Source organism: Vigna unguiculata, chromosome 9, assembly GCF_037176805.1.
Source record: "Vigna unguiculata cultivar grain cowpea cultivar isolate G323 ecotype 2 chromosome 9, ASM3717680v1, whole genome shotgun sequence".
Classification (NCBI taxonomy): Eukaryota; Viridiplantae; Streptophyta; class Magnoliopsida; order Fabales; family Fabaceae; genus Vigna; species Vigna unguiculata.
The window spans coordinates 14,499,774-14,571,862 of record NC_140800.1 but is presented as its reverse complement, the minus strand read 5'-3'; the positions used below and the strand labels follow the sequence as shown (position 1 = coordinate 14,571,862).

Below are 72,089 nucleotides of genomic sequence, written 5' to 3'. Positions count from 1 at the left end.
GGGTCCATGCATATTTATAGATTATTAATTATGTCTAGCCACGTCATGGGTTGGGCCCTTGTTTGGACCGTAGGTGGGCTTGGGCCTAGCCTAGTCCCCTTAGCTTGATTATTGTGGGCCCTGGGGGCTTTGCTAGTAATGCTTTAAGTCTGTCAAGTTATCGTTTCATTTTCTTAAGTTAGCGGCTTAGGCTTTTACAGTTATAGTCATGTTAGGCCGCCTAGGTGTAGTACAGGGTTATTTTGGTTGTGTCACTTGGCGGCTAGTTCCTGCCGTCGGGCGGTTTCTAGTAGGAACCCAAAAATTGAGTCCAAAACCCATGCGTCGCCTGGCTGGCCTTCAAAGCCACCAGGTGGTTTCTAGAAAAATTTCAGAAACGTAAAAATTTAGAACGAAATGAATAGGGAAAGGCACCCTCACATTCACATATCCTACAACTAAGGAATTAAAATCAAAATAGGGGTTGCAACTCCCCTAACATGGTTTCCTTGATCCATTGCACTTTAAGGATTCCTCCTTGCACCAAAATTGCTATACTTCAAGATCCCTCCAAGCCTTTGCAGAAAATCTCTCCACGATCTCCTTTCTCACGCTTTGGTGCTCTAAAAAACTCTCCCCATCAGCCAACACGAAAATGCACTTTTCCACACCCACAACTCTTCTCCCTCTCACCATTATTAACCTAATAATTGCCCTTTAATCACCAAAAACGAAAATGTTAATTAAGACCATTAACATGTGAGTTCATGGCACTGTAACTGATCATTTCATGCCTCTTTGTCTTTTTTGAGGACTGTTAGGGTCCCTAGCATAGTAAAAAAAATAATAAAACATGAACAAGACGAGGATAAATTGCACTAGTCAAGGTTTGAACTCACATCCACCTAATCACCAAGAAAAGCACAACCAACCAAGCAATTCATGCTTCATGATAATTCATACTCATCTATGATTATATTATCACGCTTCATGGTTAAGCGTACATGAAAAATAATTAAAACATTAAATTAACATACTAATGACATACACAAGACTCAAACCCAAGTCCTCCCAACATAACCTAATACTCTCAACCACTTGAGCTAGTGTTATTCCTTGTCATAACTCCTTGCATTAAATACTATAAAGGTAAATACCCCTCAACCAAAATACTTAACCATTTTCTTTTTTATGAAAACCTTTTTACCATGCCACTCCTAGTCTCATAACCTATATGAGACGAGCACACTCTCAATCTTGGTCTTAGGGATTCCAATGTGTCCACCAACCTGCCGCTCATGGTTCAACCTCTACAAACCTCCCGCTCGTAGTCCAACACGTGTGAAACTATCCCGTTACGAACCTACCACTCGTAACAATCAAGTGGAGCTAACCAATACGAGCCTCCCACTCGTATTCTCACACAAGATTCCCAATGTCATGGACCTCTCGCCCGTGATCACCACGTGTTCACAATCCTTTACGAACCACCACTCGTAAATAGGATCCAAGCACATCCCAAACCAAGACCATCACACCAAACCATGCAAAAAACACCACAAAAGTCCATTACCCCTACACTATCATCTGGCACATCATAAGCGTTGTCAGGCAAAATTATGTTGTAGACGCCTAACAGATTCCTCAACGCTGTTGGGTGCTAGCTCATTAGATTTTCATATAGTCTCCTTAGTGTAACGAGCACATCCCAAACCAAGACCATCACACAAAACCATGCAAAACACACCACAAAAGTCCATTACCCCTATACTATCATTTGGCGCATCATAAGCGTTGCCAAGAAAAATTATGTCGTAGACGCCTAGCAGATTCCTCAACGCTGTTGGGTGCCAGCTCACTAGATTTTCATATAGTCTCCTTAGTGCAATAACCACCTGGCGATTTAGTTTGGACCGATAGGCTCTAGGTCACTGACTTCGCTCTCGCTTGGCGATTCCAAGGTGCCACCGGGCGCCACCCCGATTCCAGGCCTCCCTAGTCTAGTCTATCACTTGGCAATGTGCCCGTGCCGCCAAGCGCCACACCAGTAACGTGAAAGTTATTGGTTTTTATACTCTAACACAGGGTCTAACACATCAAACATCCCAAACACAAAACCAGAATATAAAATGCATGCTCATATATGCCTCAAAATGCGTCATCATAATGTCTATGCACCAAATAGGTATATGTATACTAACATTCACAACTTGAAATCATACCAACACTTAATTTTAATGAAGTATTAGTCATGCTCTTTGGGACTCCAATCAGAAACCAAACTATGCATTCAGCTCATGCAAAATCATAAGAATGACATACACAGTACCTATAATAGCTCCTTTAATCCTACCATCCATGCTAGTCTAATATTTATTCATAGATTGTGTTCTTGCAAAAACAATAATAGATTATCGTGAGACATAAATCTTGTCTTACCCAATCTTTGAACCTCTTACACAAATATTTTGTGGTCTTGTTGGGTATGTCTTTGTAGCATGTTGTTGGATGGGACATTTGGGAGGTTACCTGTAGAAAAGACTCCAACGACCAAGTCATTGAGAGCTCTCAAAGTCAAATCTCAATTTTTAGTATTAATGAATTGCGTACCTTTAATTGATGGGGTCCACCTATATTTATAGAATATTAATCACATGTTACCTGGCTCATGAGTTAGGCCTTTATTGGACTCGTTGGGTATACTTTGGGTTTGTGTGGGCCTTACCACGACCCAAGTATCAAACCTATGACTTGATTGTGTGACTTTGACTATTATTTCCTAAGTTTGGAGTACGTGGCCTTTATTGGTATGTAACTTTAATCGCCATGTATGCATTGTCTTTTTGTATAGTTGGTCAATGATATATACAAAATAGGACTATAAGTTGGCGATTAGAGTTGGGTACTCAATCTTGCCGGTCCTATCCGCCTGGTATAATACACATTGAATTCACCCCACAATATTCTACTCATTTTACAATGATTAATCATATACCAAAACAAGATAGCCTCTGGTTGAGACCCAACACCCACCCAAACAATGCAACAACCAAGTGTTGTTGTGCATTGGTCATTGCCTGGCGGTGCCCTTATGCTGCTAGGCGATTCATCATGGTTCTAGGAAAATCCTAGATTTTCCCCCTTGTAGCAAACCTCAAAGTGGCCCCCAAAAAGCATGATCCATTCATTCAGTTATACGGATAACACAATAGAATATACTCAAACCCTTCAAAATATCCAATTTCACGCAATGAATATAAAATCACAATAATTTAACTTGACATCATGCTTCCATCCATCCCCAAGTCCCAATGTTCACCCTCATGTTCTTGCAATCATCAAATCATCAAGATATCATTACAATAGTGCTTTCCAACATTTTATATCATAGTGCACTCAACCAGAATAAAGAAAAATATTCAGACGAAACAACATTGATGCATCATAACCAACAATGCTAGAAATCACCCAACCCCGCGTGCCAACTGACGACCTAGGAATGCCACGTAGCGGTTCCTAGAGAGAACCTAGAAAAGAGTCAATTCGGCCTTGTGTCGCCTAGCAGGCTATGAACACTGTCAGGCAAATTTCGGGCAACAACCTAGAAAACACAATCCCACCAAGAAAATCAAAGATAAACAGGCATACATGATCCAAGACACAACGAAAACATGCCATTCATAAAGTACACACATAGCTGCAACTCCCCTTACCTAGAATCCCCGCTCCAATGTACTTTAAGGGTTCTTTCTTGCACCAAAAATTGCTCTAATTTCAAGACCACTTCTAGCCTTTGCAGAAGTCTCTTAAGGTCTCCTTTGGTCACACATGCAAAATAATTAAACAATTAAATTAACACACTAATGACATACATAGGACTCAAACCCAAGTCCTCTCAACCACTTGAGCTAGTACTGTTCCTTGTCAGGATTGGCCCATTTAATTCCTCTAAATGCATCTCCAATTGTCAATTATTGATAATTAAATACTTATTTATATTTAATTTTCCCGATCTTACAGAGGCAGTCATAGTACTTGATGGAAGCGACCTCATGGTGGTTCATCAAAATCATGATCTGTTCAGTGAAAAACCTTCACGAAGCCTTCAATCTTTGATCTATTGGTGAAGATCAAAGAACATGGTTCACTCTTGATGGAACGTTGTTCACTCTCGTTCCGTCAATGGAACCTCACGTCACTCACGGTTCAAGGCAACCTGACAAGGTGAAAACATCATATAGGGTTAGGGTTGAGCGATGAGAAATAAGGGAAACATCCTCACACTCTCATTACATAGGATGGCCTACCTCTTTATAGGAAGAAGAAGTCGTTGTGAAAGGAGAAGACATGAAAATAAAATGGGACACTAAACCTAATGGCACAAAGGGCCACCCTACAGAAAGTGGGAATGGGGCTTCTCCATACATCCCAATGTTTTCTCCTATACCCCCAAAACATCACAGTCCACTGGTTGCCATTATGTTACCATTTTATAGTCCACATTTGTTTGAATTCTCTATAGTAAAGTTCATTCTTCATTTTTTTCTTAGTTATTTATTTGATTTTTTTGGTTATGCATGTTTAAATTTGTAAATCACACAATAAAACATTACTTCATTTCATTGCTTGGATTGGATTTTGTTTTTTTGAACTAAATTTGTTTCTTCGAACTGAATTTATTTTGACGAAATAGCGGAAATGGACTTCCATAGTTAATTTTTTTCTCAAGAAATGACCATTACGGATGTCAACATCCTGTAGAGGGAATAAAATTGTGGATGCCGACATTCGTTTCACTAAATTTGTGCCTTTATTGCGTTACAGATGTGGATTGAAACTGGATCATTATGGATGACGACATCTGGTAGAGCAAATTGGGTTACGGATGTGGAAATCTGTAGATCCATTTTTCTTGATTTAAACGTTATACGGATGTGGAAAGCCGATATGAAGATCAGAGTTGTGGATGTTGACATCTGATAGAGGGTTTTGAATTGCGGATGTCAACATCTGGTTCATCTTCTTTTTTTAATGCATTACGAATGTGGATTTCAATTGGGTATATTATGGATGTCGACGTCTGGTAGAGAAAATTGAGTTACGAATGTCAACATCCATAGATAAATTATTTTAGGTTTTTAACGTGTTACGGATTTGGAAACTCTTTGCAGATAAGCTTGAATTCAATATATATGATATGGTGAGTTAAAATTTTTTTCCTTTTTCAATAGTAATGACCATTCATAATAAATTTGATTAGAATTCTAGATATGTGTTGTTGATAGAAAACCCATGTTTAGCCATTCTTTCTTGTTTCAATGTTCTGCTTTATTTAATGGTATTTAGATGCACACACATTCCACCAACAAATAAACCTAAAATGACATAAATTTGATTTTTAATTTTAGGCTTAAATACCTTTTTCGTCCTTATTTTCGTAGTGTTTGTTGCAAATGATCCTTATTTTTACCAAATGTTTAAAATAGTCCTCATTTTCGGAATTCGTGTTTAATTTAGTCCTTTTTTGTGATGCCGTTTAAATCACTAACGAAGCACTGTACAGGTGGCACTGTTTGTATTACGTGGAATTGTGGTTCATTAGGTGTATAGTACAGTTGGATTAATAGCGTTAAAATTCAAATTTGGGGCAAACTATGCAATTAGGGTTGACGCTGCAATTAGGGATTCTAGTGGGTGGGAGGCGATTTCTACTTGTTGATTTCTGCATTCGGTTTCAAAGGAAGCAATTGGACGTGGTTATTTTTGCGTTCGATTTCAAAGGAAGCAATTGGACAAGGTAAGTACTAGACGCAACATGTTTTCTTCGTGTTGTTCATTTTTTCTTCGTGTTGTTCATGTTTTATTGATGTTTTCCCGTGCTGTTCCAGTTTCATTTGTGATGTTTTTTTTTCTTTTCTCACTGCTTCGTAATTGCTTCTATTGAGTTTTGGTGTTCCTTTGTGAACCTGAGTGTGTCTGTTTTCTGAGAGAATATGTTGCTATACTACAATTGAATCTGTTGGCCAAGGATTGCTGTTGACTAAAGCACTTTATGCCCATTCCATCACAGTGCAATCTGATTCATATCAAAATTTAATGTGTGGAAATGCAAGCTTGGTCATGTGACAACATAGGTTGCATTAGTGTTATTTTCATGCCTGGTCAGTTAATTGCATCTGGTGAAGTTTGGATAACATTTCTGTATCTGATCGTTGATATATCACATATTTGACTTTTGTGATTAGCTTAGGGTCTGGTGCTTTTGCTTGACCATGTTGTTCTCTTTGGATTCAGTAGTTGGCTATGTTGTCCAATGATGTCTCTTGCTGATCAGTTCTGGACCAATACTTTATATAGTTTTGCTCATCAATATGGATTGATGTCTGCGTGCTCTAACTAGATTCATATTCAACTATTTGAATTCCAATATTGTTAATCTTTGTTGATATTGGCAACTGCATTTGTTTTCATTGTGTGTATGATTAATCATAATTCATTGTTTTGTGATTAACTTTGAGTTTGCATCTTATTCTATAACTACACTTTCATAACTCTACCTTACTTGTGCTGGCCATTATTTTTTTTAGCTCAATTCAGTGTGACATTGCACCTCTTACACTATCTATATCATTCTAAAAGCTGCATACTTTTGGCTTCAGTTCTATTTCGACTATGTCGGTGTGTTTTACTGAGTTCATTGCACATTTGACATTTGGCAAATTATTGAGGCATTGCATTGCAGTTCTGGTTTAATATGCTACTGTGAATCTGTTGCATAATTTTTGTTCCCTAATTCTGTTGTTGGCCGAGAGTCCTTTTATCTTTCATTGAGTCTCTTTCAATTTTTTTTTTTAAGTTGAGTCATTTGCTTTGAACATGACTATGCTTCTTGTTAGCTGAATGAATTTGAACTTCAAATTCTATGAGCTGTGAATTGTAGCAAGATTATTTCAAGATGTCAAAGTGTGAACTGTAAGGCCTTGTGATCTGATACAAATAGAAAAAGACATTTGAAAAAAAAATGATGGCCTTTTGAGAAAAAAGAAAATGATAGTGCAGTTCACAACTCCATCACATACTCTTGATGCCTTCTTCACTTGCTAATTGTGCTTGTATGAGAGCTTCATTGAGTTTTGATTCTTTTATCTTCATTTCAGCTGCATCTATCTTGTCATGTATGATTCAACTTGTTTGTTTTTTACTCTTGTTTAATTTTGGTTTTTGTTAATCATATTCTAGACCTACTCATTAGGTTCCTTTTGTGTGCCAACTTATTCCTTAGCTTGTTTCTTGCTTGTCTTCTTTGATTATTCCATTGAGTTTGTCGTTCAATCTTTCACTTGATGTTTTCCACTTCTTCCATTTAAGATTTTATTGCTTTTCTGCTTTGTTATTCTTATGTGGCAGAATGTGAGTGCTCTTGGTTCATTTTGCTTGCAACTCACTATTTTGGCAGTTCTTGTAGGTGAAACCTCCTCTTGAAGGTGGAATGGTGAGTGACTCAGCTGTGAGAGTACACTGCTGAGAGAATTGTGGAATGAGCTGGGACTTCAAAGGAGTGCACACTTTTAAGTGAAGGCTGGACTGCGAGCTTGAGAGAGACATCATACATTTCTTTTTCTATGTTGTTTTTGTAATATGACGACATTTGTGTTGTAATTTTTTCTTTTAATTTCAATTTTCCCTTTTATTTGGCTTAGGTGGGAAAATACTTTACAACAATCCCAACCTAGCTTAGTTTGTAATAGTTTAATCCTGTAGTGTGAGATTCAAAAGGTTTCAAAGGCAACTTGTATCTTCACTTAAGATTTTTCGTCTAGTTTATGTTTTTAGTCTTTATGTTTTCTGTATTTATGTTTTCAATGTCCAGGTTTTGTGTGATTTGTGTGTTTTCCATTTATGTTTTAGGTTACCGTGATATCTAGGTGCAATGTGTTTCACACCTAGTTGACCTTCTTTTGGTCTTTAGGTTTTTAATCTGTTCACACACTTTGGGAAAATTGTTTTTCACACAATCTGTTTTCTCTAGAATTTTATTGAGAATTTATGTGAAAGTTGTTTAGAAATCTCTCACTAGGAAAAGCTTGGTTTCTAAGCTTGTCCAAGAGACTCACCTTCCTTTCCTGGGAGTATTTCTAAACTATTTTCACTCCATTTTCTCTTTACGAATTCTTCAACTATCTTTGTGAAAAATATGTTTGGATAAAGGTGTTTCAAAAACTGTTTATAAAATGAGTTTTTCTTCTTCTAGCCGTGTGCACTTAGATAAGCATAGTAGTGTGCATTAAGGTAGGCATAGTAGTGTGCATTTAGGTAGGCATAATAGAAATGAGTTGCATCATAACATTCATTTTGACATTCCATTCTTTGGGGAAGATATAAAACCAATATCATTTGGAGATTGGATGTGGGATACAAAGAAGTTGGTGCAACCATTGTTTAGTACATATAGTCAATTAGACATTCTTAGGCATGTTACTTCTAGGTTTATAGGACGTGCATGTGAGTGGTGGCAGAGGAGACAGTTAAGAGTGCAAAAGGGGAGAGAAACATGCATTACTACATTTTATGAATTGAAAGCATGCATGTGGAAACATTTCATTCCCCCTTCATTTAGGATAACTAGAGAGCAACAAGCTAGGACAAAAAACTTCATTGACATAGGGGATGCTTTCATCCAAAATCTTGCTAAGTTTTCTAGACTAGAAAAAGATTTTAAGCACAATTTAGACTTGCTCATGAGTGAACAAAGAAAGAGATCAAAACATAAGAAAGAACAAGCTAAACTTAAAAAGCTTCGAGAGTATTAAAAGAAGAGAGAAAAAGAAGAGCTTGAGAAGCTTTTTGCTAAAAGAGAAAAAGAGGAATATGAGCACAATGAAAAGAAGAAAAAAGAGGAAGAAGAAAAGGCAAACGAGGAGAGTCTTAGAAAAGCCAAAGAAGAGAATGAGAGAAAAGAATTTAAAGCACGAGAGAAAATAAAACAAGAGAGAAAATAAAACAAGAGAGTGAGCTCGAAAGACAATCTAAAGTGGTAGAGTTAAAAAGCATTTCAAAGGAAAAAAGGAACTCAGTGTTAGGGATTTGGTGATCAATCCTTCACCAATTCCTTACATGAAGATCCAATTTTCATAGGGAGTTCTCCCATCTTTACACTCTTCTCACTTTTTCATTAAATCTTTTGTTTTGTTTCCTTCTCAAACATTTTGTTCTCTATCTCATTTCATTATTTCATCCTCCTCAACATCTTGTGCAAAAATACACTTTGCCTCTAAAATTCTTTTCAAAAATCATCTTAGTCAAAGTGTAAGACACTGTTTTTGTGAAGTGGGCTGGATATCACCTTTTTCGATCTTTAAAAGGCCATTATCACACATTTCTCAAGAAATTATACTACATGGTCATTATGATTTTAATGTCATTTTGTTTGATTACTATTGCAGATTTGTTTTTGATTCTGGTGGAATCTTAAAATTGGTTGTTGTGGCCTTTTACCAACCCTCTTGATCTGAGGACAGATCCTCTTCAAGAGGGAGGGGATGATGTGACCCGACCAAGGCTCATAGTTTGGGCCAATGGCCTAGCCCATTTAGTTTATCTTTGTTATTAAATAAATACGTATTTTTGAATATTTTATTTTTAGTCTAATAATTAGGCTTTATTGTGTAGCCCATGTCTTCAAATCTGCTTCACAGATGGGCCAATAAAAAAGCATTGTATTTGGGCCTTCACGGCAGCAGCCCGAATGGGCATCAATACATGGAATTTGTATTCATTATAATACTGCATACCAGTCCACTGATTCACGTCGAGAAGTCCAATTTAGAAGCTGCTACCAACGTTAGCGCGTGTTGAATTTAAGGATGTTTCTGCCATGTGTTTTACACATTGATGTCATTGGGCTTAGGCCCAATCTGCCGCAAGCATATGTTTCACATTTCATTATGCAGCCCACGCAAGGGTCCAGTGTATCACAAAGGCTGATAGGGTTTCTTTGTCCTTTATGCGTGCCAACCCTCAGCATCCTCTATTAGGGTTTTCTTTGCTTCAACCTGTGTTCCACCTTTCCTCTGCTAGCTTTCCAAAACACGCATCTCACACCTTAGGCCAGGGTTCTATAACGTCGTCAATACCCGAACCTTAGCCTAGGATTCTTCATTCTTCTCTCTCGCCGTTAGGAACTTGTTTTCCGGTTGCCTCTCTTCTATAAAGGGCAAGCCATTTCATTGTAAACTTAGCTTGGATGAATGTTAAATTGGTTGAGAATACTCCTACCATTCGTCTTAGTTCACCCTTCCCTTTTATCGAGTCTTCCGCTGCGTATGGTTGTTGTTCCGCGAGCTTCAATCGGTAGAACACCATTCAAAGAGGTTTTTCAGCGAGTACTGCGACGAAACGACCTCATCATTCTTCTAGACATAATGCCACCCTCTTTCTTTGATAAAGCACCAGCTCTTGATCTCATCGTACCTCTCCTCTCTTTTAGGATCTTTGAACAGGTTTCTGTTTGGTCTTTCAGGAGAATTACTAGTTGTTTTTCTTCTTTTCCCCTTGTTTCATTCAGTTGGAGGAAGTCTAGAAGTTGTCTTTGTTCTTGCCATTTTCCTACAAAGATAAAAATTAATGCAACAAAATAATCCCAAGTCAGTTAATTACAGTGCAGTAACAATTTCTATAAGGTTCATGGTATTATATGCAAAAGCTCAATTGATCAACCAAGAATAAACCAAGTCAAGCATTTCATCAAACAGTATGAGTGCATTTTCAAAACTCAATTTTCTTGAATCAATTCATGCTTAGACAAGCCACATTGTTCTGTTCCATCATCAATTCAAACTTAAACTTATAATGCAAGAACAAAACGCATCAAACATAACATGTGCACTACTCTAGGGTCTAATTCAACATAAAACCATGAGATTGAAGAGATTGAAGAGAAATTAGCAAAAGAGAGTAAGAGATTGAAGAGTTCAACTCGAGAAAATAAGTGAGCAAGGCGTGCGTGAGTGGTTCGGGAAGGAGTGAACTGTGAGTGAGTGTTTAGAGGAGAAAGTGATTGTGAATTAGTTTGCCCATTACTGTCCAGTTAAGTCAAGGACGTGCGTTCTAACTTAAGCAAAACGGTCTCGCTTAAGTGAGAGTAATTGTGGCAGAAATACTTGAAGTTCTCGCCAAAGCGAGATGGGTGTCGCCCAAGCTAAAAGCTCTAGAGGTCATACATTTGTTATAGGGCATTCTCGCCCAGACGATACAAATCTCGCTTAATGAGATTATCAAAAAAAAAAATTGGTTTTGTTTTCTGCATATCTCACCTAGGCGAGACAGTGTTATTTTGGGTGAAAACTTTGGCAGAATTAGAGAACATAGATTTTACCACTTTTCAAAATTGAGTTCAACTTTTACTCACTCAAGTCATGATCATTTTAGTCCAATTAACCAAGAAACACACATTAAATCATTCTTCAACCCATTCTCTATCATTCGAAAAAGTTTCACATCATCAAACTCAAAATCAAGCTTTCAAACTTAAATTTTACAATTTGGCCAAAACAAGGCAATTTTTAACATTCAATGAACTCAATTCTAGCACCAAAACCTATTCTCATGCTTAACACATCAGTTTTGCTTAACCATTTTGATTTGAGCTTTCGAGGAAATAACCTTAACCTGGAATTGAACAGTAAAATTGATTGGCCTGGATAAAATTCTTTTTTGAGAATTTTTTTCTTGTCATGATAAGCTTTCATCCTTTCCTTGTAAAGCTTAGAGGACTCATAAGCGTTGAGTCTCATTTCTTCAATTCCTGCAATTCTAATCTTCTTTTATCTCCTGCTGCCTTTGAGTGAAAATTTAAAAATCTCAATGCCTAGAATGCCTTATGTTCCAACTCGTCCAGTAAGTGACATGAATTACCATATACCAATTGGAATGGGGATAAATCAGTGGGAGACTTATAAGCAATTCTATACGCCCAGAGTGTGTCATCCAGCTTTATTGACCAATCTTTTCTTGTAGATGCCACTGTTTTTCTAGAATATGCTTCATTTCCCTATTTGACAGCTCTGTTTGTCCATTGGTCTGTGGATGATAAGGTGATGCAATTTTATGCCGCACTCTATAATGTTCCAAACATTTCTGGAGTTGAGCATTGCAAAAGTGTGAACCTCCATCACTAATCAACACTCTAAGGATACCAAACTTGCAAAAAATATTTCATTTCAGAAATTTAATAACGGTTTTGGCATCGGCCATAGGAGCTACCACTGCTTCAACCCACTTTGTCACATAATTAACTACCACCAAAATGTATTCATTTGAGAAAGAAGATGGTAGTGGTGTTACAAAATCAATTCCCCAGCAGTTAAAGGCTTCAACTTCCAAAATAATGTTCAGTGGCATTTCATGTCTTTTGTAAATTCCCTCCTATCCTTTGACAGCTATTGCATTGCTGAACATATTTATGTGCGTCTTTGAATAAGGTGGGCCAATAAAAACCAGATTAGAGGATTTTTGAAATTGTCCTCTCTCCATTAAAATGCCCATCATAAGGGGAACTATGATAATGCCACAAAATACTTTTTGCTTCTTCATGAGATACACACCTTCTTAATAGTTGTTCAGCTCCAATTTTGAACAAATGAGGATTATCCCACACATTGTTATGCATCTCTCAGGAATTTGTTCTTCTGGTGCCAATTAAAATCTTCAGGTATGACTCTTGTAGCTTTGAAATTGGTTATGTCAGCAAACCATGGCCTTTCTTTCACCATCATCAATTTTTCATTAGGAAACTCCTCCTGCAACTCTGATTGAGTGTTGGTCACCTTAGTATTCACCAACCTAGACAAATAATTAACCACAAAGTTTTCACTTCCCTTTTTGTCCTTAATCACCAAATCAAATTCCTATAACAATAAAATCCATCTAGTTAGTCTTGGTTTTGCATCAGACTTGGTTAACAAGTACTTAATTGCAGCATGATCAGTCTATACAATGACAAATGATCCAATCAAATATGCTCTAAATTTCTCCAATGCATTCACTATAGCTAACAATTCCTTTTCAGTTGTTGCATAATTAATTTGAACTTTATCAAGGACTTTGGTAGCATAGTGTATAACATGAAAAACTTTGGATTTTCTCACCTAAATCTGCTCTTATTGCATAGTCACTTGCATCGCACATTAATTCAAATCCCAAATTCCAATCGAGAGCAATTATCACAGGAGCTGAAATCAATTTGTGTTTTAACAATTCAAAAGCATGCAAACATTCATCATCAAATTTAAAAGGTGTATCCTTGTTAAGTAGATTGTTGAGTGGTTTGGCAATTTTGGAGAAATATTTGATGAATCTTCTGTAAAAACCATCATGGCCTAGAAAACTCCTCATGCCCTTCACATTTGTGGGTGGTGGTAGCTTTTCTATGATCTCCACTTTAGCTTTATCAACTTCATTACCCTTAGCAGAGATTTTGTGGCCCGACACCACACCTTCAGTCACCATAAAATAGCACATTTCCTAGTTCAAGACTAAATTGGTATCAACACACCACTTCAGTACGATGTTTAAGTTTTCCAAGCATTGATCAAATGAAGCACCAAATATAGAAAAGTCGTCAATAAAGACTTCTATACATTTTTCCACCAAGTCAGAGAAGATTGCAAGCAGGAACCTTTGAAAGGTTACTGGTGCGTTACACAATCCGAAAGGCATTTTCCTGTAAGCAAACACACCAAAAGGACAAGTAAAAGCAATTTTTTCCTAGTCTTCTAGATCTACTGTTATTTGATTATAACCAAAATATTCATCCAGAAAACAATAGAAAGCTTGTCGTGCTAACCTTTCTAACATTTGGTCCATGAAAGGTAAAGGAAAATGATCTTTCCTAGTGGCTTGATTTAATTTTCTATAATTTATGCACATTGTCCAACTTGTGACTATTCTAGTGGGAATTAATTCATTTTTATCATTACAAACTATAGTCATGCCTCCCTTTTTTGGAAATACCTGGACCAAGCTGACCCAGGCACTGTCAGAGATTGGATAGATCATACCTGCACCAAGTAATTTCATTTCTTTTTTTACCACCCTTTCATGGTCTGATAAAGGATTGACCCCAACCAAGGATGGAGGCACATGCTTAAGAAGACTAAGCATGTTTAGAAAGGAAGTTCACTAGTCCTTCATCCCTTTCATTTGTGTTTGTTATTTTTGATTCCCTAAGTTGACTTAGTTGAATCAACTTTAGTTGACTTGTTGACCTTTGACTAGGTTTGACTTGTTGACTATAGTTGACTTGACTTAAGCCAACATGCTAATCTATGTTTATTTGCTTTGTAGGTTAATTAGGAGTAAGAAAGCAATGCTATGTGGCGCATGGTGATTGGGGAGCATAAATGATGTGGAGGAGAGAGTAAAGCAAAGGCATAAAGCATAAACAAAAGGCATAAAGCAAGTGTACCTATGTACCTTTGGTCTCCTTTGTTTTTAGCACACTATGGCCACTTTTTAGAGACATATGAGACACATTCTTGGTCTCCTTTTGTGCTATAACGAAATTAGTCTTGCACACACCATAGTTAGCTCTTTTGTCTCTCATTTTTGTAACCTTATTTGACCTAGTTTCTAGAAGCTAGGGTTAGGTTTTTGTAGAGACATCCTTAGGTATCTTTTATTTGCTTAGAGGCCCCTAAACTCTTTTATATAAGGGGTGCTCCTAGGCATGTAAAAGGGTTGAAACATTTTAAAGTAAAAACACTCTTGTGTCTCAACCATTTGTGAGAGTTTCCTCCCTTGGGAGTGAATACTTTTAAGCCTTATCTTGCATAGCAAGTGGCGGCACACATCCACTCATCTTCAAGGTTGCCATGGCTTCTAGCCTAGCCTTGTAGTGGCGTGCTTCTCACATTTTTTACCATTTCTTTCATTTCCATTTTATGTTTTCTTCTTCCTTTAATTATTCTTGGTTTTCTATGGTTTATGTGCTTTCCATTTCCTTTTTATTTTGAATCAATCCCTCATCTTCTTCTCTTAAGCTTTGTGAAAGGAACTTTCACATCTAGATAGCTTGCTATCTTAATGTCTAGTGGGGATTTCACTTAGTTTTCTTAATCAACTCACACCATATTCAATAATCTTAAAAAGGAACAAGTTAATCCTTCATCATGGTCAGATTCAATTGCCTTTGAGGTTGTGCTACTGGCTTGTAATCTTGCTCCATGTGAATTTTTTTCATATAATAGGATGGACTGATTCCTTTGAGATCAAATAAAGTCCAACCTATTGCACCCTCATTGGCTTTAAGAATTGAGATCACATTTTCCTCTTCAAAAGCCATTAAAGCATTGTTGATGACCATTGGTTTGTTCCCTTCATTTATAAGAAAAACATATGTTAAATGAGGATGCAATACCTTTAGCTCTAGCTTCTGACTTTCAGTTTTATTCTCTTGCTGCAACTTCTCATTTTGTATTTCATTTAATGTAATTTATTTTGTTGAATTCAAATGTGTCAAGTATTCATCAAGTCTCTCTTCTTCTTCTTCCTCCAAATCATCACAAACACCAATTAAGACTTTTTCCAATGGGCTTGCCTTTGTCAATTGCTTCCTGGCTAATAAAAAAATTTCATCTATCACATCCATTTTTAAGCATTGTTGCTTGTCTTTAGGGTGTTGCATTGCTTCAAATACATTAAAGTTTACTTCATCATACTACACTCGGACCTTTAATTTGCCATCATCAACATCAATAATGACCTTAACCGTCTTCATGAAAGGTCTTCCTAGTATTAGAGGAACTTCAATGTCTTCCTCAATATCCATCACCAAAAAATCAATTGGGAACATGAATTTGTCAACCTTAACTAAGACATCCTTTGCCACACCATATAGATATTTCATAGATCTGTCAGCTAGCTGTAATGTCATCCTCGTAGGCTTTACTTCCATATCTCCTATTCTTCGCAGCATAGACAAAGACATCAAATTTACACTTGCATCCAAATGAAGTGCTTTACCTACTAGCATTGTTCCAATTGTAACTAGAATGGTGAAGCTCCCAAGGTCCTTGGATTTCTGAGGTAATGATTTCTAAATTATGGCACTGCACCCTACTTTAAGCTCCACTGTTTCTTCAGAAAATCTCCTTTAAGCTCTTTCATAAATTTTACAAAAGTTGGCATCTACTCCATAGCCTCCACAAAAGGAATATTAATCTATAGTCGCTTGAAAATGTCCATGAACCATGTAAATTCCTTTTCCTTGTCCTTTTTGGAAGGATTTTGAGGGTATGATAGGTTTTTCTACTGTTACCTATTTCTCACCTTTCTCTCTCTTTTTCTCCTCATTCTTATTTTTTTCTTCTTTTTCTGTCATTGTTTTATGTACATACTCACTTTTTTTTTCTTCCTCTCCCTCACATGCATTTTTTTTTCCTTTTCATTTTCTATTTCCTCCAAGACTTCCTTCTCCACGACTAGGTTGTCTCCAATCCCTCTTCCCACAATTTTACCACTCCTTGTAGAAATTGATTTACAATGCTAATTGGGATTAGTCTAAGTGTTGGCTGAAAAATGATGTAAGACCCAAGAAATTTATTTAATTAAATAAATAATTAATTAATAAATGTGAGTAGTGGGAGCCTTTATGTAATTTAATGCTAGCTTTTATGACGTGGAATAGTACTAGCTGAAGTGGTTGAGAGTATTTAGACAAGTTGAAAGGACTTGGGTTCGAGTCTTATATATGCCATTTGTATGTTATTTTAATTATTTATTATTTTAATAATAAACGCTTGAACATGACAATACAATGCTAGATTTATAGGAATTATCATGAATCATGAATTTGTTGAATTGGTTTTGCACTTTAATTATAATTGTGTGGTCATGCGTTCAAACCTTTTTGAACACGGGACTTTTAGTCATACACCTACCTTGTGTACTGAAAAAGAGAGCTACGAGTGGATTTAGAAGCCTATTGACATGTGGAAAAGGGGAAGGAGACAAGAAGTAGGTTTTCCTATCATCAAGGTTTACAAGAATGGCAATTGGAAGCACGAAATCCAGGTTAAGGGAGCTGCTTTGTTTGTTTATGTTAAAATCTATAATTTTTATGGTATGTTGTATGATTTAGATGCCATTCTACAGTAATTTTCCACTATCTTCGAGTTTTTGGAAATTTTCTAGAAACCGCCTAGCAGCTTTGAAGGCCCGCCAAGCGATGCTTAAATGTTGCACCCATTTCTGGGTTTTTGAGATGAACCACCTAGCTACAAGGAGAGATTCCGCCAGGCGACATGAGTACCTAATTCGTTTCAGGGTTTTTATGAAATCTATGATGGTTGGACCTTGGGTAATGTTTCTAGGCATAACATGAATGTATAAAATTTTGAGATTGATAATTATTGCTACATTTGTATGAGTTTGGTGATTGATTGGGAAGCATCAAGCATGAAGGGGTCATGTTGGGTTTGGGGTCAAATTGTTAATATGATTTTAGCGGTTAATCATGACGAAATTTAGATGGCATGAGTTCATGGGATGAATATGCATGGGAAAAATCTGAATTTACTGTGATTTATGCGCTTGATTGACTGAAATAAAATTTGGGGGGTTTAGGGTTCATCACGGGTACGAGAAAAATCTTGGATCTACCCAAAATATGATGTGCCGCCTGGTGGCAAGTATGCATCGCTAGGCGATAGACGCTACAATAGTGGCAATTGCATTTTGTGATTGTTCGTTCGCGTTTTGGGATTTTGTGAGGGTGAGGCTAAATCCTTCATGTGATAATTATATAAAATAAACCAATTATAATTGATGGAGGTTTAAAAATGATTTAATGGTCATGGAAAGTTGGTAGAAACTTGAGTTGTGTGTAGTACATTAGAAGTAAAGGAGGTTAAGTAATACTGGTTGTCAATGAGTCGTATTAAGTACGATTGAGATATTTGTGATAATGTGATAATGCAGCTTATTGTTAAACTCATGATTTTTAATGTGTGTAAATTTATATATACAATTGATCCTACTTAAGAGAAGCCAGGGGTAAAATTATGAATGCAAATATGTATGCTTATATGACTTTGAACGTGTATGTAATGGCAATTGTGTTGTCTGCTAAAAGTTATATACATAAACATGTAATTTGAATGTGAAGTTGAATTGTGGGGAGTGTGGTAACTTGTTTTGGGGTGCTAAACGAGCAATGGGTCGTTATTGGTATTGCACCTGGCGGCACAATGGTGGCTGCCAAACAATAGGAGCACCAAGGAAGTCCCTAGAGGGTGTGGCGCTCGGCGGTGAGGACTGAACTGCTAGGCTATAGCCATTAAGACAATGGCTCTGTTTTTGTCTGGCACTTGGTAGCTAGAGGGTTCCACCCGGCGGTGTTCGCTGGTATTTCGTCTAGCAGCGCTTAAGCAGCACCAGGCGATAACGTAGGGAGTAATGTGTTCTATTGGTTTATGTTTTGTGTGTTTGTGATGTTGGGCTTGGACCAGGAGATGCTTGGTTGTGTCATGAGCGGGTAGGTTCTTGGTTGGTAGTGAACACGTGATAATGAGTGGGGAGGTTCATATTATGATGCTCTCGTGTGAGGATACGAGCGGGGAGGTTCTTATGTTCCATGCTCAAACTTGAAGGTTGCTATGAGCGGGGATGTTCGTAGTTGTTGGATCACGTGTGTTAAACTACGAGCTGGGAGGTCCGTAGAGTTGGACTACGAGCAGGGAGGTTCGTAGAGATAGGACCACGAGCGGGCAGGTTCGTGGAAGCATGTATATCATGGGTCCATGGTAAAGTACTTTCTTGTGTGCTTTGGATGTGCGTGGCCTACAAGGCTTTGGTGATTCCTTAAAGATCGACTTGCTGGAATGTTCCTTGAGTTATGGCACAGAACGTATCCCTTGAGTTGTGGCTTGGGATAGGGGTTAAACACATTGCATTCCTTAAGTTGTGTCTTGAAATGGCGTATCTTGAGTTGTGGCTCAGGATGGTGGATGCACACAAGGAATCCTTGAGTTGTGTTTCGGATTGGCGAGTGTTGCCAGTGTGCGTGTGCAAGTTGTTGCTCGTATGGATGGGTCCAAAAGATTGCCCTCCTCGGTAGTTAACTGACGAGTTTGGTAGTCTTGTGACATTACGAACTATGTTCGTATTGGGAACTCCACCTAGTGTTACAGAGTGTGGTCCGTAGTAGGTTCTCGCACGTGTTCTACAAGTTGTGGCTAGTAGGTGTGACTGTAAGAGTATCTTGAGGTATTCATCTAAAGACGTAGATCATGGATAACATGGTGGTGGCCATGTGGCTTATTATCAAAGGATAGAGTTCCTTTGATGAGTGTATATTTCTATATATATTTGAATTATTATATGTTATTATTAGCTCATCCTATTTGCTTGTGTTTAGCGATGATAGTGTATGCGTTACATAGGAGCAGATGATGTTGCAGGTGGATCTAGTGAGCCATAGAGACGAAGTAGGGATAGCATGGGAAAAGCTTTAATTGGAGTTTATTCATTATTGTCATTTATGAACTTTGCGCCAGGTTGCATTCAGATCCACTGTCTCAGGGTCTATCGCTAGGCGTCGCACATTCCAGGGATGTCCCTAATGATCCTATCGCCTGGCGGCCTCCCTCGTGCCGCCTGACGCCACACTAGTAATTGTGATTTTACTGGTTTAGCACCCCAACGCAGTGCCTACGCCCTATAACTTATTCAAAATGCACCTTTAATTCACCGTACATGATTCACAATGCCTTAAACATATCAATGCTTCAGTCTCGGTTACACATCCATTTTATTCATCCAATTAGAATTAGATCAAAATTGAAACTTGGCAAACAGCTACAACCATAGGCTACCTACAACTTATGACAGAACCAAATTCTTACCTCAATCTCAGTTACCAAATTCAGCTCATTACCAAATCCTATACTTAGCCAATTTTAATATATCTTTTCATCATGCAATTACTATACCTAAATTCACCAAACTCTATAAACACGGGAACCAACATTTCTAATTTAGTTATCCTCCTTTTTCCCATTTTCCCTGTTTTAGATTATTAAACCATTATCAAGGATTCATTACCAATCTCTACATTAATTTACCGTAAGCACACCATCCCATTCCATGCATATCCTAATTCATCACTAAGCCCTATTCAATTACCTTTATCTCCTTGTCACACATAATTACCTTTCAACCCAACTCATTGGTATCTCTCTCTCAACCATCCAATCAAATTTCTAGAACCATACCTGTTCACCGCAATTGCTTGGCGGCCAATAAAATGTCGTTAGGCGGCACATCAATACCTAGGTATAACCCAGGTTTTTCTACGCCTGCGAACACCAATATTTTCACCTTCAAATCCAGTCATTCATAAACGAACCAATAGTTCACGATTTTATCAATTTCCTTATGCATACTCAACCAGTAACATCATACTAACCCAACCAAATCGTAATTGACTCTTATATCCCAATGTCAGATTCATTCATCAATCCTTTTTAACATGAACTCTTCATGTTTTACATTCCCAATTTAATTCGCAAGCATCTCAATAATAGTAATAATATAGCTAAACATTTACACAAACATAGCAATGTGACTGGAAAATCACCATCTCACCAAAATCTACAAAACACAAAGAGAATGAGAACAATCATCGCACATCATCTGGCGGGTCCACTTCACTGTCAGGCGGTTCATAGCAGAACCTAGAAAATAGGGTCAAAAGTATGTGTCGCCTAGTGGCACGCTCATTACCGCTAGGCAATTTCTGGGTAGAAGCCCAGAAACTTACAAAAAACAACTAAAAAGAGATTGTTTTCATGCAATTGAGTCACAGCAAGGCACAATACATTATACAAGAATTAAACATATGAAAGTAGCTCCCCTTACCTAGATAATTCTTGCTCAATTTGGAAGAATTAGAACTTTTCTTACACAACCACTATTCCAGCCCTTGTCTCCTCTCCAATGGACTCTATCTCCTGAATTCTCACTCAAATCAACCTTCAGAACTGCCTTTCCACACTGCCAATTCAGGTTCTCCTTTGTTCTCTCACGTCCTCCCTCTTTCCTCTCCAAAAACTACCTTAATTAGGTTTAATTGCGACCAAAACCAAAAATGCTATTAAGTTTTGTGTTAATGGCCATTCAAAGACCATTATTGGTTGCCTTCCCTGCCCACTAGGCTGCCCTTTTTGCGGCTAGGGTTTCTCTGCCCTTTCACATTCATGCTAAAAAAGAATTTCGGCAAAAAGAAAGTTTAATTCGTTCTTAACAAGGTTTGAACATACAACCATTCAATTACAAAGCAAGAGAACAACCAATTCATGTTTCGTGCTAATTCCTATAAATCTAGGATTACATTACTACTCCTCATGATCAATCATAGTAAAAACAAATACACAATTCAAAATTAATACACAATTTGGCATACAAATAGAACTTGAACCCAAATCCTCTCAACACACTAAGTACTATCAACCATTTGAGCTAATACTTTTCCACATCATAAAGACTAATAATTAATGTCATAAAGACTTCCATTACCGCATTTATTCAATAATTATTTATTTAATTATTTGAATTCCTCGAGGCTTACAATCTACATTCATCATTGTTCCATCAACTACTACATCTAAAATCATCTTGGTATCAGGCCTGAGACCATTGCAAAATATATTTAGCTGAGAAATATCTTCAAATCCATGATTTGGGCATCTCCTAAATAAGGAATTAAAGCGTTCCCAAGCATAGAATAGGTCATCTGGTCGTTGCCTAAAAGTGGAAATATTAGCTTTTGCTTTCATGTAACAAGAATGTGGAAAAAATTAATTCAATAATTTCTCCTCTACATCATTCTAATTGTTCAAACTTTGATTTGGATGCGACTTAAGTCATTCCTTTGATTTCCCTGCCAATGGAAAAGGAAACAAATTCATATATACATGGTCAAGTTCTCCTTCTTGAAAACCCATGGTTCCTATTGATAAGTCATTATTTTCCTCCATTCCACTAACCTTTGTTTACCCATTTGATAGTTGTTCAGTGCTTAATTATTTATCCTTAGTGTGTTTTCATCTGTTGGGCTTTATTGGGCCACTGTTCCGAATTTAGGTTAATTTCACATTATTTGGCCTAATTTTCGTTTTTAATTATTTTTAGGTATTTGCGTGAAGCAATTTTAGAGCTTGGACATTAATATTCAATTGAAGAGAGTTGACACATCATTTTCACATCATTTCCACGTCATTTCCACGTCATCTAAGTGAATGGGCCAACATTTGAGGCCCAATAGTGGCATTTTTGTAATTTTGCACCAGTAATGACATTTTTGTAAATAGTAGTGGCAGAGTTTATTTGACCACGAGAATTTTAGGTCATCTGAGCATGCAGCCACACTTCATCTCTTCCAACCTCCATTTTCACATTTTCAAGCTTTGGTGTGTGTCCATGGATGGAGGTGCTTTCTTCGGTTTTTATGTTTATGCACTAGTTTTTACCATTTCTATGCACATTTGATAGCACCCAATGTGGGATTTACGTTTTGAATTCATTTGGTAGTTTGGGCATCTCATTTTTTGGATTGTATTGACTTGGAACAACACCCATTGATGGAGTTTTTAGTTTTTATACAACAACGTTTTTCGTTCAATTGAAGCTTTAAAATTTCTCTTTCGCTCTTGATTTGCGTTTGAACAATTTGTAGGTTAGGGTTTGATGTTCTGTTTTGGTGAATTAGGTTTTGAAGTGTTTAATTGCCCCATTTCCATGTCTAGCTAAGCTTTTTACATTGATTGATTCCTTGATGAAATTGAAATGAAATCATGAGATTGTTGGTCGTTTTTTGGTTGTATTTGAAATTGCATCTATTTCAGATTGCGTTTTGATGATAAATACATTTTTGATGCATGCTTAATCTCAAATTTGTGTTTTGTGCACATTAATGGCTCGTATTCATGCTTAATGTTTATGGGTTCTGTCACAACTTGCTTCAATTTATGGGTGTTAACTACTTGAAATTTGTTGTGCTTAGTGACATAATGAATCCATGGTAATTTTCGCTTAGTTAATTACTTAGGGTTCATGAGAGCAAATACGAATAGAACAATTAATTTGGTAATCTGTGATTGGTGGACTATTAATTGAATCAAGGAATCATTGTGTTTTCATATAACTGTTAAACTTCTATGCATTGCGAATTAAATTTTTGTCTTAAAACTGAATCTGCCAACCCCCCTGTGTTATACTGTTGTGTTCATCTGGAAATTGAAGCTTTGGATGAAAATATTGGTCGTTGGGAGACGACTTGGTTCAACGTTCGCATACTGGGACTTGGTTCTGGTAGCTACGGTGCTTGTTTTGACTTGAAATTTTTCCCCCACTTCTAAGACCTTGAACTTGATGGGGAAACTGGCTGGAGCAGCTGTTATGGTGTGAGTTGAGAGATTCAAAAAAAAATTGGACTGTTTTTTAGTCAAACTTCAAAGGACCATAACTTTTGCTCTGGATATTGGAATCAGCATTATTTTATATGCATTTGGGGTAGAATTTAATTTCCTACCTTTTCTAAATTGGCTTTTCCAGTTATCAAACTCAGATTCTCCAAAAAATTCTGTTTTCTAACTTTCATCAATGTTTTTTGTGATTTTTCTTCATTTTTCCACATTTGAAAAAATTTTAAAAATACTTGCACTTTGAGTTTTGAGCTGATTTTTTTGTGGTACTGTTTGATCACTCAAAGGACAATCCTATCAATTTTCAAGTCATTTGAAGTTCGTTTGAGTATACTTATAGTTTTACCCTTTGTTATATCAATACCACTAGAATTAATGTATTTTGGTGCATGACTAGGGAAACTAATGTGACCCCAACAAGCCCAAGTGCACCTTCAAGCCTCATTTCAAATGCAAGCCCACTTAAAGGCCCAATTACAAGATCAATGATGAAGAAGATTCAAAAGGGTCTCCCATTAGATGATCACAAATTCAACGGGCTTCACACATTATTTAAATGGACCAAAGAGATCACAAAGAATTGTAGAAGTGCATGTAAATCTAGTAGTGTAGATTTAAATTGGGCCATTGTTTGGGCTTTGCTTTCCAATAATACATAAGACATGAAAGGAACATAAGATGGGGTTCAAATTGGGCTCGACCCAATTCTCTTCATACATGGCCGAGATTATCAAGACAAGGAGGCTCATTTGCTTCATGGTTTGACTAAGGTTGGTCATCACATCTAAAGGATAAGAATCCTTCTTGTTCTTCAAGCCAAGATCCAAGGGGCATGACCTTTCCTCCTTCTCCAAGCTTGGTCTAAGGGTCAAGATCAAGGCCCACTCCATCCAATGGCTCTCCTTTCTCATGTGTAAATGGCTTCATATAAAAGCCAAAATTTCACTCATTTGTAGACAGTCTTGAAATTTTATGCAATAGATGCTAATTGAGTTGAGAGCACTCCTCCCTCTATTGCCTTTGAGAGTCACTCTTTCTAGAGATTTCCTCTCTCTACCTCTAGCCACCTTCCTTAGGCTAGCATAGATTAGGAAATCCTATCACCTCCTTCACTTTCCATAGCTTACAAGTGCCTTCAAAACTTGCCTCCATTCCTTCATCCAAGTTCTGCTGCCCATGGAGTTCTTCCCGCACCTTTGGAGCTCCACCATAATGGTATCAAAAGCCATCAAACCATGGTCTCTCACGGTTTGGTAAGGTTCTTTCCTAGTCTTGTGTTTCCTTCATTTTTTCGTCTTGTTCTCATCTTCTTCTCTTTCTATTTTGTTTTTCTCTTTCACATTAACCATTCATTGTCTATTACATTGTGTTTCTCCATTGTTTCCATGCAACTATGAGACTACAAGAGTGTTCTACACTCTATTTGTAGATTTCCTTGCTTGCTATGGTTCACATCATTTACTAGTTTTCCTTTACATTTCAGCACCATTTTATTGCTTCCATTGTGTTTCTTGTCATTTTTATTCGGTGATTCTTTTTTTCTTTTCAATTTCCACCATTCTAGTTGTGTTCTATGTCTTGTTCATGCTTTCTTTTACATGTTTCTTCAATTTTCCACCGTTTACAATCATTTTCTGCACTTGCTTGAGTGAAACCGTGCCAAACTCCACTCCAAAACGCAATGAAGCTTCATGTTATGCGTGTGGTTGTTTGAGTCAGCTTTCTTCACTGTTTTAATGCCATTTCACCTATTGGTTTGTTCCTAAGAGTGTCCTAAGATGTTTATCTTCATCTATGCTTTATTCTAGATCATAATCAAGCTCCAAATCGAATTGATTTGTCTATTGAACATCTTCCACTTTCACTCTGCTTTTGCTTCAGTTTTCAACCTTTTTTTCTCCACTACACACCTTTTGTTTGAGAAGTGTCACGAGTGACTCAGTGCACCAAATTTTAAACTGATTGTTGCTTCGAGAAGCTACGTCATAGATGAAAATTCTCCAACAAGAATCATTCAATTATGTTGAGAATTGAATTCTATACAAATTTTTTAGGTAGAGACAACTTTCTACGTTTTTCAGTGCCAATTTGCTGTTATTTTCACTTATGTCCTAACACACACTTTTCTTGTGTAATTTAACTGGAATGATTCATAGCACCGAATCACCTTCTGATTTTTGCCTAATTTTCTTAACATCTGGACGAAAAATTAGCAAAAAGAATCATTCAAATATGTCCAGTGCAAAAAATATGATAAATCTTCAAAGTTAAGGCATCTGTCAACATTTTCTGGTGCTGTTTTGCTTTAGAATTTTAGTGCTCTTGCTCTATACATTTGCTTGTTTATGTGTGTATTCCATATTTCCATCAATTGCTTTCATTTGGAGTGTCTTACTTCCCTCACATTGGCACACATGCAATGAATACCATAAGCATTTTATGAGCACTGCAGTTTCTGTTTTCGGTTTTTATTCCATTCTAGTTCGATTCTAAGATTCCTTTTGATGTGCTTTCTTTTATTTCAAGCCTTAATTTCTTGCTTGTCCTTGTTTTTGGCTATTCAATTCAGTCTTGTCAAATCATATTCAATGTGGTTTAGCCTTCTTATTAGCTTTTCTTGTATTATACATTTCAATTGGCAAGTAATGTTGGCTTCAATGCTCTTGATTGTGAATTAAGTGATTTTGTTTTCAAAATCGCTTGCTAGTCTAAGGTAGCATTTTAGGTGGTTGTTGAGAAGTAAAACTCTAGAGAGTGTGCTTGATTTCTTCCTCTCACCTTCACCATATTTTGGAAAGTTTTGAGCCATCAATTTCTTGCTTGAGTGAGACCTAACCAATGCTTTTGGCATAGTTTGTTTGTTGTTTTTGTTCATTATTTTGGTCAGGTTTTATTGCTGTTTGGTGTTGCATTTTGTGTCCACAAGGGGTCCAAATATTCCTCCAATTGGTGTATACTTCAAAGCCATCAACTAAGGCTTCTTTTGGCACCATAGTGCTCTTGGGAGTGTATCACTTTGCTGTCCAAAATTGTGGTGTTTAAGTTAGCCTCGGGAGTAGCTTCCAACACCAATTTCAACCATTTTTTTCTTGGGCATTGTGCCTTGTAATTGTTGCATCTTTTTAGTTTACTAGTTTTTCTACAATTTGGTCACTTATTTTGGTCAATTTGGAGCATCCTTTGTGCCTCATTATCTACTCAAAGTTCTCTAAAAGTTTGGTGCTCTCGGGTTGCACCTCTTTGCCTAAAATTTTGTGTACCAATTTTAACTCTATTTGAACTTGTAATTTTGGCCTACTTAGGTGTCTTGGGGAACCACAAGGTGTTCAATCTCATCTCCTAAGTAGAACCTTTATCCTCCATTAGTAATTCGCTTTTAGTTGTAAGTGTGTTGAAAGTTCTAAGTGCTTTCTCACCTTACATTAGGCCGTATAACTTATATTTAAGTTTTCACGTTGTTTAGTGGCTTAAAATTTTGAGACCAAACTTTCTACATATTTTTGGCCAATTAGGGGTCCGTCTTTAGTGTTTTGTAGATTTCTTTGTTCTTTGTTGACAACTAGTGTCTAGTGATTCTCATCATTTAGCACTTAGCCATTGTGTGAATTTCTTTCAAACTTGCCCAAGTGTGCCTTGGCTAGGATTGGCCTTGGTTATTAAGTGGTCTTTTTAGACTCACCTCGCCTACCTGGAGGTTCACTTGTGTTCTTAAAACTTTTATTCATATTTTGTCTCAATTGTTAGATCATGTCAATCATGAGCACTAGAAGGGCTACACGTGCAAGGGTCAAACCCAACAAAATTCACCACCACCCACACACCATAACACCAGTGCGGATGATGAGGGAGATGTTTCCCCTCGTATGCTTCACAAACTCACTAAAGGGGTGAGTGACATCAAGGATGAAATGGCTGCCATGCAAGCCAATTTGCACTTCATATATAAGCAATTAAGGAATTCTCCACACCCTCACCGTGCTTCTCCTAGATCTTCTTGACCCCCATCAAGACATCATCATGATCTTAGTGGCGAGAAGGAGGACTTACAATGCCCCTTTCCAAGGCAATGTCCTCACACTAAGAGACAAAGGCGTGTTCCTCCTCACCCCAAAGAAACAAGAATAGATTTGCCTCCTTTCCATGGAAAAGACAATGTTGAGACATATCTAGATTGGGTGGCAAAAGTTGAATAACTGTTTGACAGCCACGTGGTTGAGGAAGAGAGACGTGTCTCTCTTGCTGTCCTCAGCTTCCAAGGTCATGCCTTAAATTGGTGGACAACCCTTGTCCTCCAAAAGCAAAAAAAAGGCCTTTCCGAGATTGAATATTGGTTTGATCTCAAAGAGGCCCTCCATGCTCTCCATGTTCCTTCATACTACAAAAGAGAGTATATGGATAAACTCCAAAGGCTCCAGCAAAGAACCATGTCTGTGGAGGAATATAGGCAAAAGATGGAGTTGTACATCTTGAGGGCTGGGATAGATGAGGAAGAAGATCTAACCATTGCTAGGTTCTTAAGTGGTTGATAGAGGTCGTACCCCACCAAATTAAAACAGATAAAATGCAGTATATGAAATTGAACCAAGTCGTCTCCCAACGACCAATATTTTCATTCAAAGCTTCAATTTCCAGATGAACACAACAATAACACAAAGGGGGGAGGGTTTTGGCAGATTCACACAAAATTGCTAAATTCTAATAGAAACGATGAAACTTAATTAAACACAGAATTCAAAATGTACTGATTCCTTGATTCCACTTAAAATCCACCAATCACAGGTTACTAAATCAATTATCTTATCTAATTTACTCTCATGAAATCTGAATTAATCAACTATGCGAAAATTAACACAACTCCATTATGTCATTAAGCATAGCACACATCCTTCTTTCAATTTCACACACACATAGATTAAGCAACTGTGGTAGAACCCGAACTCACTAAGCATGACAAGGGTTCTGAAATTGTGGAAAACATGGACCCATGATTAAGCATTACAAATTCCATTTCATTCAAAGCTACGAAATTGAATAGGATGAAGAGAAAATAGGAATTGGAGTGCACTGCAAAACATCAACCTCATGGTTTCAATTTAGTTTCTTCAAGGAACCAATACGAAAAAACTTAGCTAGACATGGAAAATGGATCAATCAACCACTTCGAATCTGAAATAGAACATCAAACTCAAAAAACCTAACCTATGAATTCTGAAAACGACAAATTAAGAGCAAAAAGAGAGATTTCAAAGCTTCAATGAAATGTAAAACGGTGTTGTGATATATAAACACGAAAACCCCATTAATAGGTGCTGTTCTAAGTCTATAAAACCCACTAGCGCTAAGCATGAGCGCGAGGCCGAGTTCCTCACCCTACAGTAGGGGAACTTATAAGTGCAGGCCTATGTAGAGAGGTTTGAGTATCTCTCGAGGTTTTACTCACAGACATTAACTGAAGAATGGCGCTGCAAGAAGTTTGAAGGCGGCCTAAAACATGAACTGAGGCGCTTTATCGTGCCATTAAGAGTCAGGGAATTTCCCGTTTTGGTCGAGCAGGCCAAAAGTGTGGAACAGTTGGAGATGAGTCCTAGTCGGGTCAGCCGACCTCAGAAGAGTAGTGCAGAGGGCAGACAGCAGAAGAAGCCCTACAGTCGACCTACATCCTCATCACAGAAGTTGAGATGTTACAACTGCGAAGGACAACATTTGAAGAGGGATTGCACTAAACTAGCTGGGAGTGGAGGCAGCAGTATGAGCACTTGTAAGTGTTATGCGTGTGACCAGCTAGGACACTTTGCCAACAAGTTTCCTAATAAGAAGACCACCCCCGGATCTCAATCACAGCCACCATCTTCGGATAGGCCAAGAGCAGCAGGCCAGGTTTTTGCCATGACCAGCACTGAGGCCACCCGGTCAAGTAATTTCATCTTAGATTACTGTTTATTGTTTAATAACAATGTGTTAGTGCTTTTTGACTCAGGAGCTTTGCACTCTTCATATCCCATGATTGTGTGGAGAAACTGGGTTGTCTACTCATGACCTGGGATGCGAGTTGATAGTCTCGACACCAGCATCTGGACAGGTTTCAACAAATTCAGTCTGTATTGGATGCTTGGTGGAGGTAGAGGGCAGACGCTTCAAGGTGAACCTCATTTGCTTCCCTTGGAGGGATTGGAGGTTATATTGGGAATTGACTAGCTGTCTATCAACCACGTAGTGATTGATTGTGGGCGGCGCAAAATTGTATTCCAAGAAACTAAAGGGATAGAGTTGGTGACATCACAGGAGGTAGTAAAAGAGATGAAGCAAGGATCTACTTGCTTTGGTGATAGTGGCCCAAGAGAAGAAGATAAGCACTGAAGAGCATATCAGTAGAATACCAGTGGTAGATCAGTATGTCGACATATTTCGAAACGAGATACCCGAGTTGCCACCCAGCAGGGACATAGATTTCTCAATTGATCTAATCCCTGGAGCGGGTCTAGTGTCGGCAGCACCGTACAGTATGGCACCAGCAGAACTAGCAGAGTTGAAAAAGCAGATCGAGGATTTTCTAGAGAAGAAATTCATCTAACCCAGTGCATCATCGTGGGGAGTTTCGGTGTTACTAGTAAAGAAGAAGGATGGGAGTTCTCGGCTGTGCGTCGATTATCGACAGTTGAATAAATTGATGATAAATAACCAATACCCGCTGCCGAGGATTGATGGCTTGCTCGATCAGCTGAGAGGGGCAGGTGTGTTCTCTAAGATCGATTTAAGGTCTAACTACCATCAAATCTTAGTCAAGCTAGAGGACATTCAGAAGACAGCCTCCTGATCGAGATATGGGCATTATGAATATGTTGTGATGCAATTTGGAGTGACCAATGCTCCAACTGTCTTCATGGATTATATTAACCAAATCTTCCGCCCCTATCTGGATAAGTTTGTGATGGTGTTCATAAATGATATTCTCATCTATTCTCAGAATAAAGAGGAACACACAGATCACTTGAGAATTGTACTAGAAGTGCTGAGAGAACATCAGCTCTACGGTAAACTGTCCAAATGTGAATTCTGGTTGGAAAAGGTATAGTTTCTAGGACACGTTATCTCTTCACAGGGTATTGCAGTAGAACCGAGGAAGATTGAGACAGTGCTGAAGTGGGAGAGACCTCAGACAGTAACAGAAGTCAGAAGTTTCTTGTGATTGACAAGGTACTACAGGAGATTTGTAGAGGGGTTCTCCAAGATGGTGAGTCCATTAACTCAGCTCACTAGAAAGGATCAACCTTTCTCCTGGACGGATAAATGTAAGGAATGTTTTGAGGAGATGAAGAGGAGGTTAACCACAACTTCAGTACTTGTTATTCTAGATACCAGTAAGAAGTTTGAGGTATACTGCGATGCATCCTACCAGGGTTTGGGTTGTGTACTGATGCAGGAGAAGAGGCCAGTAGCCTTTGCTTCTAGACAGTTAAAGGTGCACGAGAAGAACTACCCTACCCATAACTTAGAGTTGCCTGTTGTAGTGTTTGCTCTTAAGACATGGAGACACTACTTGTATGGCTCCCAGTTCCAGGTTTTCAATGATCATAAAAGTCTGAAATACGTGTTTGATCAGAAGGAGTTGAATATGAGACAGCGGCGATGGATGGAGTACCTCAAGGACTATGATTTTGAGTTGCTTTACCACCCTGGTAAAGCAAATGTTGTTGCGGACGCCTTGAGTCGGAAAAGGATGCATATCTCGGCTATAATGGTGAAGGAGCTGGAATTGATTGAGAAGCTTAGGGATATGAACCTAGGTATACAGTTGCGTGAAGATTCCATCAGATGCAATGTTCTAACACTGACCAGTGATGTATTGGAGACCATCCGTGATCATCAAAAGAACGATGCTGAGCTACAACAGTTTGTGAGCTGGATAGGAACTAAGAAAGGAAAGGATTACAGGATGGGATCAGATGGTATCTTACGATTCCGAGATAGAGTTTGTGTGTTAGGAAACTGGAGGTTGAGAAAACAGATCATGGAAGTGTGCTTGTGACGTATTGATGTCTTATACGTCTTTTAGTGAAGAGAAATAAGTTGATATGTGAGAATGGTGGAATAAGAGGATAGCTTAATTTAAATAATGGGTCATATGATTCGGTGTTTAGTAAGACAATTAATAATAGTTAAAGGATGAAGTAAAATGTTTGTTTAGTGGAGTATAAGAATTGGAGGGGATTGGAATTTAGGGACAGTGGGGATAAGGAATTATTCTGGTATAAGTGCTATATCGATTAGAACGGTGATAGAAGTATATTTTGTTTGATTGGGGTGAGTGCAATTGGTTGGATCAACCATGTTCTTAAGATTTATTTAGCCATTGGCATGTATAGAAAACTTGGGAACTGAATGATGAGAATACAAGGACCTAAGGTTATGAGTTTTAGGTAATTGAATTGATGGTGGGGATGGTTGAGAAATTCAAGTGTTCTGGCAAACAAGTGTGCAATACCATTTTTGAACAAGCCAGATTTGAAGAATACCCCAGTTTTGGGTGCCAAAACCAGCAGGAGTGATCTACTAGTATGGCGCCTGGCGGTAGGGTGGAAACCGCTAGGTGGGAGACCTGCAATAAGGGGGTCTGGATGGGACTGGCGCTCGGCGGTACTAATTGGGCCGCCAGGCGGTAGGGGCACATTTTGCCTAGCGGCGCTTGGGCTGCGCCAGGCGATGATACTACTATTAATGACTTGTGTGTGTTGCGTTTTAAGCAATGATGCTATACTTGGATCGGGAGATGTTGTGTCATGAGCGGGTAAGTTCATGGATGGTGGATAACATGTGATGATATGAGCGAGGAGGTTCATATCCAATTACTCTCGCGTGGGGATACGAGCGAGGTAGGTTCGTATGTTCCGTGCTCACGCTTGAGAAATGCCACGTGCGGGGAGGTACGAGGCTGGTGGATCACATGCGTTGGACTACGGGCGGGCAGGTCCGTAGAGCAGGACTACGAGCGAGGAGGTTCGTAGAGCAGGACTACGAGCGAGGAGGTTCATAGAACAGGACTACGAGCAGGGAGGTTCGTAGAGGCAGGACCACGAGCGGGCAGGTTCGTGTGAGCATCATATTCCTGAGTCCAAGGTTAACCATTTGTGTGGTTTGGAGACTGAGAAGTCTTAGGGTTAAGGTATTGGCCAAGAACTAAATAGGTTAATTAAGATGGGTGTCTTATTTATAATTTGTGATTATATATGTTACTTTTATTTTTATCAGCTCACCCTTTCTGTTTGTGTATGGCGATGATCGTGTGATTCGTTACACGGGAGCAGATGTTGATACAGGTGATGTTGAGGATGCTCAGGCGACAGAGTGAGGGCTAGCTGGGATTAAAGCTAGGGATTTTTATTATACTATCATTTATGTTTTTGGACTTTGGAAATTGTAAAGTTTTAATACTACGACTTTAATAATTTTGACGCAATGTCTGAACATTTTAAATACTCCCACGTTTTGGGAATAATAACATCTTGATGTTTTAATTTCTTTTCTTTAATTATTTATTTATATAAGTAATATTCCTTAGGGATGTTACATCCTCTATCTGTTTCTTGAGTTGCACCAACTCCGCCGGAGCCAAACGGTATGGAGCCATCGATACTGGACCGGTTCCTGGTACTAGATCGATGGAGAATTTCACCTCTCTACTGGGAGGCAACCCTGGCACATCCTCTGGAAATACGTCTTCAAACTCATGCCCCACAGGTACGACCGACGTTGCTTCCTTCTCCTCTACCTCCATACGAGCGAAGATTATGAAGCACTACGCGCCACTTTAAACCTCATTCACTACTCCCTGAGGAGATACCAATTCAGGCTCCTCTGAGTCGGGAAATAATAGTCTCTTCTCTCGATAGTCTATAAGAATGTGATTGGCAGAGAGCCAATCCATCCCTAAGATCACCTCCAACTCTTGTAGAGGTAGGCATATCAGATTTACCTTGTATTTGCGCCCTTCTACCTCCACTGGACATCGAGCACATAAGGATGACGTCTTGACCAAACCTGGCGCTGGGGTAGACACTACCAGTTCACACTACAGCTCACACACTGGCAAACCCAGACGTTTCACACAGGCATCTGACACAAAGGAGTGTGTCGCTCCAGAATCATATAGCACACAACAAGATTTTCCAACTATCATACAATGACCTATAACCAGGTTACCTGAGCTTGTAGCCTCCTCTCCGGTCATGGCATACACTCTGCCGGTTGCTTGAGGCTTTTTGCCTTTGTCCCTCCGTTGATGCTTGTGGGACAGTCCTTCCCGAAGTGACCTTTCACCTCGTTCTTCATCTTCTCCATCACCCTGGCCTTCTCCACCAGAGCAGCAAAATCCTTGATGGATAATAGGGCTACCATCAAGCGAATATCGCCGCGAAGACCATTCACAAACTTACGGCATCTCCACTCTTCGTCGAGTGGCAAGGTGTAGAAACGGCTGAGATGCTTGAACTTCTTAGCATAATCTGCCATAGATTTCCCTCCCTGGGTCAACTGGAGGAATTTCACCGCCTTTTTATATCTCACACTGTCAGGGAAGTATTCCGAGAGGAATTTCCCCCTGAAGGCCTCCCATGTCATCGGCTCCTCTCGCTCCTCCATGATGGATTTCATGCTGATCCACCAATGCTGAGCCTCCCCGATGAGCATGTATATTGTGAAAGCCAACATGTTCTTCGCTGGGCACATCTTCGCATCAACGATGCGCTCCAAATCCTTCAGCCACTGGTATGTTGCATCAGGGCTAGTCTTTCCATTAAACTTCACTAGGTGGTGCTTCAAAAAGTCCTCCAGGCTCCACTCCTTGACTGCAGCTCATGGTTCAAGACCGAAGGCGGGTGCAACTGTCCTGTTCTACTCCAGCTGACGGAGGGCCTCCATATGTTGTCTGTAGGCATCTTCAGCAGCTACCCTACCAGCTTCCATTTGCTGCATCACCAGCTGTTGCTGCTCAAGTGACGCTGCCTTCGCTGCATCGATGCCTCATGCTGTTGCATCATAGCTATGCTCTGTTGCGTCATAGCAGCCACCATCGCTTCTATAGCTCTAGCGATATCAGGCACGTCGCCTTGAGAGGATTGGGAGGTCCTACGATGAGGTGCCATAGTTCACTAGCACACAGAAAATCACTTGGTTAGGCTTGATAAGACAGGAATTTAACTAAGAACACTCAGAAAGACACAGAGAAAGCTAAGCGGACATCCAAGTCCACATACCTAAGGATTGACCGCTCTGATACCATAAATGTAACACCCCATTTAATTAATAACGTAATTAAAGGAAGCGTCACACTAGAATAATATCGTAGCACAGTCTCGAAGTTTAAAACTAACTTCATACAAATATCTAAAATGTGTAACAGAGTCAAAATGAACCAGATACAAATATTCTACAGTAATCAAATTGGGAAATTAAAGGACAGATACTAATGGGTCGTGGCCCTAAAAGAAAATCCACAAAGTTATAAAAATGACAAAAAGGAAAATAATTGTTGATGACAAAGTGTTGAAATGAAAAATGATTGCTATTTGAAAAAGAGCAACAAAGGATAAAAGAGAAAAAAAAAAGTAAGGATTGTTTTTGAAACTATGCCCTATAATTCTTTCTTCCTTACTATTTCAAAAACACACAAATCCTAAAGTTTTTCCTACCTTTGCCTTGGCCTCATTATAACCTGTGAAAACTCCTCATGATTTTTGAATGCATGTTTTCTGAAAGCTATGAATATTAGAGTCTTGCTAAGCATTTAGAGTGTTTACTTGCATGGGTATTTTGAGTGAAAACACAAGCCAAAACACTTGAACGAATTTTGGTGAGAAAATATACATTTAACTTGAGTGTTTCTGTTTCATATTTGATTATCTTGTAAACCCAAAAGATTAACTCATGAGTGAAAAACAGAATTTTATCCATTTGTATGTGCATGACAACATGATTTCTAGAAGATTGATTTGTTTCCATTTGTATTCATTCCTTTAATCCAGTGAAGATATGGAACAAAATACCTCAGAATAAATTTTTGAAATTGTTCAATTTTGCCCAGGAGAGCAAAAGGATAAGTGTGGGTGTGTGATGAGTTCAAATTTTTGCCCTCATTTAATATTTAAATTTGGGGATTTAATTGAATTTTCTGTGCTTAAAGATTGATTTAATTAGGATTTGTGATTATTGGATTTATTGAGTAAGTTTGGTAAAAGTGGCGTAAAAATTGATTTTAGTTGCATAAAATATTATTGGATATTCTAACGTTTGTTAATGCAGCTGGAATTTATTTTTGGTCATTAATAGTGTGGATTTGAAATATTCAAAGTTACAAAATAAGTCCAAAATCAGGAAATTCTAGAAAAGAATAAATCAGGAGCTAAATGCACCCCAGATTTTATTTGCACACTCCTGCTGCAAGTGGACCACAAAAAAACTTGTTCTGCACCCCTAGTTTTACTAAGTTGCACCCCTCCTACCACTTAAACTTCATTCACTCAGATGCTGCCATGTGGCAATCCTCAACTTTTAAAATTGGCCAACCAGAACAAGCCACGTGGCAACAATCCTTGCACTAACAAGTTGTCCAATGGAAGGCTGCCACGTCATCATCTTCATCTCCCAAAACAGAAACCATAGTTTTCCTCAAACCCTAGCCGCCACCATCAACCTCCACGGCAGCCACCGCCGTTTCCGACCACCATCTAGATTCACGCACCAACAGCTCAACCTTGCACCACCTCCACGACAACCATCCTCTTCACGCTGCCACCCGCACGGGCCCGACGACCCGCACGGGCCCGACAACCCGAACGGGCGCGATGGCTTGGACGAGCCCGATGACAAGGACGAACCCGATGACAAGGACGGGCCCAACGTCCCAGATGAGCCCGACGACTCGGAAGGGCCCAACGACCTAAACAAGCATACGACCCGAACGGGCCCGACGACCTAGACGAGCCTGACGACCCAAACAGGCCCAATGATCCGGACGGGTCCGATGATCCAAACAGGCCCAAGGACTCGAACGAACCCGACGACCAGAACGGGCCTAACGGCCCGTATGGACCCGACGACCCGGACGGGTCCTACGACCCAGACAAGCCCGATGACCCAGACGGGCCCGACGACATGTACGGACTCAACGATCCGAACGAGCCTAACGACGTGAACGGACCCGACAACTGGACGGGCGCGACAATCCGAACGAGCCCGACAACTTGAACAGGCCCAATGACACAGACAGGCACGACAACCTGAACGGGCCCTACGACCTAAACGAGCCTAACAATCCGGACGGGACCGACGACCCGAAACGGGCCTGCAAATGGAATCTTTCTCATTTAGATCTCCTTTCTTAATGTTTTTCATCTCTTTCCTAAGGGCAATCTTACTCTTCTCTACCAACTCACTCCGACAGATTTCGTGCACTCCACTCCAAACCTCCCATGCGTGTTCCCATCCCGTCACAAAAGAACACATGAATTCAGATAAAGTTGATAACAGCCACATGCGCACCGTTCGATCTTTATCAACCCATCGCCAATACTCAATCGTTGGGAAATCAGCAGCACGAGCCAAATTCGCTTCCATATTTTGTAGGGGGCACAGTGTTTGTGATGAGCATTGTTAAATTTTCTAAGATGAAGACACGGTCAACTTGTTCTTTCCATGGAACTAAATTGCTCACTCCTTCCAGTTTTATCGGTAACTTGTCTCTGAGTGTCAGTGGCATTGACGATGATGTGAATGCTGATGCTAATCTTGGTAACAACGCCAACGCTGACGACGCAAATATCGACTAAGGTGAGGTGGAAGACGACGCAGGTATCAGAACAGAAGGAGAAGTGCAAGACGAGGTGAAAGACGACGCCGAAGCTCCTTCGTCGACTTGGACTTTCTTTTCCGCCATGAAAATACAACGAAGGTTCTATTTTGAATTGAAAGAAGACTGGTTATGGTGAGTGTGAGGTTAGAAATATAAAGACCGGACAAACCTAATTGTAACTGTTATCACAACAAACTTTACAATTAATTGCAAACTGCCCAACGGTTATATTATTTAACCGAAAAAATATTTTTGTATCAGCATTTATTTTTAAGCTAGGTTTCTTTCTATTTTTTTTTTAGTAAAGTCGTGCTTTCAAATTCCGCCTCTTGTTTAAAAATGCCAAGCTTTTTATTAAAACAATTATAAGGTAATGAATGCAAACACTTACAAAAAATAATATCAATGACATGTACATATTGTTCCTTATTTTGAGCTCGAGCTTTAATAAAATTATATAAAAATTACATTATATTCTAAGGATGATGATATTCAAACACCTCATTCACACATATATCAGATACACCAACAAAAAGTTATCTTTATTTTAAATTATAAAATAAAATATAAAATTATCATTACTAGAAAACGTGTATTTTCTGCCATTTTATTTAACTTTTTTTTTCAAAGATAATACACGCAAATTTATTTGTCAATATTAATTTGGAAGAAATTTTTGTCAATTTTTTTGCCAAATTTGCAACAATTTTATTCATTATTTGTAAATTTAGCTGTGAATAATAATTTGAAAGATTTTTTTTCAATTTTTTACCAATTGTTTTAGCATGAAATTCTCGGCGATTTTCTACAATGTTATCACTATTAAAAATTACCCCATTACTTCTATTTTTTTTTTTTTGTAAAAATACTTTAGCAAAGAAATACATGCATACTTTTCTTCAAAAAAAAATCACATGAAGTTCATTATATTTTTGATACGAAATATGATAGACAGAAAACTTTTGAAACCCGTGCCAGAAAATAAAATAATTCAACTATTAAATATTCTTTAAAAAGATACAAAGTTATAACAAAATAAACATAACATTATTCTAAATTGAATGTCAATGTAAATCTTTTTTTATTCGATACTAAATCAAAATATATCACAATAATATGAAATAAAAATATAATCATAGGTTAAATTATTTTTGTAAAAACATATTGATTTGACCTCTTTTTTTTATTATTTTTGTCTCAAATATATATGTTCCTACGATACAAAATTGATACAAATAAAAAAAATGAATAAATCGATATTTTTCTATAAAAATAGAGAAAAAAAACATAATTTAACCTATATTATTTAAACAATATATTTACCAAACACTATTTTCATACTCAATTTTAAAAAATATGGTCTCCCTTTCTATCTATATCTATAATATTATATAAAGTATTATATAAAGAGATTCACCTTTTTTATTTATAATTTCCTTCTCAATTTTACTTAGAGCTGTCAAAGGGTAATCCGGTCCGATCCGGCTCGACCCACCATAGGTTGATGATTTAGTGAGCCAACCCAATCCGACTCACTTTTTAGCGAGCCAACAAAATTTGAACCCGGTTCAGCCCACTACGGGTTGGCGAGTTAAACGGGTTCACTTAATTAAAAAATATTATTTTTTTATTTTTTTTTCAGTCAAAACTAAATTGTAATTCTAATTAAAATCTAAATAAACTTTAATACAATTCAAATACAAACCAAAATAAAAAAATACAAATTATGTATGTGTTAGATAAAAAAACAACTTAACATGACCCTAATAACACTTGTGTGACCATTTTATCTACGGGTTGGTCAACCCGGCTCACTACGGGTTCAACCCAGATGAGCCGGGTTTTAAATGAACCGGGTCAAAAATTAACCCGTATTGAAATTTATAAAAAGATTTCAACCCAACCCGACCAAACCCGTGATAAGCCGGGTTGGCTCGCGGGTTCCAATCCATTTTGACAGCTCTAATTTTACTATTTAGTAACCACTTTTTTTTAAATTCAAATAATCATGTACAATAAAAAATTATTTTTTAATTTCATCATTTTAATAACTAACCTTCTGAATTTAACTAATTATTTATAATAAAAAACTACTTTTATAATAAAAAGTTATACAAATTATTTATTTTTATAATTATTTTTAATAAAAACCATTTTATTATTTAATTAACTTTTGCTAAAAAAGTTAACACAGTAACTTATGTATAAATCAATTTAAATACATATAATTATGATAACACAATTAATATATCAGATAAGATGTAGGGAAATAAAAAGGACAATTTATTTATAATTTGTAATTCAAAACAAACTGTTTGAGTAACAAACTCCATGACTGAATTCATGAGTCAACATAGTACCAATATACAAGTCAAAGTACACAAAAAAACAAGAAGAAGCAAGACCTAGTTGCTACCTCTGCTACCATGTTGAGCACCGCCTCTGCCTCTTCCCGGTGCAAGAACATTGTCGTTGGTAGGATCAAGATTAACTAGAGCCCCGAGGGGAGTCTGGACCATATATTTCTTGAATTATCAGCAACGATTCAAGATCAGAAACAGTGGCATCTTCACGTGAATGAATGATGCTTCGCAAATACTGATACTCCTCCGGCATCCCATCCAAGATGGCGTCAATTTGTTCTCGTTCAGGCACATCATCTCCCAACTCAACCAACTTATCAATGTAATAACTGATGCTGCAAATGTAATCTATGACATTTAGATCTCCTTTCTTTGTGTTCTTCATCTCTTTCCTAAGGGAAATCTTGATCTTCTCTACCAACTCACTCCGACAGATTTCGTGCACTCCACTCCAAACCTCCCATGCGTGTTCCCATCCCGTCACAAAAGAACACATGAATTCAGATAAAGATGATAACAACCACATGCGCACCATTCGATCTTTATCAGCCCATCGCCAATACTCCATCGTTGTGAAATCAGCAGCACGAGTCAAATCGCTTCCATATTTTGTAGGGGGCACAGTGTTTGTGATGAACATTGTTAAATTTTCTAAGATCAAGACACGCTCAACTTGTTCTTTCCATTGAACTAAATTGCTCACTCCTTCCAGTTTTATCGGTAACTCGTCTTTGAGTGTCCGTGGCATCGACGATGACGTGGATGTTGATGCTAATCCTGGTAACAACGCCAACACTGACGACGCAAACATCGACTTAAAAGGTGAGGTGGAAGACGACGCAGGTATCGGAACAGAAGGAGAAGTGCAAGATGAGGTGGAAGACGACGCCGAAGCTCCTTTGTCAACTTGGACTTTCTTTTCCGCCATAAAAATATCGAGAAGGTTCTATTTTGAATTGAAGATGACTAGTTATATGGTGAGTGAGGTTAGAAATATATAGACCGGATAAACCTAATTGTAACTCTTATAACAGAAAAACTTCACAATTAACTACTAACTGTCCAACGGTTATATTATTTAACTAAAAATATATTTTTGCACTAGTATTTATTTTTGACAATGATATTTTGATTATTAAATTTTGACAATTTTTATTAGAGGTGTCATCTTTTAAGTGATTTTGAAATATTGATAATGAAAAAATGAAAAAAGGAAAACCATTTAAAATATGTTACCTTAGATTGTAAGAGAAAGTTGTCAAAATTTAGTAGTCAAAAAATTATTTTTCTTATTTTTAAACCAAGTTTCTTCTAATTTTCTTTTTTCTTTTAATAAATATAAATTAATGAATGTAATCATTAAAAAAAATCAATGACAAGTTGTACATATTCTTTTTGAACCCGTGTTCTTTCATAATTAATAAAAATTACATTATTTTTTAAGGATGATGATATTCACACACCTCGTTCACCCATATCAGATACCAACAAAAATTTATTTTTATTTTAAATTATAAAATAAAATATAAAATTTTAAAATTACATATATATATTTAAAATAGTATACTTAAAATTTATATATTTAATTATCATTAATAATATAATAAGAGTTTTGCTAATTATTCTAGGAAAGAATAATTAATGAAATAATTACTATACATTAAAATTTACAAGATTTCATAATTAACTGTGATATTAAAATAATTCTGACCTAATAATTATTAACACAAATTTATTTTATTTTAAAAGACAAAAAAATGTCCATAAATATTATTCACAAATAAAATTTTTAAAAATAATAATATAATTATGTTTATGTTATTAAGAATAAAAATATAATTAAACGTAAAATAAAGTTTAAATTAACATAAAAAAAATAGGATTAAACATCTAAAAAAATTTTAAAAAAATAATTAAAATATGAATTAAATAGTAAAATAAGTATATTTCAAAAAAAAAAAATTTTTCAAAAGTTAAAGACCTATATTTCGATCTTTCTTCGATACTTTCAACGAGAAATTCTTTAAATGTCAAATAAAAATAAATATTGTTTTCTTAGCAAATTTACAAATAAATATTGTTTTCTTAGCAAATTTACAAACCATGGTGAACCCTTACTTGGAAACACGAAAATCAAACCAGAGGAAGAGTAGGGACTGAAAAACCACTTACGTGACGTAGGAAATGAGACTGAGCTAGCTTGATGACGAATGGGGTTCAAATCCTAACAGAGTACTGTTGGGATAAATGGAGAGTGTTTGAGAGACGATTTTCTAAAAGTGAGCAGCAAATGAGGATGTCAGGGCAGTTTAGGGTCTTGAACATCTTATGGGTTAGCCTTTAGGCCCATCTAATTAGGATAGGCCATTAAAATTAGAACAGAATGATAAGTGAGCCTTACAACATTAGTTAATAATTTCAAAATTGTATTAAACACAAATATCATAAAAATAAGATAAACATATATTCAGGCTGTTTATTACTTAAAAATTATATATTTATTTAAAGTTTACTTCAAATTTCCATAAACTTGATGTCCATGACACTGAAGTTTATCTTCACCGTGGTACGGTGTATCTCTTTGATTTTCCTTTCCTTTTATATATGCTAGCATTTTGATTTTATTGAAATAAAAATTTATTAAATATTTATAAGAATATATTTTATTATATATAAAAAAATAATAAAATTTATGAAATTTTTATTTAAAATAATTATTAATTAAAATATTGAATAATAAAAGGTTATGATAAGTTTGTTTATAATTATTTAAATTGCTTTTAAATATTATGATTTAATATATGTACCTGTCAAAAGGTATTTAGAATATAAATAAATAATTGTAATAATTGAATGACCTTAATTTTTTGTTAGATTTCTTTAATAGAAAAGAAAACAAATGAACTTAAATTGTCTCAAATAGATGATGATATACACATGTTTTGAAGTTGTAATTGACATTTATAATTCTAAATTCTCCCGCTTAATGAATTTAGTTTCATTTGATCAATTAGAAATATAAGCTGTAGAAACATTTATAGATAGGTGATTACATGTGCATTGAATATAAGTTAAAGTAATTTATTTAATTTAGTCATTTATTTTCATTAAAAAAAATAAAAATATATATGTTCAACCTAGTATTTTGACCTATTTTTGAGATAAATGATTTTTTTTCTATCGTAATTAGTAAAAAAAATAAAATAAGAAGTTAAAAACAGATATAAACTTTTAAATAGTGATGATAAATATGATTTAAAACAAGAGATATCAATTTTATCATGTTACCATGTTTATAAGTGAATGTAACGATCATAATGTTATATTAATTAAAATATTGATATAATTATTTAATATTATTTTTATTTTTGTTCAAAACGTGTGTACTTTGGAATTTGATATTTTCTGCTTTTGGAAACATATTTAGTAAAAATACATGTATTTAATAATAATAATAATTGAACAAAATATAATTAAATAAAGTAAAACAATGAAACAAATTCAAAATAATTAATGAAATTAATTATTAATTAATTAATGGAAAATGTTTTTAACAATTTATATAATTAATGGTTGCAAACATATGGATTAAATAAAAATATTTGTTTAAATTAAAAAATGTCGAGGAATCAATTTAGAAATACACGGATAGAAGAATCCAATTTAGAAATATGTGGATTAAAGAAATCCAAAAGTAGTTAAAAATATTTAAACAGTTAATAGAATTAATTGATTAATTGATGAAAGATCTTTAAAAGTAATTCATTAAAAACATATGAAATTAAAAATTATAAACTATTTCAAATAAAAGATTTTAGCAAAATTTTTCCTTTTACAATAAAATCCAGTACACAAATAGAATAACCCAATATAAAAAAGCAGGACTAAATTTCTTTCCTCATATTTTCATATTTAAAGTAGACTTCTCCCTTTCCTTCTTTGACTTTTTTTCATACTCATTCTGTTAACTTCAGAAGAAAAATATACAATTATTAAGAAGAAAAATAATAAAATTAAGAATAATTTATTACTTTTATGAGCACTTGATCTTAATTTCAGCTGTATCAACAAACGTTAAAATATCTAAAAATAATTTATGCAACTAAAAATCACTTTTTAAAGCATTTTGATCACACAAACTCAAATAGTCTAATAATCATAACTGTCAATTAAATCACTCATCTAAGCACTAAAATTCAATTAAATACCAAAAAATAAACATTAAATGAGGGCAAAAATATAAACTCATCAAATCGACAAATATAAACGTGAGTTTGAAATATATCAGAACATGTACTTTATTGTATGCTGAAGTGGCCCAAGCATCGGTAATCCATTTAATGTTCGCTCATGCCGGTTCTTCCATTCTATCCATTGCGCATGTCGAGTAACCCAGTTCTCATCTTTTCTCCCCCCTCATGTCTAATTTATGTCGAAAAAACAAATTAAAGTTGTGCATGGCGTCCATATTGCTTGGTCCCGATATGCTTCAACTTCAATAACAGAGTCCAAACCCTCATAAGGAACCCAAATAAACTACACCAATAATTGTAAAGGTTAGTCAGTTATTTAGCTTTTCGTGATCTTTATACAAATGTAAAATGTTACCTGGTTCTGTTGTATGTGGTCTATCCTTGTGCAGTATCCGACTAAATAATTGTGGGGGACATTTCTATAGTCTAGTACTTGACCTCCGCTCCATTGACAAACAAGCGGAAAAGTTGGTCGTACTCTTGAAATGGGTGCAATAAAGGTCATTGAAACCATGCCTATGATTTTAACAATGAAGCACATCCACCCATAGTCTTCCCATGTCGGTCTGTTGCTCTGCACATCTCCCTATACAAGATAGCCAAACAAGCTGAACCCCAACTATTTCTCCTAGTTCTTCGAAGATTACTCAAATAGTTCAAGTACATTAAATGTACTTTATTCCCAATTTTATCGGGCATTAAAACCCCTAAAATCAGTCCTAATATATTAACTCTAGCATGTGCATGAATGACCTCAATATTGGAATTTTATCTATAGGCACCAAATTTCCCTTAACCACTTTAGTTTGATTATAGAATCCACAATGGATTCCCCCTTAACCGGTGTAATACCTAATAAGGTATCACACTTCTCCTCCCAATCCAACATAGTTGGACCAATGACTAGATGTCCATCTACTTGAAGCTCCAAATGGAGTGACACATCTTGAAAGGTTATGGTGCATTCTCTAGTCGGCAAATGAAAAATGTGTGTTTCAGGCCTTCACCTTTCTACAAATGCAGTTACTAAACCATGATCCACCTTTAGATGTCTCAATTTAGCCACACCACCAAACCCAGCATCCTCTATTATAGGAAGAATAATAGGATGTGGTTCAGGCATGGAGTAACAGAAGACGACACAATGCTCCCTTTCGCATCTTAAACAACCAACTAAGATATGTCATAAAAAAACTTATGTTTCTTACTAATAAATGAAGTTCACATACCATAAAAGCAATGTGTGAAACCCTATTCTATTGTTGTCTCCATGGCAACATTTTGTTTAACTGTTTAACGATTTGTCTTCGTTGCAACAATTGAAAAAAAAAACATTAAACCTTTATAGACGATGCAAGAGTTATGCAAGGACATGTTAGCCGTTGGATTACTAAAAAAAATTCCATCCCTTAGATTGAGGTTGGCACATTTTGATGTGATGGGTAATTAATGGGAATTTGATAACTTGCATTTTAGGCAGTAATTCATGTGTAAACACCTTTAGAAACTGATGGTGACTAAAGCTTGTATGATGGTGACTAAACCGTGCAGATACCTTTTCAAAAGTTGTTCCCAAACAAAATAAATTCATGTATACATGAAACTCAATTCTCTAGTATTTCATGAAATAAAACCAATGGAATAATTTTCAGATACAAAAAAAAACAAGTACTTAGTAGTAAAATTGACCTTGTAAGGCCCACTTTATTTTTGTCCCAATGTTTAAGGGCCTACCCTAATCTGTTGGGCCTAAGGCTGGCCCATAAGGTGCTTAAAACCTCAAAACCCCAAAACCAGTCCTAACCCCCTCATTCTTCTATTTTTAGAAAACCGTTTTCCTCCTCCCTTTGAGAATTGCAGCAACGAGCTCTGATAGGGTTTGGCCCCCATTCTTTGTCAAGCTAGCTCAACTACATTTCTATTCCATGTAAGTTGGTCCTCGACTCATACTTTTTATTCTCTAGCTTGTTCTTCGTGGTTCCAATTAGAGTTCTCTTAGTAACCTCATTTTTGGTTCTGGTGTTAGTATTTCTAGCTCGTAACTCTGCTCCTGGAGCTGTAGTAACCCTCCATTGACTGCCCGTGTCTTCCGCTAACATTTGTCCAGGTAAGGGAAGCTAGGGTTTCACGTTTTTAATTTATTTTGCTGGCTTTTAGTTATGTTTCCAATGGTATGAAAATATATTGTGCATTATTTTGGATGAATTTTTATGTTGGCATGTGTGAACTATGGAGGAAGTCTAGTAGTTTCGCCCAGGCGAGCGAGTCTCGCCCAAGCAAGAGTATCAGAAACCCTCCCCGGTGCTTGCAGGAGTTGTCGTTCAGGCGACAAACTCTAGTTTTGAGCGAGAAGTCATCTCGCTCAGGCGAGGAGCGCGAGGCTAAGCGAGAAAATGTGAAAGCCCCACTGTTCCACTGCTCGAGCTCTCGCTTAGGCGAAAGGAGCTCGCCTAAGCAAGAGAACCTCTCTCGCCTAAGTGAGGGCTTCTAGCTTGAGTGAGAACTGGGCAAGGACGTGTTGAAGTGCTATTTTCTTCTCTGTTTTTGGTGATGGTCACATGATTTATTAGATTACTCTATTTAAAGCATGAATTGTGTGAATATGCATGTATTGAATGGTTTATGGGCTGTAATTGATGAGCTTGGTATGAATATGCGTATGAAACATGATTGGATAGTTGGTTGATTATTGGCATGAGATTGGTATGCATGATAAATCTATGATTGGTTGGTGAGACATGGTTATGATATGGGTTGGACATAATTCCATGAATCTCTTGGTGAGATCTCATGGTGGTGCCTTGTGTGATGGACGTAATTCCATGGACCTCTTGGTGAGATCTCATGGTGGTGCCTCATGTAATGGACATAATTCCACGAACCTCTTAGTAAGGTTTCATGGTGGTGCCGCAATGTATATAATTAGGTAAGGATTCAAGTAAGGATTGCATCCTGAAACTTTAGAGTCAGTTAGTCTCACGTAGAGCGTACTGACTCAAGTGGTGAGAGTAACATGAGGCCCTAGTCTTTGGCAGGATAATGGCCTTAGATGTTTAAAGGCTAACCTTGTGCGTGGTAGGGTGAAACCCATTGGCAATGGCTCTACAGAGCAGTAGAGGCCACCATAAGTGCAAGCATCTAGTGAATCCGACCGATTATATGTATCCAAATAATTGAGTCTTAGAGTCTTGCTTGTTTGCTATCACATGATTGTTTGCTTATCTTGTTGCATGTTTATGATCTGTTTTAGGTGTCTGTGTGCCATAACATGTTAAACTAATTTATACTCTAGCTTACCCTTTCTGTTTGCTTGTGTGTTTTGTGTGTGATTTTCTCCTTTTGTAATGATCATCAATTTATTGATATGAGCAGATGTGGAAATCCCTAGTGGTCACCAGGGTGATGGAAATTCTGCAGTGTAGCCCCTCTTGTGTTGGATCTCATTCCTTCGAGTACTCTCTATAGACACTGTTGCCTATGTATTTTGGTCAACTATAAAACATTATATTTTGTTAATGGCATCGTGGTGTGCCTTAGTTTTCTCTCTGAGCATTTTTTATAACTATAACGAGTGACACTTGTACTCTATGGCATTGCTCTTTATATTATATTCTATGTGATGTTTCATTTAATTAAGCTTATTTATTAAATGAGACGTTATAAACCTAAAAACAGGTACTTAGTAGTAACAAGGACTGAAAAATGAAGTCAACATGATGACTTTATCAATTTTATTTATCATCTTAATGATCTTATAAAAATAATATTTGAACTCAATTTTGTAGTATTTCATAAAATAACTTTCGGATACAAAAAAAATATTCATGTATAAATAAATTGACCTAAAAATAAGTACTTAGTAGTAAAAGGGTTGAAAAGTGAAGTCAACATGATGACTTTATCAATTTTATTTGTCATCTTAATGATCTAATAAAGATAATATTTGAACTCAATTATGTGGTATTTCATGAAATGAAACCAATCGAATAACTTTCTGATACAAAAAAAATATTCGTTTATAGATAAATTGACAAAAGAATAGGTACTTAGTAGTAAAAATGACACAAATTAAGTAAAGAAACTACTTCTTCAATTTAATTTGTTGTCTTATTCATGTCATAAAAATAAGATGACTGTTAAATTCAATAGTTTTTCCCCCATTAAAAAAATGGGAAAAGTTTCGGACACAAAAAAAAAAATATTCGTGTGATGATAATGTGACAAAAAAACAGGTACTTAATACTTAAAGAAAAGTTAAATTTAACACAAATACATATTACATACTTTGTTACATTGCACACACTGAAGTCATTCATGGAAATTAACTACTAATAAAAAACTTATTCAAACATGCCTAAACACATAACAAACTAAACTTTGGCCATCGACATTATTGGCTGTAGATGAGTTTGTTGCATCCAAATTGTCACCTTCAGGAGGATGTAAGGTAACTGAAAGCTTAATTGAAAAATCATGTGGGAGTGTAAGGAAGAAGGAAACCATGTCGTAGGCATCACCATTCGCAATGATCTGAATTGTTTCATATTGGTCCCAACATCCTAACACATGCTTGTGAAACCATACATCTTTTACCATTCTTCCTTGATTGCAGCAACGATAGCTTATATGAATAACCTCATTTATCTATAATTTCTTTTCCCAAAAACACGGGAAAATTTAAAACATCTAATTCAATGCGCCAGATATAATAAAAGTTCATTGCGTGCAATTATTACAGTTATAAATGGTTTATCAAATCATTACAAAATAGTCCATAAACTTCCGTGAAGAAAACAACTATATTAAAAAAATCCCATCATTGATCCCCATTTCGACACTATGCATCAACATGCTCACCTGTATCACCATCTGCTCCCATGTAACAAGTTACATGATCATCGCCACACAGACATAGATAGGGTGAGCTCAAAATAAAAATAAACATATACAAAATGACATAATTAAAAAATCGCAATTATACAATTCATGTTAGCATTTCACATCCCTCGGTTCTTGCCTTTCCACCCCTTATGTTAGACGCCTCTTGATTCTACACCCCTTGGTGAGTACACTGATCGATGCTTGCTGCACGAGTGTCTACTCGTCCCTCCGACTACAGGCCACCACCTAATAGTCCACACGCGGGACTAAATTGCCACGACCACATTCCGCGACACCAAGTGAAGTTCCCCAAAACGAACTGAAGTGTGTAGTTGTCCCTAGACTACCAAACTCAATTAGATGCACTGAAGAGGGCAATCATCCGAAACCTCATCGTACGAGCCACGATCTCGCACACTCCGTTGGACTTCCTAAACCACCAGGCTACGACCTAGAGTGGCCACTTGTTACCCCAATACAAGTTACACTCATAACTAGGCCCCCAGCCAAAGCACCGCATCAGGACACTCATCCAAAGCTATGTAGAAATCCTCCACTCGAACCAACTCTGCACCAAAAACCGCCTGACACGCCTCTCACGTCGCTAGGCAAAACTTGGTTCCAGACCGCCTGGCGGACATCTCACACCGCCAGGCGCCAAACGCCTTCCATTGCTTCTGTTGCTCTGCTTCCGCCTGGCAGAACCCACACTGCCGCCAAGCGCCATGCACATGCAGTGGCCACTGCCACTGTTTTTGGGTATCTATCGCCTGGTGGCTTGCCCAGCGCCGCTAGGCGCCATACCATCAGCGCAATGCTATTGGTTTCTGGCATATCCAACAGGTCCCAAGGGACCCCAATCACACATTATGCAAAAATCACAATATTTCAGACATCATGCTATGTCTAACACGGAATAGACACATATAATTCATGCACAAAGCAATTATCATACCCTTAAACAACTATGGTGCATTATACTACCTAATCATCATGATATCATAGTTATCAATTTCACACATAAACTTTAAAACCACAGAGACAGTGAAGCATACCATCCAGGCCAACTCAAGGACCTTAATCTCATCCATCCATGCATATTAATATACTTGAAGTACACTGTCACACACACACACACACACACACGTCACTTAGCATATTTTCTCAATTAAAATCCTATCATCCCTTAAATAGTTGGAACAATACCACACAACAAGTATAATATACATCAGTTCAATTTCTACTCAAGTATAGTTCTCTGTTAGGTACTAAAACCATCTAACTCAATGCGGCCAACCCTTTTATATTCATTAGCAAGTTAAACATGACCCCCTTCAGATACATATGTGTCAACTTTTCTATACCCTCTGCCTACTAGTCCAATTTCACATAAATTAAAGTCCCAAAACACAAAATCCCATATCAAGCTTCATATTTGCCCTTGATCTGAAGTGTCGCCTGGCGACAAATCCTTTGTCGCCAGGCGGTGCATCCAAACCTAGATTCTGCCCAGATTGTTCCACACCTGTGCGCACCCTGACCCCTAACCCAGCTATTCTAGCACGCGTTTTAGCATAAATTTAAGGGTCCAATTTCATACAAAGATCGTTTGTGTCCCATTTTGACATTATTTTCATGCAACATACCATAAATCATACTCAATTACTACATCTATTCCCATTACCCCTCTCCCTTATGATTCCCAATCCCAATTTCATACAATATTCATACATCCATTATAAAATATGGCCGGCAGTCAAATATATCTATCAAAATTCACGGTCATGCATGTGGAACATCAATGCATCATCACAGTTAACACAAAAAAATCAAGGACAACCAAAACTGGTCCTCCCCGTCCGCATCGCTTGGCGGATCATCCTCTACCACCAGGCGGTTTATGAAGAAAATCTAGGAACTGGGTATAAAGCTTGTATCGCCTAGTGGGTCGCACGTGACCGCTAGGCGATTTCTGGAAAATTCCAGAAACCCGAACTGAACGCGAATAAAATGGAAAATTTGCATTCCCACAAACACATGCATATCACGGGTACATACTATTAACATTGATAGTTCTTCTAGATACTCCTTGGTAACCACTAGCTTTTGGTAATCTTCTCCAATTCCACTCCTCCTCTCACTCATCACTCAATTGCTAGCCTGAATTATCCTATCCTCACAATACGTATCAACGCTAGACTCTCCCAGCCCCTTTTCTCCCCTTATTTGCTCTCTTAATCGTGCCTTAATTTGAGTTAATGGTAGCAAAACGAAAATTCATTTAAAATTGTTTAAAGCTCTTGATTAACCATTAAATCATAGTTTCCAGCCCTCCTATCTGCCTCCCAATTAACTAGGGTTTTCAGGCTCTTCACATTCATGCCATAATCAATTTTTTGCAAAAAAAAATAGAAAACTATTTTGCTTAAGCCAAGGTTTGAATACACAACCATCCAATTTCCAATCCCAAGCATAACCCTCAAGCCCATTCGTGTTTCTTGATAACATTTATAAATCTAGAACTTTATACTCTCTTATCATGCCCAAACATATAGTAAGAAAATAATAAAATTAAATAACACACAAATGGTATACTTAACCTAAACAAACAACAATTGTCATATCCGTTGGGTATCCGTTATATGTGGGTAGGGTACGGGTAGTAGCTCCCCCGCACCCTACCTGCTAGATAAATATCCGGCCCGTACCCGTATCCATATCCATCGGGTATCCGTTATATGTGGGTACCCGTGTATTTTTTTGATATCCGTAGGTATCCACAGATAGCCGCTGGTATTTACAAAATTATTTAAAAAATAAATATTTAATCATAAATTCAGATAAAATAAAATAAAATACATCACTATTATAAATTTTAAATAAAGTTCAAACAAACTCAAGTCCATACAAGTCCAAATAATCATAAAAATAAATATAAAATGATGTTCAACACAACGAAAATTCTTTAGTTAGTGCTTAACCACACACTTATCCTTTTGCACTCCTGGGAAAAATTGAACAATTCCAAAACTTGTTTTGAGGTATTTTATTTCACATCAACAGTGGATCAAAGGAATGAACCTTACTTGAGACAAATCAATATTCTAGAAATCAAATTACCATGCATAAACAAACGGAAAGATTCTATTTTTCACACATGAGTTAATCTTTTGAATTCACAAGACATTCAATTATGAAAGAAAGCACTCAAGTTAAATGTGTATTTTCTCACCAAAATTCGCTCAAGTATTTGGCTTGTGTTTTCACTCAAAATACCCATGTAAGTAAACACTCATAATACTTAACAAGACTCTAATATTCACAAACTTTCAAAAAATATGCATTCAAAGATCATGAGGACTTATCACAGGTTATGATGAGGCCAAGGCAAAGGTAGGAAAAAATTTAGAATTTTTGGGTTTTTGAAATAGTAATGTTAGAAGAATAATGGAGCATAATTTCAAAAACAACTATTTTTCGTTGATTGCTTTGTTGCTCTCTCTTTTTTAGAAACCAATCATTTTTTTCATTTCAACACTTTTTCATCAACAATTTTTCCTTTTGCCATTTTTATTAATTTGTGGGTGAGGTACTCACCCACACACTTTATTCCTCAACCAATCCTATCATAATCCACTAGCTCCTTTCTTCCTTTCTAAGATAAGGAAAAACATGGTCTTTTTCTTTTCAAGGGTTTACAATGGGCTTAAAATAAGAAAAAGGAGATTTAAAGCTCAAAGGGACTACCAATGGATTAATATCAAGGTGGACTTATTTGGCCAAGTAGCTAAAAATAAGAAATGCCTCAGTCATATCAAATCATGCATATTCACCTAAGTTGCAAAACAAAAGAATCAAGCTAAACATTTGAGTATAAACAAACTTGAGCAAGTCACTCAAGAAAAAATAGGATTGGCACATGGCAGTCCATCCTTTGCATTAAGGCTCAAGACTCACAAGGTCAAAACTCTTTCACAAAAGATTCTCAAATCAACTCAATTAGCAAATCACAAAAACAATCCACCCATATCAACATGATTTTTATTTTTCCAGAATTATGATCATCCCAATTACTGAATCAAATCCCAAAATCCAATGTCAATATGTTTTATTGAAAGCATGGAAATATGTTTTGTGGATTTCTTATGAGACATATTGTTTAAAAGTTTTACTTAGTAAAAAGTTAATACTTTCACAATTTTCTCAAAAAGAAATCACAATTTTTTTTTCTTTTTAAATGAAAACAAAAAAAAAATTGAAAAACAAAAAATAAGAAAAATCCTACCTACAGTTTGTCTCCACCACACTTATTTCAAAAAAAAATGTCCTTGGTGGAATTATTTTGGGGAGGAAACGAAAAATTGTGACTTTTGGCTCAATCTGGCCATATGTCAAAATTTATTTTTTTTAATTTTATAAAGTACACATATTTTTGAAATTTTTTTAATATTTTTAAAATTAAAAACAAAAACAAAAAAAAAACATGCATGCAAATTAACTTTTTTATCAACAATATTTTCAAAAGAATATGAGGGTGGTATTAACAGTACAAAGTAATTCTACAAAGTTGTTGTTACTTGCATCCTCCATCATGTCATACAATACTTTATCATTTCCATATCAGCTCGCAACCTTTCATCTATGGTGTCTAATTTCTCTCTCAATCCATCCATTAATAACACAACTTCCTTATAGGATAGCCCATTGATTGTTGCAACTTGTTGTGATGGTGCATGTTGTTGTTGAGAACCAAATAGAATATATGATGGCTGAGGTGGACCTTTAGAATATGGTTGTTGCTCATGGTATGGTGGTTGCTCATATTCCAAAAATGATGATCTAGGATATAGATCATTAAATTGACGTATAGTTAACCTACTTATATCAGGTGCAAAAGTAGGTGTGACAATTTGTTGATGATAATCATCATAGTTCACTTGAAAATCACATTGTTGATTATTTTCATATAAAAAACTATTTTTCATTTTTGAAAGAGGTTTTCTGAAAAGAAATAAGTTGAAAGCTTGTTAAGTACACTTCTAGGAAAGAGAGGTGCGTCTCAATGGACAACTTAAGTACCTTGTCTTTCCTTAACCAAAGTGTTCCCCAACTAGTTTCACAAATTTCCCAACAAAATTCCTCAAACAAAAATTATGCTTAAAAAAAAGTAACTAAAAAAAATAACTAAAGAAAATAAAATAAATGTAAGAAAAAAAAATTGAGATAAAAAATGTTAGTGATAAACAAAAAATAAAATCAAAAGAATAAAAATAAATAAAAAAATAAGAACTAAAATGATAAAAATTATAACCGTGTTCCCCGACAATGGCGCCAAATTTGATAACGCTGTCGTTGACACAATCAAATTAATAATACTTATCTATAACAACTTCAGTATTGTTAAGAAAGTAGTCAACAAAATAGAAAGGGTAAAGTAATCCAAAGTCGTCTTCCAACGAACACGGAATTGATTTTTAACAAATTAGTTCTTATAAAATCTATACAAAAGAGTTAGTGAAATAAAATAATAAAAATATAGGAAGATTAAGATAAACAATAAAGAAATAGAAAAGATAAAAACAATAGTAAAGAAAATAGATTGTTTCCATTGCTTTTTTAAAATAGATTTATCATCGGTTATCTAAAGGTTATTGCTCAATTAATTATTGTTGTAGATTTCCAAATTAATCAATGTAAAGTCTTAATTAATTTGTTGGCGTTCTCACTTTTAACCAAAGTACAGTCTTAATTAAAAGTGAGAATTTTTAGAATATCTAGAGTAAATTCAACCAAAGTACAGTCTCAATCAAATTTTACTATGCCTAATCATGTCTATTCTTTTATCTCCTCACCAAATTAAAAGCTTAATTAATCAAAGTAAAGTCTCGATTAATTGTAAAAACTCATTTAATCACATGAAAGTTTCTAAATAAAATCAAAGTAAAGTCTCAATTAAATTTAAAAACCCTTGACTCATATAATCAACATGCATATAGATTTAAAATCATTACTTTTTATGTGATTCAAAGATATAAGACATAGATGAAATTAAACCTCAACAATAATAAAAAGAACAAAGAAATTATTTCATTCTAACCTCAGAATCCATAATGAAATTACAATGGAATCAACCCAAGAAGTTTAGTAATCCATAAAATGCAAAAGTAAAATAACAATAGAAGAATGGTAGAGAGAGAAATGAAACGAAATTAGGCCCCCCCTAAAGGGTTCCTAAACTTCGAAGTCCCGAGCTTGTTCTTTCTACTTCTCCCTTGGTGTCTTTATATAGGAATTGGACTAGGCTTTTCTGTTGCTAAAATCTCTCAAATATCTTTTAAAATAAAGATAAAGATAAATATTTAAAAATATTTGGAGAGATATAAACTATTTGACAAATATAATTGGTTGATAATATCAATATCTAATATAATTAAATTAATTAATTAATTAAAGATATATGATAAATTATAACCAATTAGTATTTGTATTAATTTTCCAAATCAACCATTTGCAATCTCCATAAATTATCTTCTAAATAATTCAATATCTTCAAGATATATTTGTTTGTTGTGGAACTAAAAATATTCAAGAAGATCTTGTCATATCTAAAAAGATTTGGTAGTTATTATCTTTTAATATTTTATGATATAATTAAATAAGATAATTATTTAAAAATATCAAATAAAATATCTAAGATATATTTTTCCTAAATTATCTTCTATCATAAAGATAAAGAAAACCACAAGGTCCAATTTTTTGTTGCTCTCTTCTTGGCTTAGCCAAACTTCTTCACTTTTTCAAGCTTTTCTTGCCGTCTTCATGGAATGCTTGGCTTGGATTTTTGTGATTTTGATAATTTCCTATTCTTGGATTTATCTTTAAGGTGTCATGAAGCTTTAAGCAATTTATTTCCACACCTCCATGAGCTCAACTTAGCTGCAGCTGCACTAACACACCTCAAAATATCCAAAGAACATTTATGCAACTAAAAAGCTATTTTTAACATGTTTTTGTATCTGATGCTCAATAAACCCAATTATAGGAAATCTCAATTAAATCAATCTTTAAGCACACAAATTCAATTAAAATACCTAGAATTAAACATTAAATAAGGGCAAAAATACGCACTCATCAGTGCTTTGATGAACAAGCCCACTTTCTCTGATTGATTCTTGAGAAAAAATTAGGTCAAAATGGTTTTACTAATATATATATATATATATATATATATATAAGGGTATTTTTGTGAATTAAAGTTTAGCGGGTACGGGTATCCACGAATACAGATACTATGATACCCGTACCCGCCTCATTAACTTGCGAGTATCGAAAATACCCATACTCGCGGGTAGCGGGTATCCATTTTTAATATTTGTTTCCTACCCATTACGGGTTTTATTCGCAAATACCTGTGGGTACGAATATAAATAATGCCCTAGTTGAGCCACTCAAGCTATAAATAATGCCCTTCATCAATTGCTTCATCAATCTAATCAAGTCAGTGCCATATCACTACTACACCTAATGACATCTACAACATTCACTGTGTTGGTGTACTTCAATGGTAGCATCTATGTTGAAGATTACTGTTTCGATAAATACATTAGCTCCAACACGACATGGGTAAGCATAACAAATACTATGACTCTGTCTCAACTTAAGGAGGCAATCCTCAACCACTTCAACATTTAAACGTTACACGAATACGAATTAGACTTATGTTACATGTTACCAATCTTCATATTTGGCGACATTACACATTACCGATCTTATATGATGTGTGGAGATGACGATGTTGAGTCAGTTTTTTTATATGACAAGAACAAAAGCATGTCATCTTCTAGTTGAGATAATGACCTTTATTACAACAAGGCATCAGAACGTAATCCCTGACTAAGTTTTTTTTATCTTTCTGATAACTTCAAGATGTCCCTCAATGATGTGACCCCAATAAGGCTTACAGCATTGGGCCAACGCCTAGGCCCATTCTTTTTAATTTCTTTTAATTTCTCTATTTTCAATTAAATAAATATTGTTTTAATTGAGCTTATTTTGCTTATTGCAGTCTATTTTTCCAAGCTTCCCATTATTGCAGTCTTTGGCATTGGGCCTGCGGATCATATCTTATCATGCCAATGCTTCCAATCAGCATGCTCTGTTGGGCCATGTTGGAACTGCCACGTCCCACTGTTCTTCCAGTTCAATCACGCGCACCTCCAATATCACACCAGCCAGTTTTCAATTTAATTCCAACATATTATGATGGGTCGAAAAGCTAGTTCTTTCAACATTACCATTTCTTTGCAATACATCATAAAGTGTGGAATGAAGCTGGGCCTAATGTAGGAGTGCAGAGCAGGCAATTGGGCTTCGTCTTTAGTCAGCCCAATTCATTGTCTAGCAGCAAGGAGATGTCTCTGCTGACCTGCATTCAGTGAAGATTAAGGCAGCCCATTCACGCGAATCACTTCTTTCAACCTCCACCCAGCCAAACCTTTTCCACCTTTGTTTTGTGTTGGAGCGTCGTTAGGGTTCTGCCTTCACGCTCAACCAAAGTCCGCATCTATCCACCACGTGCATTTCACTCATGCGAACTAACCCTCTGCTAGGGTTCTGTTGGTCCTTGGGCTGTGCCTCTTTGCTAGGTTTCCTTTCCTCCACTATCACGTTTTCCTCACCAAAGGGTTAACCTCACATCTTTGCCGTTAGGAAACTCTGTTAGACGGCATTCTTTCTTCTCCCTTTCCTGGTTTCCTTCAGTTATAAAAGGCAAGCCAACCTTATTGTAACATAACTTTGATGAATGATAGTTTGGTTGAGAGTACTCCCACCTTTCGTCTTTGCTCCGATCCTAACCCTAGATTAGGTTTTTACCTCTTAGGGTTTCCGAAACCAGTGAGATTCGAGCCTAAACACCATACACGAACCATTTCGTTGCATTTTCCCTCGCTTTCTGCGAGATTCAATCGGTAGAACACTGATTGGGAGAGGTTTCCGACAACTACCGTGACGGAGGAGCCTCATCAAGTGGTATTCAGAGCCACTCCTGCTGGACCGCGATGAGATAAGCTTCTTCTTTATCTCTGTAATTTTTTTTATCTGTTTGTTCCGTCTTGTTCACAATATGCTTGAGTTTCGAGTTTGATTTTGTTTGCTTATCCGTGTTGCATCTGTGCTGGAATTATTTTTCACTGAAATTGATTCAAATATGGTTGTTCTGAATTTTCTTGAATCAATACTGTTGATCTTATGTCCTAAGCTTCCTAATCTGCCGTTCAAATGCATGTCTTAGGCTTCATTTCGTTTTCTTACTTAGCTTTAATTGTTTTCAAATCTCGTGTTTTGTCTTCGGTAATGTTTAGTTGCTTTATTTGTCACTGAATTCCATAGCAGTAGTCCTTAGATCATGAACAAATATTCTACAATTCTTGTTTCTATGTGTTTTCTGCTGCCAATTTGCTATTTCATTCGCTGTTTTGCTTCCAAAATTGCTCTCTGTGCTTTTGAATTTCTGTGTCAGATCTGCACTGTGTATCTGGTGGCCGAGGATTGTTGTGACCAAAGCATTTCATGCGTATTCCATCACACTCTAATCTGATTTGTATCAGAATTTATGTGTGGAAATGCAAGCTTAGTCATGTGAATGCATAGGCTATGTTAGCATCTTGTCTTGAGCAACTTGTCTTCGTGCTTGATAAATGTTTTTGATGCTATTGCTGGCCTAGTATATTTGCTTGATTTTGAGTGTTGTATCAGTGTGCCATTCAGATTTCAGATTTGCTTTAATCAACTCATACACATTTTGAAAATATTGCTTGATTGTCGGAGTTGTTTGAATCTGAATTCCAAACTGCAGTTGTGTCTATTTGCTTTGAATACCAGTCCTTGTGTTCATTTTTTTTCCAGTACTGGTTTAGTATCCATTGTTCTTCCTTTCCTCCATTTTGTCTACTTGGCCATGTGTGTTTAACCCTTGCGTGAAACAATGCTGCTCTGGTTTAATAGTTGCATCTGACTTCTTCGTGATCTGTTGAGTTGAATCAATTGTTCTAGTGATGTTTCTTATTTGTTCACTGAACTGAGGCATGATGAGTCAGTTTTCTATTTGTTCTTGTGGCTTGATAAGATTGTGATGTGCACATTGGTTTCACTGTGAAACATTGGATTTGCCTATATTAGTTTCGGTGCCCTGCATCTTTTCACTGATTCTTGCTGCATTAATTTTATTCGTGTCTTAGATTCAGCTCTGCCATGTAATTTGTTGAGCTACAGCTGCTGTTTTCTCAGATTGTGATCATTGAAATTGCTCTGTCATAAATTCAGTTCTGCTATATCAATTTTGTATTGCAGTTTCTGTGTGGTAAGCTTCTATTATCAGATTTTTCACTGCACTGGCCAAGCATACTCTGGTTGCCTATTGTTGTGTTTTGTTTCTTTGTTTCCTTTTTGTTTCTTTCAATTTTTTTTAGTTGAATCATTTGCTTTCCATAGTCATATGTATCTGGTTGAGTTAATTTGGGATATATTGTTGTGAAATTTTTTTGTGAAAGAAAGCGCATCCCACGTGACCTTGGACTGAAAAACAAAAATCAGTGAACAGAATTGATAGCTGCAACATCTGGAAAAATAGAAATTGATTACTGAATCAAGTACTTTGAGTTCAAAACAGAAAGAAAGAAAGAAACGAGGTTAATTCACAACAGTATGTGTCACTTTCCATGTCAACTATGTTTGCATATGTTCTATTCTTGATTCAACTTGTTTTGAGTCTTTGTTTGATTTTCGTTTTGTTCATCTTGTTCTAAATACATTCCTTAGGTTCCTTTTGTGTGCTTCCTTTCTTTCATAGCTTGTTTCTTGCTTGTCTTTGTTGGCTATCCTTTGAGTTTATCATTATATCCATCACTTGATGTTGTCCTTATCTCAAATTTGAACTTTTATTGTTTTCTGCTTTTACTCTCAAACGTGGCTGACTACTCATTTGTTCTTGGTTCATTTGGCTTGCACTCACTGTTTTTGGTAGCCTTGTAGGTGATACCTTTTCTGCAAAGTGCAGCTGTGGTGAGGACAAACAGTTTGAGTGGCCACCGAGAGGAAAAAGGAGTGAGTTGGGACTTCAAAGGAGTGCACCACGAGAGAGTCATTGGTGTGAGCTGGGATAAAGTCCAACACTGGACCGAGAGGAACAATAGCTAGCACACTGCAACAAGAAGCATAGTTCTTTTTATCTTATTTCTGTTTTGATATCATGGACTTTTGGGTTGTAAATTTTTTCTTTCAGATTTCAGTTTTCTCTTTTATTTAGCTTAGGTGGGAAAATGCTTTAGAGCAATCCCATCCTTAGCAAGTTTGTAATAGTTTAAGCGTTTAGTGCAAGGTTCAAGGGGTTCCAAAAGCCACTTGAATTTTCACTTAGGATTTTTTTCGTCTAGTTTAAGTTTTTCGCCTTTATGTTTTCTATTTTATGTTTTAATGCCCAGGTTTTGTGTGTTTGCCATTTCTGTTTTAGGTCCCCGTGATATCTAGGTGCCATTTGTTTTACACCTAGTTGACCTTCTTTTGGTCTTTAAGTTTTCACTCTTTTCACACACTTTGTCAATTTGTTTTTCACCCATCTGTTTCATTTGTATTTTTATTGAGAAATTTTGTGAAAGCATTTTAGAGATCTCTGGCTAGGAAAGGCTTGGTTCCTAAGCTTGTCCATGTGACTCACCTCCCTTTCCTGGGAGTATGTCTAGAATTCTTTTCCACTACTTTCTCTTTAGAAATTCATTAAGTTTGTGAAAAATTGTTTTGTCAAAAGTGTTTCAAAATGAGCTTTTCTTTTTCTAACCGTGTGCATATAGATAGGCATAATAGTGTGCATTTAGGTTAGCATAATGGTAGTCATGAGTTACATCAATCCATTCATAGTGACATTCCTTTCTTTGGGGAAGATGTAGGACCAATATTATTTAAAGATTGGATGTGGGATACTGAAAAATTGGTGCAACCTTTGTTTAGTAAATATAGTCATATAGACATTCTTAGGCATGTTACATCTAGATTTTTAGGACGTGCATTTGATTGGTGGCAAGAGAGGCAATATCTAGTGAAAAAGGGGAGAATATCATGCATCAATACATTTTATGAATTAAAAACATGCATGTGGAAACATTTCATACCTCTTTCATTTAGGATCACTAAAGAACAACAAGCTAGGATAGAAGACTTCATTGACATTGGGGATGCATTCATCCAAAACATTGCTAAGTTTTCTATACTAGAAAAGGATTTTAAGCACAATTTAGGCTTGCTCTTGAGTGAACAAAGAAAGAGAGAAAAATACAAGAGAGAGCAAGTTAAACATCAACAGCTTCGAGAATTTGAAATGAAGAGAGAAAAATATGAGTTTGAGAAGCTTTGTGCTAAAAGTGAACAAGAGGAAAAAGAGATAAAAGAGAAGAAAAAGAGAGAGGAAGAAAAAAAGGCTAAAGAGGAGAGTCTAAGAAAAGCAAAAGAAGAGAATGAGAGAAAAGAATTAGAGGAAAGAGAGAAAATAAAACAAGAGAGTAATCTTGAAATCCAATCACAAGTGGTAGAGTTAAAGATCATTTTTACAAATAGGGAACTCATTGTTAAGGATTTGGTGTTAAATTTTTCACTAATCCCTTCCATTCAGTTCCAATTTTCAAAGGAAGTTCTTTCATCTTTAAATTCTATTCATTTTCTCAGAAAATCTTTGGTTTTACTTCCCTCTCAAACATTTTGTTCTCAATCTCATTCCCTTCTTTCGTCATCCTCAACATCCTGTGTAAAAACACACTTTGACTTTAATATTCTTTTCAAAAATCATCTTAGTCAAAGTGTAACACATTCTTTTTGTGAAGTGAGCCTAAAACCAACTTTTTCAAAATTTATAAGCCCATTTTCACATAGTCCCCACTCAATTTTACTGCATGGTTATTATAATTTTAATCACTTTTATTTGATGACTACTGCAGATTTGTTTTTGATCCTGGTGGTATTATAATTTTTGTTGTTGTGGGCCTTTAATAATCCTATAGATCTGAGGACAGATCCTTTTCAAGGGGGAGGGGATGATGTGACCCCAATAAGGCTTACAGCATTGGGCCAACGCCTAGGCCTATTCTTTTTAATTTCTTTTAATTTCTCTATTTTCAATTAAATAAATATTGTTTTAATTGAGCTTATTTTGCTTATTGCAGTCTATTTTTCCAAGCTTCCCATTATTGCAGTCTTTGGCATTGGGCTTGCGGATCATATCTTATCATGCCAATGCTTCCAATCAGCATGCTCTGTTGGGCCATGTTGGAACTGCCACGGCCCACTGTTCTTCCAGTTCAATCACGCGCACCTCCAATATCACACCAGCCAGTTTTCAATTTAATTCCAGCATATTATGATGGGTCGAAAAGCTAATTCTTTCAACGTTACCATTTCTTTGCAATACATCATAAAGTGTGGAATGAAGCTGAGCCTAATGTAGGAGTGCGGAGCAGGCAATTGGGCTTCGTCTTTAGTCAGCCCAATTCATTGTCTAGCAGCAAGGAGATGTCTCTGCTGACCTGCATTCAGTGAAGATTAAGGCAGCCCATTCACGCGAATCACTTCTTTCAACCTCCACCCAGCCAAACCTTTTCCACCTTTGTTTTGTGTTGGAGCGTCGTTAGGGTTCTGCCTTCACGCTCAACCAAAGTCCGCATCTATCCACCACGTGCATTTCACTCATGCGAACTAACCCTCTGCTAGGGTTCCGTTGGTCCTTGGGTTGTGTCTCTTTGCTAGGTTTCCTTTCCTCCACTATCACGTTTTCCTCACCAAAGGGTTAACCTCACATCTTTGCCGTTAGGAAACTCTGTTAGACGGCATTCTTTCTTCTCCCTTTCCCGGTTGCCTTCAGTTATAAAAGGCAAGCCAACCTTATTGTAACATAGCTTTGATGAATGATAGTTTGGTTGAGAGTACTCCCACCTTTCGTCTCTACTCCGATCCTAACCCTAGATTAGGTTTTTGCCTCTTAGGGTTTCCGAAACCAGTGAGATTCGAGCCTAAACACCATACATGAACCATTCCGCTGTGTTTTCCCTCGCTTTCTGCGAGATTCAATCGGTAGAACACCGATTGGGAGAGGTTTCCGGTAACTACCGCGACAGAGGAGCCTCATCACTCAACTTAGATTGAGGTTCATATTTTTTTCTTTAAAGTATGTATTTTTATTTATGACATTCTAGTTCTTTGGATGTGTATGTAGGTTTTAATTTCAATGCATTTTAAGTTATGATACTTACATAATGGGGTTGGCGAAATGGTAATCTGATATAATAATTTACTACCAACTCGTTGCTTATGTTAATTTCAAGACATAAACACGTAACATTTGATTTAACTGACATGATCACCTAACATGTACTGCTACTCATATGATCACCTAAAATATAATAACGTCACATGGGTACATAAGAAGTTGTGCTAGTTACATGGGTACTTAAGAGGTCGTGCTAGTCACATAGGCACATAAGAGGTCGTGCCAGTCACATGGGCACATCAAAGGTCTACCACTCACATGGTTACATAAGAGGTCGTGTCAGTCACATGATAACATTAAAGCTCATACAAGTCACATGATCACATAATAGAAATTCACATGATAACTTTAATGTGTGGTATTAAAGACTACCTTCACCACCACATTCTTGTAAAAACAGATCTGTCTAAAAATCTTAACCAAGAAGGGAATCTAAATTGGTTAATGAGTCTTTCACTTGGTTGAGTTGAATCTTGAAAGAATCTTTAAGTCTCATAACCCAATTAATCAATTTTGCAGTTCTGTGTTAATGGACTGTTTAAGGAAATTAAGAAAGATTGTAAGAGAAGAGATAAATCAAGACACAACAATTTATACTAGTTCGATTCAAAAACAATCTACGTCCAGTCTTCTCCTAAGTAAACCCACTTAGGAGGATTCCACTAACACAATAAAGATCCAAGAATTACAAGAACATCTATATAATTCTAGAACCTAAAAACCAAAGAACTTGATCTAACAATCAAGAACTCCTCCTAGAAGCAATGCATCCACGCAATTGCACCTAGGCCTACACTTCACACAATGAAGCAACTGTAATCAGAAATACAATAAAAAAGAATCAAGAAACGAATACACCTATTGTTGTGCAGATTTGTCAATTTGCTCCTAGATTCAAGCTAGACCATCAAGGTAGAATCAACCATCAATCTTCTTGAATCTTCACTTGAATGATCTTCAAGAATGCTTAAAAACTATGTGAATCTCAGAGGGCTGTTTCTCAGAATGTTTTTCAGTGATTTGTAACTTTTTCCAGCTCGAAACAGTTTTCAGAAAACAACTTTTATACAGAGTTCTCCGCTGTCATTAATGGATTAGGAATTTACCTAATCGATTATCGTGAGTGTATTTTCAGTGCCTTAGTGTAGTACTCACAACTAATCCATTAGTTAAACAAATAATCAATTGATGATTGCACAAGCAAGAGTGTGATGGTTAATTACAACTTAATGCAGGCTTGAATTACATCTAATAATTTCATACAAACAACCTAATGCACAGCCTAACTAAAACATGATTAATTCTAAACTGGTAATGCATATGAAGTGTAGCCTTGGACATCATCAAAACCATCTTCATATGAGTTGAAGTAGCTCCCCCTTTCAACAATAACCTCACAAATTGAATCTTGCAATTTCTACTTACTCTAAAAAATCTTTGAAACTCCTCTTTAACTGCAAGGTCAAATGGAAGGATCCATGTTTGTTTGCATATATGACAATGGAGAAATCACCAATGACCCTCAAAATGGTGTCTCCTTGGCAAATGCAAAGACAATCATGATCTGCACCCATAGAGATCCAAGGGACGAATTTCCACTCATACACTTCAAATTTCTTACTAAAGTTTGTGGCTAACATGTGACGTACACAACCACTCATATACAAGATGATAAGGACTTGGATTGCGCTTTTGACATGATACAGGTCACCTAAACTATTACATCTATTGAACTCTACACCACCTATAGCTTAGGTACGATACCTTCTAAACCAAATTCTTCAACGCATTTTGATGTGCATCATCCAACACCAAACACTGAAGCCATAAAGAACCATTTGACCTTAACACTACTTATCTAGGGGAATGAGGCAATGATATACAATCCTATATTGAACTACTAATGTCTACCTCAAATATTTTCAATCACCTACACATCATATCACCTAAAGGTTCTCTCCTCCAACCACCAAAAAAGTTGAGAACCTAGGCCTACCTACAACGTCCTTAGACCCGTTTACTGAAGATGATGACGAAATACTTTTCAATCAACCTGATGAACATGACCAAAACTTAAATGTCCACCCCATACAACAACAACACCTGAATACTTTTGTCCCCTACAACCCACCACAACACTTCGAATTGTATGAAGAATACAACCAAACCCCACACCAAGATTTCTCACATGAATATGACCACCATAAAATGTTGCATGACAACCTTGACCACGATGTCGGTACACTTACCCAAGGAATGAGGTTCGAGACTATGGAATAATTGCTAGATGCTTTAAACAGGTACCATGTAACAAACCGTTGTACCTACAAAACCACATACTTAAACAAAATAAGGTTGAGGGTGGAATGTAAGGGAATCTTACGTGTAAGGGATCAAGTATGCGAAATCAGAAAGGTTGAAGGTGTGCACACATGTGCCACAAAACTCATAACAGAAGACCATAGGCATTTGAGTTCAATAATAATTTCCCAACATGAAAGACAAATGGTGGAGTCAGACCCACACACCAATTGCAACAATAATTTCTTACATTCAGACCTCTACGAGGTATAACACAACCTACAGAAAGGTGTGGTTGGCGAAACAACAAGCAATTGAATATATGTATTGTAATTAGAAACAGTCATACAACATATTATCGTGCCTACTACAAGCCATGCAAACTTATTTGCCAGGGTTTGTATACAAGTTGAAAACCAATCCAATAACGCATGAGGAGGAGGTCCTAGAAAACCAACAACACTTTAGAACAGTTTTCTGGACATTTAAACCATGTATTTATGGTTTCTCGTATTGTAAACCATTAGTGCAAGTCAATGGAACCTTCCTATACGGAAGATATAAGGGCACTCTTCTAGTATCTATTGCACAAGATGGGAGAAACAACATTTTCCCCATTGCATTTGCTATAGTAGAGGGTAAAACGGTTGAAACTTGTTTTTTTTTCCTTAAAATCCTTCGGAGGCATGTTTTGCCTCAACAACATTTATGCTTAATGTGAGACCACCACAACTCAATTAGTACAACATTCAACGGACCCAGTAATGGTTGGAGTGAAGGGAACTACGTGAAAGTGTTTTGTATTCGACACATTGCACAAAACATTATAAAAAAAAATCAAGAATACAACACTAAAAAAGGACCTCATCAACATGGGTAAGTTATTACATGTAAAAAATTAACTTTTTCATATTTTTTGTTGTTAATTATTCACCTCGATTATTAGTATCTAATTTGCTTTTAAAATTTTATTTGTAGTGTACGCAATAATCGAGCCATGCTGCAACTACTATTACAACATCATTAGGGAAAACAATCCAAAATTAAAAACATGGGTTGACCAAAATCCAAGGGAGAAATGGTCTCTTGCATATGACCAAGGAAGAAGGTAGGGTCACGTAACAACAAATATGACTGAAGCAATTAATTTTGTGCTGAAGAAGATAAGGAATATGCCAATTTCTTCCATAGTATTGGCCACGTACACCAGGTGCGACACCTACTTCACCAAAAGAGGCAGGCAAATAACTATAACGGTGAGTGTTTGTCATGTGTACTCTAAATATGCGACCAACTTCCTACAAGATGCGGACTCTAAGTCAAATATGCATTGGGTCGTTGAATTTGATAGAAATACAACAAGATTCAGAGTGGATAAGATAGTGAATCACAGAGAAGTACGTCTACTAGGAAAATTTGTAGTCAGGTTAGATGAAAGGTGGTGCCATTGTGGAAAGTTTCAAAAAATCCATCTACCATGTTCTCATGTCATTGCAGTTTGCAAACACGCACATCATGACTTCAACATGTAGATCAGTCCCCATTATAGGTTGGATGCCATCATGAAAATATATATCAATTTGTTTGGCGAGTTAAGGCATGAAGATTATTGGCCACCATACCAAGCGCCACAAGTCTGGCCTCATCCTACCACAAAAAGGAGCGATAAGGGTCTTCCTAAATCAAGTAGAATTATGACTGAGATGGACAATAGGGAGGGAAGACAATCAAGAAAGTCTTCCTACTGTAGAATAGAAGGACATACGAGAAATCATTGTCCTAACAACCTTGGACTTAGATGATCCACATCCAACCACTAATTTTATGTTGTAACTTTAATTGTATTCAATAAATATAACCTTCATTCAATTCAATTGTACATCTTTTATTATTACCTTTCAGTGTACCCACATCATAGTTACTTATTTTACATAAACAAAAGACAAATAAAAAATTTATTTAAAATACAATAATGCAATGATTTTAAATTTTTTGAATTATTTTAAACCTTCCTTCATTTTGAATTACTTTTTACAAATTTGCAATGTTTTTTTTACTTCTTTCACATAATTGTATTTTATTAAATATACATATACCCTTTTTTGTACTTTGTTATTTCTTTTTTAATTTTTTTTCATTACATTTATTTTGAATATAATGATAAATTTTTTGTAGTCCATATTCATTCCCTTCATTTCCAAAACAATATTGTTTAAGAATTTTTTTATCAAACCATATTTTGGAATTTATTTGTTTTCGAAAAACATTTCTACATTCAAAATTACTACAATCTAAGGATGTCAAAAAAAATCTATACCCGTAGGTATCCGTGGATAAAATCTGCAACAGGTAGGAAATGGATATTGAAAATGGATACCCGCGAGTAACGGGTTTACACCCACATGTTAACGGGGCGAGTACAGGTATCATAGTATCCGTACCCGTGGATAGCCGTACCCGCTATACTCTAATTTAAATTAAAAAAGTTATTAAAACATTAACACATTTATTTTGAATGGATTATTTTTTATCAATTAGTTTTAAAAAATCTTCATTTATTTGTAAACTGTCATTCAACACTATTTAAATGAGTTATTTTCACTTTGTTTGAAATTTATAAAGGTTATGCATTGTATTTTTATTCGAATTTATGGTTACATATTTTTATTAAATATTAAAATTTTCTTTTATAAATACCTCCGGGTACCCGTGGATACACTACAAGAAATATTAATTTTAACGAAAGTTTATTACTTGATGTTACACTAACCTCCGGTAATAAATACTCATAACCAAGGTTTTTGAAATCCCTTATAAGTGTCCGGGGTTACTTTAGAAACCCCTTCTAACTATCAGAGTTTTAGAGGGAACCTTTGGTAAATATTGAACTTTCTAATGAACGTATAGTAAAATTCATTTCTCTCTTTATTTCGCAATCCCTCCTTTCTCATTTTCAAATGTTCTGACTTTTGAAAACATTCAATCCAAAATGCCTTCCCTTGTTATTTTCATTTCCCTCTCACCATAATGTCTTTTCATTTAGGTATTCCTCTCAACACATTAGTCTTGCGTTAGTGCGTCTCTCTCTCATCTGTGTGTCCATCTCAACACATCTCAACATTATTTTGTCATTGAGATTGATCATTGCCTCTTTGATTCGTAGTAGACAGAGAGTGTGTGATAATGAGAGAGGTAGTGTGCACATGTTGTGATGCATTCGTGTTGCTCGGAGTCGATGCAATTGGTTCAACTAATCATCCTAATCAAATTCGCTCACCGCACTATCTCCTACCTTGGTGACCTTGGCCTTCTTCAGTTTAAAGATGTTAGTACTTCATAAATTTGAAAGTGTTGCTTAGTTTGGTTTGAGAAAAGGAAAAGTAAATAAGGAAAGTATGGTTTTGGCAGAGGATGAGTAGGAGTTTGAGAATACTGGTTGCTCCGTAAGGCATCAGCTCACGTGGTGACGATTAAGCTCAAAAGTGGCAAACTCTACCATGGAAGCATGATCAAGTGCAAGGACAATTGAAATTGTCAACTCGAGAGCTCCATAAGGTTCCGTTTCTCATCTTCCTCACATCGCTAATTCTTCACGTTTCTAACTTATTTCTATTCTCAATGGATATAATAAGGATAAACTTCAGTTTTCTCTACATTTCGATTTGCAATCTCGGGTATAAGGAAAGAAAAAGGAACGATAATAGGTGGAATTAGAATCACTTACTGGTTTTGATAGAATTTGATTGTTATAATTATAGGTATATCATCTTATATTTGTTGTTTTTTTCAATAGAATTTGATTTTCTTTTTTAAAGAATTAAAGAACCTGAAAGCAAGAATTAGAGTAATGTGGTATTATAACAATGATGAGCCATGGCATGCTTCAATATTTGGGGTCAAGTAAGATATGCACTACACAATGGTCATAGTCTCGATTATTTTTTGAGTATATTCTTGAGGTATGCCTAGTTGCTTTGGGTAGAAAATGCAGAGTACAAGTCAAGGGAGAGTAATTTACTACCACAAAATTTCAATTAGTTGATATACTTTACGTTTTGAGTAACTTCTATTGTGTAACAAGAATTTGGTTTGTGTTGTAACTTGTTTCCATTTTCTGGAATATTGTAGGTATTCAAACATCCAGTGATGCAAACGCTTTGCCATCTCTGCTAAAATACCATAATTCACCAACAAGAATAGAACATTGGTCCTCCAATATTCTGTAAATTTGAACAGGAGATTGAGTGTGGTGGAGGTTACATCAAGCTTCTCCTTGGATTTGTTAATCGAAAGAAGTTCAGTGAGGATACACCTTATATATGTGTTCCTTATTCCATTTTTTCTACTCTGTTTTTTCTTCTTGATTTATGTCAAATGAACAAATAGTAAATCTGCAGCCTATATAAGTTAACCAAATGGTGCTTAGCTCATTACACAACCATACAAGATGTAGAGATATAAAACATGTATGCTAATGAGTGGACCTTATTACACAAAAGAATCAACATCAGCTTATCCTAATCAGATAATATTATTGAAATATCTTTCTTGTTTATGAAATTAAAATATCTTCCAAATTGTGGCCTGTAGACTGGGAAGAAAGAAAATACATTAAAGACCCTGATGATTTCAAACATGAGGTATCGAAAAGCTCTAAATTTTCCATAAAGATAATAGAACAAAAAGTTGGTGGTTTTGGTCCATGATATGAAAAGCTCATTTATTTGGTTATTGCTATTGCAAGGAAATGATTCAATCCCAAGAGAAATTCCTGACCCAAATGGTAAGGAGGGTAGTGTTAAAGAGGCAAACATAAAATGTGTAAATCCATTTTATGTTGACATTGTTTGAAGGTGAGTGAATATCATTGAAGATTAATTATGAATGATAAAGTTAACCTCTACATATGTAGTTAGAGGCAAAAATAATTATTATCTCCTTAGATGTCCATACCCTGAGGAACATATAAGCTATACAGTTCATGACAAAAAGGAAGCTTTACTTTTAGCAGAGATTTTGAAAATTTCACTACAATCAGCTAGTTGTTAATAAGAATAATTTTTTCTTTCATACAAGGGTTATGAATCTTAATCATATGTGAATATCAGTGACCAGAGAAGGAACCACATCAATGTTTGATTACCAGAATCAAGATGAGAACATAAAACACTACGGACAACCCACTCCTCCAACATACATGACAAGAATTCCAAATGAGCTTCCTCTATTCCTGAGTTATGGAGGTGTTACTGCTCTTTCTGATGTTAAGGATGTGTAACGTTTGTTAGAAATTCTTAAAGATCACCCAAATAAGCTTGTAGTGTAGTACAAAAATGATTATGGATGTGCAAATTATGTTATGGGTGAAAATGCTTATCGAGATGTCTATGAACCTCTTATATCTTTCTTTAGGCTGTAGTGATATCTAATGAATAATACATCCTGTAGAATTTTATCATTACTTGTCTCTACATCACAAAATTGAATATCACAAAAATGACATGTAATTTTACGGAATATGATATTATTAAAGGAAATTCCAATAATCTTACTTAAGTATGTTATGAAAGAGATGGTTATATATATATATATATATATATATATATATATATATATATATATATATATATATATATATATATAATCATGATTTTATAGTATTTCTTATGGAGCAAATTTTCTCTTGGTATTTTCATGTAAAGTAATTTTACGTAGCTTAATATACAGCCAGACTAGATATAGACTTGAGGTTGACTCGTCATCATTAAATTTTAATTGAATCATCAGAGGAATACCCTTCGCGTATGAACTTATCCTATGTTATAACTACTAACACAGTTTAGTTTAAGACTACATTTTTTGTTATTAAAAACTTACGATTTTTTCTTGAATGATTATAAATAAAAAGATTCATGAATAAAATTTACTTGCACTAAAGAAAACGCAATGAATGAAATTAATGAGGGTTTGAAACCTAAAAAACACTAAGAATTAACGGGGGTATAACTCCTGGGAAGTACTGGGGGTTTGAAACCCCTGGTAATTTACAAGGGATTCCAAACCATTTGGAAGTTCTGTGTTTCCAAAGGTTACTCAAAATCGTCGGTAATTTATTAACGATGCTGGTTTTACTTGGGAAAAGTCAAAACACAGGTAACATACTTAGTGGGGATTAAAACCCTCGGAAACACCAAATAAAACCCCAACTAAAATCAATTTTTATTGTAGTGATATCTGTAGATATTAAGAAAATATGTGGGTACTCGCATAATGGATACACACGTGAATATGGGTACGAGTACGAGGCGAATATTTATTGAATGGGTAGGGTATGAAAGAGATACTACCCGTATCATACCCACCTCGTTGACATCCTTACTACAATCTTGCCATATAAAAAAACTAAATATACAAATTAAATTAAATTTTGTAACCTTTAAATATATAATTTTTATAAATTACCATAATTAAAAAATAAAAAAAATTCAATATTTATACAATAATTATTTTTACTGTTGTTACTTCTATCATAATCAGTACAATTTTATTTCCAAACATAAATTACAATAAAATAATACTACACAAATTAAAAAATAAACTTTTAAAATAAATTTACTATTTTTCCAAATAACACCTAAAACAACTTAATACACAATACTAAATCTATTTTTCAATTATTGT

The 72,089-nt window shown here is 36.2% G+C and overlaps 1 protein-coding gene across 1 annotated transcript; it reads right to left on the bottom strand.

Annotated features, from left to right (window-relative positions):
• Nucleotides 1-33,264: 33,264 nt before the first annotated feature.
• LOC146883593 (uncharacterized) lies at nucleotides 33,265-34,597 on the bottom strand. Its single transcript, XM_085666637.1, has 4 exons — nucleotides 34,453-34,597; nucleotides 33,849-34,300; nucleotides 33,657-33,798; nucleotides 33,265-33,512 (listed from the first exon to the last, which is right to left on the bottom strand). Exons 1-4 carry the CDS (start codon nucleotides 34,595-34,597, stop codon nucleotides 33,265-33,267), a joined length of 987 nt encoding a protein of 328 aa, XP_085522763.1.
• Between the last annotated feature and the right edge of the window lie 37,492 nt (nucleotides 34,598-72,089).

What these genes read in the sequence shown, in the direction of transcription:
- LOC146883593 (XM_085666637.1), bottom strand. Translation starts at nt 34,597, where the DNA reads ATGGCACCTCATCGTAGGACCTCCCAATCCTCTCAAGGCGACGTGCCT. An exon ending in ATCGATGCAGCGAAGGCAGC is followed by an intron (nt 34,301 to 34,452) that starts GTCACTTGAGCA and finishes CATGAGCTGCAG; the next exon opens with TCAAGGAGTGGAGCCTGGAG. An exon ending in GCGGCGATATTCGCTTGATG is followed by an intron (nt 33,799 to 33,848) that starts GTAGCCCTATTA and finishes GGAGAAGGCCAG; the next exon opens with GGTGATGGAGAAGATGAAGA.